The sequence below is a fragment of the Musa acuminata genome, chromosome BXJ2-10, assembly GCF_036884655.1.
Source record: "Musa acuminata AAA Group cultivar baxijiao chromosome BXJ2-10, Cavendish_Baxijiao_AAA, whole genome shotgun sequence".
NCBI classification, from domain to species: domain Eukaryota; kingdom Viridiplantae; phylum Streptophyta; class Magnoliopsida; order Zingiberales; family Musaceae; genus Musa; species Musa acuminata.
In genome coordinates, this window is record NC_088347.1 from 5,970,991 (window position 1) to 6,043,079 (window position 72,089).

General features: G+C 38.5%; 1 protein-coding gene across 1 annotated transcript; it reads left to right on the top strand.

The window, feature by feature from the left end:
- The first annotated feature begins 12,089 nt into the window (after nt 1-12,089).
- Nucleotides 12,090-14,107, top strand: LOC135625944 (caffeoyl-CoA O-methyltransferase-like). Its single transcript, XM_065131099.1, has 5 exons — nt 12,090-12,307; nt 12,464-12,543; nt 13,177-13,321; nt 13,407-13,538; nt 13,726-14,107. Exons 1-5 carry the CDS (start codon nt 12,215-12,217, stop codon nt 14,017-14,019), a joined length of 744 nt encoding a protein of 247 aa, XP_064987171.1. The 5' UTR covers nt 12,090-12,214; the 3' UTR covers nt 14,020-14,107.
- The last annotated feature ends 57,982 nt before the right edge of the window (nt 14,108-72,089 follow it).

Genomic DNA, 72,089 nt, shown 5'->3' on the forward strand with positions numbered 1-72,089 from the left:
CTTGCCGGAAGTTCGCTAAAACATTACCAAGAGATCGTCGGAAGATCACTAGAAGATCGCTAGAAGAAACCTAGATTTATCGGACTTATTTAACTTAGTATATACCTTAAAATTTGTAGTTAGCACATAATTGGGTTGGAATTGAGCCAACTCAATTAGGGGTCAATTGGACCTTGTTCGAGCTATGTTGGGCCAAGTAAAAGGCCCAAATAGTGACCCAACAAGTAAAACCGTCAGTGCATGGTCTCCGAGACTATGTCAGGTAGTGATATCGCCCAGTAGTAGTATTAGGCAGTGGTACCACCAGTCTGGGCGGTGGTATTGCCAGACTGGGCAGTGGTACCACTAGTATTCTAAAAACCGAGGATGAGACTCTTTTAGGCTCAATGTTTGAATCCACTTGAAGCCTATAAATACTCTTCTCATCCCTGGTTAACAAAAATAAGAATAGAGAGCAAAAAGAAACAAAAACGCTATTGTAATCTTGTGAGAACTCCTCTTAATCTCTGAGTGTTAGTCTTGTTTAAGAGAAGAGTGAAAGGGGTTATAAATGTTCTTTCCTGAACCTGTCAAAAGGAGAATCAAGTTGTAAGGGTAGTTGATCTTCATCCATTAAAGGAGATCGTTAGTAAATGCCAATGGCCTCGACGGAGGAGGAATTAGGAGTGGAAATAGGTCACAATGACCAAACCACTATAAAACTCAGTTGGCATTTCTATTTATGCAATTTACCTTTACTACAAACTGCGTTTCTTACTTTTCTTTCACTACTCTTACGAACAAGCATTGAATTTCAAGTTATCCTCTGAGATTGGTTTTATCATACGAAAATTTTTTAAACCGACGTTTTTATCCGCTGGAATAATTCACCCCCCCTCTTAGTGCCGACTCGATCCTAATAGTTGGTATCAAAGCCATGTTTTTTCTCGTTTGGTTTAACACCCAAGAGAAATGGCTCTTTTCGGCTTTCAAGATGGCTTTTCTATCATTCATCCTCCCATGTTTAATGGGACGGGCTACACTTATTGGAAAATTCGGAAAAGAGTTTTCTTGCTTTCCTTGGATTTAAATTTATGAAATATTATTGAAAACATCTTTTAAATGTCTTCTACTCTAATGAACAAATGGAATGATTTGGAGAAAAAAACTTTTTCTTTAATGTTAGAGCTATGAATGCTCTATTTTGTGCTTTAGACATAAATAAATTCAATCAGGTTTTTACTTGCGAAACGGCTTTTGAAATTTGGCACACACTCGAAATCACACACGAAGGCACTAGTAGAGTTAAAGACTCTAAAATAAATATTTTGATACGTGATTTTGAATTATTTCTTATGGAACCAAGCGAGACTATTGAAGACGTGCACACCCATTTTACGAATGTCGTCAATAGTCTAAAGGCTCTTGGTAAAATTTTTTTGAATCTTGAACTTATGAATAAAGTTTTACAATCACTTTCTAGAAATTCAGATTCGAAAGTAATGGTAATACAAAAATAAAAAAACTCAAACCATTTTCTGATTGAAGAACTTATTGGGTCTTTGTGACCTATGAAATGAGGTGCAATACACATGAAGAACTCAAGAACAACCTTCCAAAGAATAGGTAGGATTTGGAACTTCGAACTCAAGATGACCACTCAAGCAAAAGCTCAAGTGATGATGACTTTGAACTTCTCATAATAAAATTAAAAAAAGTACTTAAAATAAGAATCAAAAAGTAAAAATAAACTTAAAAAGAAAATGCTGCCAAAGAAGAAGAATGTATTCAAGGCGGCTTGGGACAAATCAAATTCATCCGAAGATAAAGAACAAACCAACAAAAGCGAGGTGGCAAACTACGTCTTAATGGCTTTTGACGACAAGGCAACCAAAACCCCTTTGCTTTATTTTGAAATTACTTGATGCATATCATATGTTGTTTTTAAATCATTATATAAAATATAAATAAATAAATAAATAAAAGGGGATCATGCTTTTTTATTTCTAGCTAATTTTGAAAATGATAATGACAATTGCATGTTTTATGAAAATACAATAAAATTTTAGATTTAAATCTAATGATTAATTCTATGTATGTTTTTAAGAAAAAAATAATGTGTATCTAAATTGATGGTTTTCGATTTTGATTAAAGATGCCTTATGTTCAATGAAACCATGCTTAATGTTTTAATGAAAATATTAAGAGGTTTGATAACATGCTTAATAAGTTTATAGTTTAAAATTATGCATGTTATACCTTGAAAACTTGAAACCATGTTTTGGTATCATGCCCAATGTAATAATGTATAATGATCATGCTTAATGAGTTTATTTTTTGAAATTATGCATGATGATTCTTGTAATTTATGGCTTATTGATCTTTGCCATAATGAAAGTTGCTTTTACCATTTTAAACATGATGCATGTTTTGATTTTGGATAAATGACAAAGGCATGCTTGTATGAAATAAAAAGGAAATACATTTTTTCTTGAAAACTTCTCAATCTCTATCTTATTGAGTTTTCAAACAGAGATTGATAAATCTACGTGTATGAATCTCTGGGACTATGAAAATGATTTTGATAATTGAAGATTTTATATGTATGAATTGAGATCTTATTCTCCTATGATTCTTTTTACTATTCACTAAAAAAGAGACTTATTCTAATAAACCATGATATGCAACTTGACATCTTGATAATTTATGACTTGAGTTTTGTTATGTAGTATTCCCCTCTTCTTCCTTCTTATTTACAATGACAAAAGAGAGAAAGGAAATCACTAGCATTTCAAGAGATCGATAAATCTCTTTATTTCATTTTGAATCTCTTGAAATGGTCTTTGTTAATTTGACAAATTGAATGAGTTGAAAATAATGATGAATGTTTTGAAAATAAATTATTGTATTATGTTTGATAATTTTACATTTTAAAATTATGCATGATGAGTTGAAGTGATGTTGGTTTAAAAAATATTTATTCAAATGCATGAATCGATAATCTTTTTGTCAAATGAATCATGATTTTTCTTGTGAATTCTTGGAATTATAACTTGAGTCTTCCTTTTGAATCAAGATCATTTCCTATCATGCTTTCTATTTACAAAACAAGAAATTTATCAAAAATGATATATGGTCTTTTGACATTCATGATTTGATTCTTCATCTTTGTTATTTATCCTTGTCATGATTTGAAGATTGAAGTAAAGGGAACTAAATTGCACTATTGTATTGTTATTCTCCTCATTTTGCCAATGACAAAGGGAGAGAAAGAATTGCTAGTATGCACATCACGAAAAGAGGCAAACTTGCTAGCTTGCTCATCTCAAAAGAGAAGCAAGAAGTGCTATCTTGTAAATCTCAAGAGAATTAATGTTTGCTATGTTACATATTTCAAGAAGATGCAAAAATAGTCTATTTGCACATCTCAAAAGATGGAATATTTTTCTAACTTTTATATATGTAAAATTTGCTAGTTTGCATACTCTAAAATAATATAAATTGCTAGCTTGCATATTCCAAAATATTATAAAATTCACTAGCTTGCATGATGTAGAACTTGCTATCTTAAACATCCCCAAGAATTGCTAGCTTGAAAACTCAAAAGAAGCAAAAGTGTTATCTTGCCCATCTCAAGAAGCAAAAAATTGCACTACTCAAAAGAAAAGAAAAAAAATTACTAGCTTGCATGATGATAAAACTTGAGATTATGTTTATAATGCAATGTCTAAAAATTTGCTAGTTGCACTTCTTCTTTTTGTTGATGACAAAGGGGGAGAAGTTACGATGACAATCATGCATTGAATGATGTATTTAAAATTTGATTATGCATGATTTTATGATGATATTCATGATTAAATTTGCTTTGACTTGAAATCAATTTAAATTCAAGAGTTCTATCAATATGGCATATTGATAGGGGGAGTTAAAGTTAACTCTATCATCAATTAATTATCATCATCAAAAAGGGGGAGATTGTTGAATTTTGGATTTTGATGATAAAACCAATTGATAATGTTTATGATTTGATCTATATTTTGAGTGATGTAGGAAGCTTTGATCAGAGTGAGATAATTAAAGTAGGAAGAATCATGTTGGGCCAGAGAGAAACATGTCAAAAGATTGGACGTCGAGCCGAAGGATCATTCGACATATCAATAGAAGGCTTCGGGCCATGGGTTCAAGCATCGGGCCAAGAAAAGCAAAAATTGCACTAAGAAAATTGGAGTTGCGGAGGTCATCTGGCCGATTGGGCAATATGCCACAAGAGAGGATGATGCGTCGAAGATTCAAACGAAGCGCCGATGAACCAATGACATGCCAAACAACATTTGATTTACTTTGTAATAATTATCTAGATCAAAGTAGGTTTTAAGTGTTCGAGATTAACTATGATAGCGATTAAACCATAAAGCAAAATGAAGTCCCAAAGTCAAGAACGAGATTTCGTTGGGAGTTCAAGAGTTCGTCGAAAGTCCGGATGTTCATCGGATATTCTATCAAAATTGATCGAGAAGTCTAGGAGCTTGCTAAAGAAGCTTATCGGAACTCACCAAGAAGATCGTCAGGAAGTCTAGGAGCTTGCCGGGAGTCCGTTGGAATATTGACGAGAGATTGTCGAAAGTTCGCCGAAAGATCGTTGAAAGCTCACTAGAAGAAACCTAGACTTACTGTACTTATTTAGCTTAGTGTATGCCTTAAAATTTGTAATTAGCATATAATTGGGTTAAAATTGGGTCAATTCAATTAGGGGCTAATTGGGCCTAAGTTTGGGCTATGTTGGGCCAAGTGAAAGGTCCAAATAGTGACCCAATAAGTAAAACTATTGGTGGCACAGTCTCTGAGATTGTGTTATGTGGTGGTACCGTCCAGACACAGTCTTCCAAGTGGTGGTACCGCCAGACTGGGCAAAGGTACTGCCTAGTGTCAGTGCTGTAGGCGATGGTACCAGTAGTACCTCAAAAATCGGGGATGAGACTCCTTTAGGCTCCAAGTTTGAATCCACTTGAGGCCTATAAATACCCCTCTCATCCCTGGTTAACAAAAACAAGAATAAAGAGCAAAAAGAAACAAAAACACTGTTGTAATCTTGTAAGAACTCCTCTTAAGCTCTAAGTGTTAGTCTTGTTTAAGAGAGGAGTGAATGGAGTTGTAAAGGTTCTCTCCTGAACCTGTCAAAAGGAGAATCGAGTTGTAAGGGTAGTTGATCTTCGCCCGTTGAAGAAAGATTGTTATTGGATGTCAATGGCCTCGATGGAGGAGGAATTAGGAGTGGATGTAGGTCATGATGACCGAACCACTATAAAACTCGGTTTGCATTTCTATTTATGCAATTTACCAAGGATTGTCATACCAAATTGTACCACCCAATACGGGCGGTATGGACCGGTTCGATAGGCTACCGGTATGCGGACCACCCGCTACCGTGCGGTACACCCAAAAAATCCCATATCGGACGATACGAGGTAATATCGAGCGGTAACGGTCGAAATTTCGACCGTTACCGCCTGGTACCACTCGGTAACGGTTGATTTCGACCATTACCGCCCGGCACCACTCAATACCACCCGGTACCACTCAGTAACGGTCAAAATTGACCATTACCGCACTGTAGCAGTGTTATAGTGCTCCAACGGTCAATTTGACTATTGGAGCCCTTTCTTCTCCTATTTAAACCATTCTTCTCTCTCCTATTTCATTATACTCTCTTAAACTCTCTCTCAAACTTTTTTTTCTCTCTTAAACTCTATAAAACAACAATTTGTGAATTCAATCGAGGCTAATTTAAGAACATTAAGAGGAATTGGAAGGCAGTAGCATCAGTTGCATCGTTGGAAAGATTTGAGTCGGGCGACGAGACACCTTCATAATCACATTCTCTTTCTCGCTCGGTCCAGAGACATGACAGCAACATGGATAATAGTGCCTCGACAGATGATGGCAGTGATGCCAGGCAATCGTTGGTCTCGTCTACACAACTTGAGAGTGGTGAATGGACCGAGGAGTAATATTTTATACATGTCACTCAAGATTCAGATCATGGAACTCAACAAGGTACTGGTCAAGCTTATGCGCGGAAGGGGTAGGGGATGGGGAAAGTAGTGGATGAATATAAACAAATGCAATAGAGCATACCTGATATAGACACAGAAAGAGGCTCATCGTATTCATAGCCATCGTATTATGGAGAATCATATAGGCAATAACAGTATGGTGATAGTTGGTCATCCTTCTCTGAGCAACAGCATGGTACAGAACAGCACCAATATATGCCTCAAGAGCTGCCTCGGACAAATATGATTCATGACGATCAATCTACGATCAACACCATATTGATGCATCAATGACATATAGTGTATCAATACACTATGTCATGGAATCAATTTCATAATTGGGTCCAACAAACATATCATATTGATATGTATCGGATCGAGGACCCCAATCCACCACCCGTGGAGGCCCGTCGTTCGTTTTGGTAGTAGAATCAACAATCAGGTATATCTAGATATGTAATTATTTAATTCATTTGAATTTTAGATTAGAGTTTATATTGTAACAAAATAGTCTAACAATTCAATTGATTTTTCTGTAGATATTTCAATCTATAACGAGCTGAAATACGAACCTCGAACAAGACTAGCTCAAAGCCTAAAAAAGATATATGATACTAATCTTACCTAATTTACATTGATTTTTCTAAACTTATACTATTACTATATGTATTCGTAACTTGAAAACCCTATCCTAACTTTTTTTTTTTTTCAAGTATTTTCAGAGGGTTAAATCAGTGAAATCAGGTGTACCGCTCGGTACACCATACCGTACCGTATCGAGCCCGGGTCGAAACGCCGGTATGGTACGGTATAGCGAACCTTATAATTTACCTTTATTGCAAACTGCTTTCCTTACTTTGCTTTCACTATGCTTATGAAAAAACATTGAATTTCAAGTTATTTATCGAGATCGGTTTTTATCGTACGAAGATTTTTCAAATCGATATTTTTATCTGCTGCACTAATTCAACCCCCCCCCCCCCCCCTAGTGTCGACTTGATCCTAACAGTACCTATGGAGACGATGGGAGGGAATTGTGATAGCAAGGGTTGCTCATAGCTCCTATGGCACATTCATATGGGCGGTCGATTCGTACAGCTCCCAATAGTGCAGATCGACCTATTCGGGCTATGGTGGTACGACGTTGATCTGTGCTACCTCATGCGGCATGGGACTAACGAGGGATGATCGAGAGGATACCGACCGCTAGCCCAGCCCTCTCCTATATTAAACAAACACTCCGTTGTCCTCTACATTAGTTTCTTTATGACTAGCAATTGATGACCTATGAACTGTGCTGGAATACTTCCTATCAAGTAACATTATATGAGAAGTGTTGAAAGCTGAAATTACAGTAAGAGTAATAGTGATACCATCTCCTAGGAGTCATTTGTTTTAAATTAATATTTTCCCTGAAACCTAAAAAGTGTTTCCCAACCATCTGCATGTGTTGATAGGGTTCCTCATGGGAATTGTTACCGCAATGATGACAGAAATTTTTTTTTAATGCCACAGGAATTGTTTATGAAGTAATATTTGATTAATTATATAACAATGACTTGGTTAATTATAATGATCAATTTTTTTTCACATCATATAATACTATAATATAATTGATGCAACTCAAGTGAATCTAGATACAAAATCCAACAAATTCGATCCACTATCACATGATATTTTATATGGATCTGTGGGTTAACTTCTGTTTTTTATTTTGGGTTGTTTGGATAACACATAATGTAAAAGAATGATCCATTGCACAATGTGAATCAAGTTTATTTTATGTGTTGAAGAATTTATTTATTATCTTATCAAATTTAAATCTGAATTTTTGTGTAAAATTAGAGCTGTAATGGAAAACCTCGTATATCGAAGCCTTTCTTTGCTTCACGAACATATCAACTGTGAATTTTAAATTTATTGTTAAAATTTTGACGATGTTATGAAAGAGTGAAATTATAAAGGAAATCTCGTTGCTCAATTGAGGAAATCCTCTCTCTCACCATGTATAAATAGACACCATATGATACTAATTGGTATGTACTTTTTTTTGCCTTTATAATTTCACTCTTCATTCTATGATGGTATCAGAGCAGCAATTGTAAGGAGCCATCGCTGTTGCTGTAGCTTCCCATCGAGTCGACGTCGAGAAACATCGAGTCGATGCCAAGAAACTCTTTTCTCCTCATCTGCGATTGTCCATTCGCCGCCGCAACCATTAGGTGGATCTGCCGCGCACCCCCCCCCCCCTTTCATCACAGGAGATCTTGACTATTATCATGCCCCTGCAAGACGGTGCTTTTGTCAAGAACACCGATCTTGGACTGATGTGATGAAAGCGATTTGCGGGTGAGGGGTTTCGTGAGGGAGTCTGCTAGTTGATCCGCTGTATGTACGTGAGAAACATGTAGTTGATGTCTGATAACTTGTTCTCGCACGAAGTGAAAGTCAATGACTATATGTTTTATGCGTGAGTGGAATACCGGATTGGCACATAAATAAGTGGCTCTGACATTGTCATTATATTATAGGAGTAGAGGTAATGTTGATGTCAAGTTCCTTGAGGATATTCATGACCTAATTGAGTTCTACAGTAGTGGTGGCTATGTCACGGTATTCAGCTTCAATTGTAGAATGTGTAACTATCTTTTACTTCTTAGAACTCCAACTGATTGGATTAGGTTCAAGGAAGATAATATACCCCGACGTGGATGTTCTGTCATCAAAATTCCCTATCCAATCAGCATCAACAAAGGCGTGGAGAAGGTGGGAGTGTTTGTGGAAAAAGATGCCATGATTGATAGTCCCATAAAGATATCGCAAGATTTGTTTGACTGTAGACCAATGCATAGTAGATGGTCGATGCATGAATTGGGATAATTTATTAACTGCAAATGAGATATCTGGATGGGTGAGAGAAAAATACTGTAAGGAGCCAAGGATTTGATGTCAAGGAGGAGAGGTTACGCGAATCGTCACTAGAGTCACACACGTCCGAGATGGAGGCAAGGTTATTGTTGGAGCGGTTCTTCTTAGGTGGCAGGGCAACGACAGCAGTGGGTCGGGAGAAGTTAGTGGTGGTGCTGGGCCCGTGGAGTTGGATGGCAATAGAGTCGTACACCTTGATGACCTCCTCGGCGGTGTTGAACATGCCGAGCCACACCCAAACGTGGGGCCAGGGGTCGCGGATCTCTGCCCAAACTTCCCACGGCCGTGGAACCACTTCACGCTCCCGTCCCCTTCATGGGAGCAGAAGAGGATCTATTTGGTCCTTGTCATGGTTCTCCTTCCGAAAGGGAAGGAAGATGTAGCGGAGGAAGGGTGGCAGCAACAACGATGGCTATAGGATTATCGCTTTGATACCATGATAGAAATGAAATACAAAGAAGGATATTGCATTACATGGTGCAAGGGAGGATTTCCTTAACTAAGCAGTGAGATTTCCTCGTGCAGTTGAGGAAATCTCATATGTTATGCAGTTGAGAAAATCTCTTTGTTATCATGCCCCCTCAAGATTGAGCTCCTATCAAGGATACCGATCTTAGACTGATGCAACAAAAATAGTTTGCGGGCTAAAGGCTTCGTGAGTGAGTCTGCTAGTTGATCAGCCATATGGACATGAGAGACACGAAGTTGATATCTGACAACTTGATCTCACACAAAGTGAAAGTCGATGGCAATGTATTTCATGCATGAGTGGAACACTGGATTGATACATAAGTAGGTAGCTCTAACATTATCACAATATATTATAGGAGTAAGGGTAGAGCTGACTTTGAGTTCCTTGAGAAGATTTATAACATAATTGAGTTCAGCAGCAACAGTAGCAATGACATGATATTTAGCTTTAGTTGTAGACCGGGAGATTGTTTTTTGCTTCTTAGAACTCTAACTAATTGGATTAGACCCAAGAAGGATGACATACCTCGATGTGGAGGTTCTATCATCAAAGTTTATCGCCCAATCAGTATCAGCAAATGCATGGAGATGAAGTGGAGTGGTTTTGCGGAGAAAGAGACTATCATTGAGGGTCCCCTTTAAGATATTATAAAATTCGTTTAACCGTAGACTAATGCATAACAAAAGGCTGGTGCATGTATTGAGATAATTTATTGACTGCAAATAAGATATCTGGATGAGTGAGAGCCAAGTACTGTAAGGAACCAAGTACTTGTCGGTATTAAGTTAAGTCCGTGGTAGGGCTGCCATCACATAATTTGAGTGATTCACTAGTGAGAGAGGAGTAGCAACTTCTTTCACATCCTGCATATTTATCTTTGATAATAAGTCTTGAATATACTTTCTCTGTAAGAGGAGGAGACCTGAGGATGTAAATGTTGTTTCTATTCCCAAAAAGTAGCTCAAGGGTTCTAAATCTTTGAGGGATAATCGATCAATCAATTGCTTTAGAAATGTCTAAATCTCTAAGGGATCATTGCCTGTGATAATAATATCATCTATATATACTATAAAATATATTGTATTTCTATGTTATTATCGTAGGAATAAAGAGGCATCAGACTTGGAGTTGATGAAGCCAGTTGATATCAGAAACGATCCAAGTTTAGTATACCAAGCTCTTGGAGCTTGATAGAGTCTATAAATAACTTTTTGTAATTTGCAAATATGCCTCAAATACTAGTGATGAATAAAGCCAAGGGGGTTGCTGCATAAAGACATCTTCAGTTAGAGTCCCCTATAAAAAGGCATTGTTAACGGCCAAACTTAGAATAAGCCAAATTATTGTGGGTTTAACTACAAGACTAAAAATCTCTGTGAAATCAACTCCAAGTCATTGATGAAACCCTTTGGCCACTAAACATGCTTTATATCGAGCAATGGACCTGTCGAGGTTCCGCTTAATTCGGAAGACCCATTTACACCCGATTATGTTTTGTGTATGATAAAAAGGTATAAGAGTCCATGTGGAGAAGATGTCCACCAAGCTCTTGATTGGTCATAGCCGCAGCAGCTCGACCCAAGGGGTGGCGGGCATCGAAGGTGAGACCCTTGGAGGAGGAAGAGGATAAGCGGCCAGTGGCACCATGAGAGACGAGCTTGCTCGTGGTGAACTCGGCGAGGCAGAGAGTCTGTGCCTTCTTCTTCGTAGGAGGAAAAGGATAAGCGACTCCTATTTATACAGATTAGGAGTAGGATTTTTCTCAATAGAATAGAAATCTCCCTCTCCTATTTATACAGATTAGGAGGAGGTAGGATTTTCCTCAACAGAATAGAGGATTTCTCTCAATAGAGTAGGGATGTTAGGGATCGAGTGGGAGGACGGAGGAGGGGGAGCGACAGATCCGCCTATTGGTTGCGGCGGCGAATGGACTACCGCAGATGAGGAGAAAAGAGTTTCTCAACGTCGACTCAACGTCGACTCGATGGGGTCGACGTCGACTCGATGGGGTGCTACAGCAACAGCGATGGCTCCTCATAATTGCTGTTCTAATACCATGATAGAACGAAGAGTGAAATTATAAAAGCAAAAAAAAGTACATACCAATTAGTATCATATGGTGTCTATTTATATATGGTGAAAGAGATATTTCCTTTAACTGAGCAATGAGATTTCTTTGTGCAATCGAGGAAATCCCATTTGTTTGAGAAAATCTCTCCGTTATCAATTACTAATTATTATTGACATAACAGTTTATTACTAAAGTTTCATCACTTTTTTATCACTAAGATTTTTACACATCTACCTCACCAAAATGGTCTTTATTATCATCTTAATGATAAGGTTCGAACAAGTTGACCATAAACACAATTGATCATTGGACTAATAATTTAGTGTCCAAGGTATCTTCTTCGTCACTAATGACGGATCAGTTCCTTGACTGAAATTTTTGATTGACCAAATGTGACTTTGTCATCATATCATCACTAATGATTTAGTGACTGAAATAATTTAGTGTCCAAGGTATCTTCTTCGTCACTAATGACGGATCAATTCCTTGACTGAAATTTTTTATTGACAAAATGTGACTTTGTCAGCTTATCTAATATCATCGTCAATCACGAGGTACGAATTATGCAAGGTCTGTCCTACCACCTCTCCCTCCTTAAATCAAGCCGGAATTGTGCCGCAGTACCGCCACGCAATACTTTGGAGACCACCCAACTCTCCTCCTCCTCCTACTACCACAAAGAGAGAAGGAAGTTGGTTCGGTAGAGCGGCAATGGCAGGATCATTTGAGGTACGTGTAGGAGACAAAGTACTGCCGCCGGTCCTGGAACATAAGACCATCTTGCATAGCGGGGCACTTTACCAGGTTCGTCTCTTTCTCTTTCTTTGTCTCTTATCGCTATCTGATCTTTATGTGTACTGTTCATACATATATATACTCGGAAAAAGAAGAATAAATACTCTCTCTCTCTCTCTCTCTCTCTGATCTCTACGTGTATGTTTTACTCTGCATGCTTTGTAGTATATTTTGGAGACCAGTGTGTACCCTCGTGAGCCCGAGGCCTTGAAGGAGCTGCGGCAACTCACAGCCACACACCCCAGGCAAGCTCCGGCTTTCTTTCTGGTTTTATCGAACATAATAAGACGAAATTATGTTGCTTTTTTTCTTTCTTTCTTTCTCTTTTGAGGAACGTGAATTTTGCCCTCTAATCTTAATTTATGGAAGAATAGAAAGTGCAACTTTTGATGCTATTTTTTTTTCCCTCTTTACAGTTAAGATTAAAATATGTTTGTTTCTTAAAACGGGTAAAAAAATTATCCCTTAAGGCATCATTGCTAAAAGAAGATATATATGGCGTAATTAGCTAATCAGTTAGTGACGTTATTTTTCTCCATAAATATATAAGAAACTTTGGATTTCATTAAATGGTTAAGAAAAAAGAAGATATCTTTAATTCATCCGGTTTTCTACTTTCGGTCCAATATATATTTTCTGAACTCTCTCGCCTAATGCAATCTTGAGGCTTCTACTTATGGTCTGTCTCACACTAAAATATGGACCGGTTCAGCTTATGTTGTTTGCATCACCCATTAACCTCATCACTTTGCTTATTTGGATTACTCGACTATGATAACGTGTTGGGAATTTGAAAATGTTAAGCTTGAGTGAAGAACATATATTGTGAATAAAAGCTTAATGCATTAGGCGAATATAAAAGCTTGAGCGAATCACAGGAACGGATTGGCGGCAGGTGCAGATGAAATGCAATTCTTGAGGATGCTATTGAAGCTGATGAATGCCAAGAAGACACTAGAAATCGGCGTATTCACCGGCTACTCCCTCCTCTCCACCGCCCTCAGCCTCCCCCATGACGGTGAGGTAGGGTCCTTTCTACGTCACCAATAGCTCTCTTGCTGTTCGATGTAATCGGTGTTTATTAAGATACAGCTCTTCTCGTGTGTAGATCATAGCCATCGACACTAATCGAAAGAACTTTGAGTTCGGACTCCCTATTTTTGAGAAGGCTGGGGTAGCACACAAAATTGAATTCCGTGAGGGCCTTGCTCTACCCATCCTCGATGAAATGATGGAGGCGGTAAGAGAAAGAGAGTGCATTACAAACTCACTAGTTGGGTTTAGATTTCGATTTCAACAACTTGTCGAACACATATTATGGTAAAAGAAGTGATAAGAGAACGAGTCCTAGGAAATAATGTTTGATAAGTAGTGTTCGGTTGGATTGAAATGAGATATACACAGTCTCATCTGTATTTTACTTGTAGGAGAAGTACAAAGGATCGTTCGACTTTGTGTTTGTGGACGCGGACAAGAGCAACTATCTCAACTACCATGATAGGGTGATGGAGATGGTGAGAGTCGGGGGCATGATCGGGTACGACAACACGTTGTGGAGTGGCTCGGTGGTGGCGTCGTCAGAGCACACCTTACCTTGGTACATCATGGAGAACCGAGATGCCGTTGTGGAGTTCAATGCATACCTTGCTGCCGACCCACGGGTGGAGATCTGCCACCTCACTATCTCCGACGGCTTCACTCTCTGTCGTCGTCTTACCTGATGTCCACCATGCCTCTCATGGTTAAAGCAGACACGAATAACTTGTGCTTGTGCATGGAGAAGGAATAAGTTTGCTGAACTTGATTGCAGATTCACTTACACTCATTAAAGCTCATAAACTCTCACAATCTTTTGCTCCCTGATTTAATTCTCTAGCCATTTCATCTCTAACGACCTCATTTCGGAGCACTTCTCTCTGCCATAGAAAGTGGACAACTACGAAAAGAGGTAACACCACAAAGCCATAAACGATCAAATTCGGCTAACTTCTAACCACAAATATTTTTTAATAAGTGAGAGGTTAAAATCTCATCCGATAAATTTGAAAGATGTCCGTAAATTAGTTGATAAATATCTTGACTATTGATAGTAAATAACTGAGATCAAATCATCTCTGATGACAGAAAATTAATATTCTTCTTAACTCCTTAGTGAAAACAAGAAAGAAGGAAAAAAAAATCCCTATAATATTTGACAGATTATACAAAAACCACTTAAACCTCTCTCTCTCTCTCTCTCTCTCTCTCTCTCTCTCTCTCTCTCTCTCTCTCTCTCTCTCTATATATATATATATATATATATATATATATATATATATATATATATATCTGTGTGTGTGTGTGTATGTGTATATATAAATGTATATATATATGTATATATATATTTGTATATATATATATATGTATATATATTTATATATGTGTGTGTATATATACGTATATATGTATATGTATATATATGTATATATACATATATATACATGTGTATATGTATATACATATATATATATATGTATATACATATACATATATATATACATATATATACATATACATGTATATACATATACATATGTATATATATACATATATATATGCATATATATATACATGTATATGTATATATATATGTATATATACATGTATATTTATATATACATATATATATATATATATATATATATATATATGTATATGTATATATATATATATATATATATATATATATGTATATGTATATATATATGTATATGTATATATATATGTATATGTATATATATATGTATATATACATGTATATTTATATATACATGTATATTTATATATACATAGATATATATATATATATATATATATATATATATATATATATATATGTATAGTTGTATATATATTTGTATACATATATATATATATACATAATAAAAAGTTAAGTTACTCTTCAAATTAATAATAAAAAGAAAAAAAATGTACACATTCTTTTGATCAAAGTGAGATTGGGAAATAAATGTCTGTGGGCAGGATGTAGACCCAAACACAATCGATTGCTAAGAGACGCTACATCAACAATATAATTGTCGATGATAAGCATTTGACAATGATCGATTGATTAAATCTAAGAAACCTTACATTATCTATAAGCGGGTGATAAGATGGACTAGAAAGAAAAATAGATCGATAATATTAACAAATTGTTCATGCATCAAAATAAAATCTGATTAACATATTTTCATAAGCGAAACATGTTAGGATTGTGAATCTGCACCAAATTTAAAAATGACAACTTGAATAGTATCATTCGATGAAAATCGATATCAGAAAGTGTTTAACTTGAAAGTGTAGGAAATTCTAGGGTGACATCATATGTGCAGTGAAAGAACAGAAAATAAAAATCCCCAAATTTTCCAATGATGTATTCGTCATTGTGTGAAGATTGGTGTATAAAATCTTAAAAACCAAAAGTTACGTATATGAAATAATTTATGTTTTACTTAGGGAGATCGTATATCCCTAAATCCCGATAGATCCGTAGAAGAGGATGAAGGAAGTCAAGCTCCATCTTCTCTTGCGATGATCCACACAGTAGTACTACGATTACGCTCCTCAAATCTTCAGGCCTGCTACTTGAGGAGGAGGAGAATGGGAGAGGAGAATAGGAGATAGTAACCAAAAATCTCTAGCTTATGAAACTTTGGTTCCCTCTAATTTATAGAGTTCCCTTGTCAATTTATCGCTAATGAATATTGCCCTATTGGATACTAGGTCTCCATCCAACTACCCAAGCCTCTTAGATTAGTGGATCTCTATCCAATAATATGTCATTGGCTCTTATTGGATCTCATCCATAAGATCCAATAATTTAGTGGCTTATTGGATATCAAATAATATAGGGGCTTCGACGGATATCTCATATTCAAACCTCTACTCGTCATAATGTCTATCATATGTGTGTGACCCTCTAGGCTCAAATCGAGCCAACCATCAGTCACACTTATCAGAACTTCTTCTAGTTCAATGAATTATTATCTCTATAATACTTCACTCGACACAGCGACTAGGCCACTACGATGATTCTACATGCTGCCCACACGCAGAAATAAGGTTTCAAAATACAAGGCAAAGATAATAGGCCACTACGACGTAGTCCCTAGATGATATAGGGGAATCCAATCCATTAGACATGTTTGAGCTCAATTATTGTATATCGATAGTCCCGCATCCATATAATATCCTAGAGACCGTATACCGGGTATGGTACTATCAAGCCTATACAGTTTATACTCGAGTCTCACTCTAATCGAATTCTCCCATATAACTCTTTCTCTCTTAATCTGAATGACCCTAGCTAGGGATTTGTTTAAGCAAGAACATATGAGATATTTCTCTCATGATACCGAGAGTGAATGATCCTCTATCGACACTCAATAGTCCTCGTAAGGTTGACTACTACTCCCCATGACCAGTTGTGTTAGATTTGGAACCTCCAAACCTATAAGTATGGTATCAAAGAATGGAGTACTCATACAGGACATCCTTGGTATCTCAAGTCTAAAGACCAGATACACCATTGAAATGACAAAATCATTGTTTGACAATAAGACATCATCAATCATCTAAAATTATGTGAGCGGATCAATCAATGAACTCATTCTCCAATGAGCACCTACACTGTATCCCTAGTGTCCCCACATGAGCAACTATGGGACTAGTTGGATCCATCATATATATGGGTATACTAGTACACCAGTCTAGTTGGGATTATTTAAGAATTGTGTTTAAAGGCGAATCAGTCTCATTATCGTAATCTCATTATGATCTGATTCCCATTACATAGATCCATCGACATCACAATATATTCATACAACAGACACTATAAAGTGATAAAATATCAAATAATAAGTAAAATGAATGCATGTCATGTAATACTTGTCATCACTCATGTGATTGGCTTGTAAGATACCTATGACCAGCAATCTCCCACTTGACCTAAAGTCAATCACTTATGTGTCTGATCCCCATCAGACCCCTATGATGCTCAAAGATAATCTAAGATGACTTTGTCGGTGGATCTGCAATATTATCTTTGGATGGAACTCTTTCCATTGCTACATCTCCTTGGGCCACGATCTCTCTAATAAGTTAGAACCTCCTCAGAATACTTCTGATGAGACCTAGGTTCCCTCATTTAGGCAATCACCTCGTTATTATCATAATATAAGGGATTTGGCTTCTCACTCCATGGCACGACTCCTAGATCATTGATGAACTTCTTCATCTAGACTCCCTCCTTTGTTGTCTCTACTATAGCAATGTACTCCGCCTCTATGGTTGAGTCAGTAATAGTATCTTGCTTGGAACTCTTCTAGCATACTAATCCTATATTCAGGGTGTACACATACCCTAAATTCTACTTGCTATCATCAACATCAGACTAGAAACTCGAGCCAGTGTAGCTTTCAACCTTGGGGCTACTACTAGTCATAGGTGCCCTGTAAGTCAATCACGTGAGTGATGACACTTGTGACTTGACATGTAGTCTTTTTACTTTTTATTATTATTTAGTATTTTATCACTTTATATTGCTTATTGCATGAATATATTGTTATGTTCATGGATCTGTGCAATGGGAATCAGATCATGATGAGATCATGATAATGAGACTGATTCACCTTTAAACATATATCCTAAATACTCCCGGTCATAGGTTACTCGAAAGGGACATCGATATAATCGAACAGACTAGTGTGCTGTATACTCATCTATATAATGGATGCAACTAGTCTCATAGTTGCTCATGTGGGGATACTAGGGATATAGTGCAGGTGCTTATTGGAGAATGAGTTCACTAATTTATCTGCTCATGGAATGTTGGATGGTTGATGATGCTTTATTATTACACAACGATTTCGTCATTCCAATAGTATATTTGGTCCTTAGACTTGAGACACCAAGGATGTCCTATGTGAGTACTCCACTCTTTGTTATTAGACATATAAGTCTAGAGGTTCTAGATCCAACACAATCGGTCATCGGGAGTGGTAGCTAACCTTACGAGAGCTATTGGGTGTCGATAAAGGATCATCTATTCTCAATGTCATGAGAGAAATATACCATGTGTTCTTACTCAGACAAATCCCTTGCTAGGGTCATTCGGATTGAGAGAGAAAGAGTTTTTGGGAGAATTCGATTAGAGCGAGACTCGAGTAGATGGATGAGAGACTATAGATATATAGTAATTGAGGACAGATAGGTCCAAATGATTGGATTTTCTATTAGAACCCTTGTAGATTCTAAATTTGGGGTTGATCTCTTTAGGGGATCGGCTTCCTTGGAACTCTATAGGGGTTCCTCCCTCCAAGTTGCTGCTCAAAGGCTGTAGAAAAGATTCATCTATTGCTTAAGAAAAGAGAAGGAATACATGGCTATTTATAGGGCTTCTAAACCCTAACTCATAATAGGACTCATACTTAAGACTCTTACTTCTAACCAACTCCTAATAGGACTTCTACTCAAGACTCCTATTCCCTTACAACTCCTAATTCTTCTCTAAGAAAAAACTCCTACATGAATGTCCCTCTCAATTAGGACTCTCCTAGCTAGAGTCCTAACAGAATGTCCCTCTTAATTAGGACTCTCCTAGCTAGAGTCCTAACAGAGTCCTAACAAAATGTCCCTCTCAATTAGGACTCTCCTAGTTAGAGTCCTAACAGACCCGCCCTCTTCAAATCAGTCTTATCCTTAAGACTGAGATTCCATGAACTCAGGGAACCGGGTCTTCAGCTCCTCATATGGTTCCCATGTGGCGTCTTCAAGTGGTAGATTATTCCAATGCACTAGTACTTCAGTAGAGGGATGTCGGCGACGTATCACGATCTTGCGATCGAGGATGGCTTGTGGTTGGGCTTGAATAACTCCATTCTCAGTTGTGTTGGGGAGTTGGATCTGGGGTGACTCATGTTCTCCTAACTTGGGCTTTAGGCATGATACGTGGAAGATAGGGTGAATTTTGGCATCCTCAGGTAATTTAAGTTTGTACGCCATGACTCCAATACGCTCTATGATCTGATAGGGCCCATAAAAACGTGGGGATAGCTTCATGGAGGCTCGAGTGTTGATAGAGAATTGCTTGTATGGTTGTAGGCGAAGATAAACCCAATCTCCCACTGAAAATTCTCTTTCACTTCGTCGTGTGTCGGCTTGCTACTTCATTCTGGCTTGAGCGGTAGAGAGATTATCTTCTAACAGTTGTAAGAGTTTGTCCCTATCAATCAATTCTTGGTCAACTTGATCTACCTTGGCTGAGCCAATTACATACTTTGGAATCACAGGGGCTGGTCGACCATACAATGCCTCATAAGGGGCACATTTTGTAGATGAATGATATGTAGTATTATACCACCATTCGGCCCAGGGAAGCCATTTCGCCCACTCTTTTGGTCGGTCGTTAGCGAAACACCGGAGGTACGTCTCTAAGCATATATTTACCACCTTTGTTTGGCCGTCAGTTTGTGGATGATACGCTGTGCTCATCTTGAGTTTGGTGCCTTGTAACTGAAATAACTCGGTCCAAAATTTACTAGTGAAGATCTTGTCATGATCACTTACGATGGACCTTGGCATCCCATGTAGTTTAACAATATTTTCTATAAAAATCTGTGCAATACTAGCAGCAGTGTAGGGATTTCTCACAGTACAAAAATGAGCATATTTCGTAAGTCGATCAACCACCACGAGAATCGTGCTTTTATCTTTGGAAGATGGCAGCCCTTCAATGAAGTCCATGGAGATGTCAATCCATACTGAGTCTAGTATGGGTAGTGGTTATAGCTTCCCTGGATTTGCCACAGTTTCACCCTTGTGCTGTTGACATACATCACATTGTGCCACATATTCAGCAATAATTTTTTTCATCCCTCTCCAATAAAAATTTTGCTCCACTCTTTTGTAGGTTCTTAGGAATCCAGAGTGCCCTACTGAAGGTATGGAGTGCATTTCATATAAGATAATTGCGATGCAAGGGGAGTCAGGTATAAGCACAATGCGACCTTTGTAGCGTAGATCCCTCGAATCCCAAGTGTAGTGGGCTATTACACTTGGATCCTCCTCCAATTTTTTTATGATGTTACTGATCTCTGGATCCTTCTTCCATTCTTCCCTAATGTCCTCGAGGAGACCGGTGGTAGGAAGGGAGATGGCTGAAACCTTAGCTTGTTCAGGTAGCCGTGAGAGTGCATCTGCAACAACGTTTTCTTTCTCCTTTTTGTAAATAATTTCATAATCAAATCCAAGAAGTTTGGTTACCCATTTTTGCTACTCAGGGGATGATATCTTTTGCTCCAAAAAGTACTTGAGGCTTTTTTGGTTAGTTTTAATTTGAAATCGTCGGCCAATCAGGTAAGGTCTCGACCTCGTTACTGCGTGTACAATGGCAAGCATCTCCTTATCATATACTGACATGTTTTGATGGGAGGGAGATAATGCCTTGCTAGTGTATGCGAGTGGTCGACCATTTTGCATGAGAACAGCTCCAATTCCGACTCCAGATGCGTCGGCCTCAATGATGAAGGGTCTATTGAAATCTGGTAGCGCAAGTACCGGCGTCATTGTCATGGCTGCTTTAAGTTTGTCGAAGGCAGTAGAGGCTTTGTCCGACCATTGGAAAGCATCTTTTTTCAGTAAAGAAGTGAGTGGTGCATTGATCTTCCCATAGTCCATAACAAATTTTCGGTAGTAGCCCATTAGTCCAAGGAACCCTCGCAGTAATTTCATGTTTGTAGGTTTCGGCCAGCCTTGCATTGCCTCAATTTTTGTTGGGTCTACCGCCACTCCTTCTTCTGATATTATATGCCCAAGGTACTCTACTTTTTGCTAGAGAAAGCTGCACTTTGGTTGCTTAACAAAAAGAGTATTCTCCCGAAGGATCGTCAAAACAATCTGTAAATGTTGAAAGTGAGTCTCAAGAGAAGGGCTGTAAACGAGAATATCATCGAAAAATACCAGCACAAATTTACGAAAAAAGCTCTGAAATATATCATTCATGAGACTTTGAAAGGTTGAAGGAGCATTAGTGAGTCCAAAAGGCATTACCAAGAATTCATAATGGCCATCATGTGTGCGAAATGCAATTTTTGGAATGTCATCGTCACATACCCGAATTTGGTGGTAACCGGATCAGAGGTCCAAGTTCGTGAAGACTTGAGCTCCTTTCAATTCATCAGGAAGTTCATCCACCACTAGTATTGAGTATTTGTCCTTGACGGTGATGTCATTTAAAGCTCGGTAGTCGATGCACATCCGCCAAGTTCCGTCCTTCTTGTGTACAAGTAGCACCGATGAGAAATAGGGGCTGCAACTTGGCCGAATCACCCCTGTTTCAAGCATCTCCTTTACAATCTTTTCAATTTCATATTTCTAGAGGTGAGGATATTGGTACGGTCGAGTGTTCGCTGGTGGCTTGCCCGGAAGGATTGGAATTCGATGGTCATGTTGCCGAGAAGGAGGAAGACCGCGCGGTTCAGCAAATATGTCGGCAAATTCAGTAAGTAATTGGGCAAGATTTTGATCTTCAATTTCTATTTTCTTCTCTTCTAGTTGTGGCTGGAGATGCATCAAAGAGCCACCATTTACCTTGTGCAAAACTTTCTCCATTCGTTGGGTCGAAACAGTGGTAACGTTGCTTCCGCGCTTCCCGCGTAGGATGATATGTTTGCCCTTACAGTAGAATTTCATAATTAATTTAGAAAAGTTCCAAGAGACATCACCTAGTGTAGTCAGCCATTCTATACCAAGCACTGCCTCATAGTCATCGATTGGTAGGAGGAAGAAATCGGTGATAATTTCTTGGTCTTGCAGTAATAGTTTCACCTGCGGGCATCTTTGGTCGCACTTTAGGATTCTGCCGTCGGCAACCTTTACATCGAACTTGCTGCAACCTTCAATATGCAGTGCCATCCGAGCAGTAACCTTACTATTCAGGAAGTTATTAGTGCTACCCGTGTCGATGAGAACAGTGATCGGCTGTTGTTTGAGAAGGCCTCCAACTTTCATCGTTTGCGGATTTTAGTAGTCGGCTAGTGCGTGTACCGTAATGTCTGTCGGCTGTGGCTCTTCTTCCATATCTTCTTCTTCATGTTCAAGGCTCTCTTCTAAATGTTCAATGACCTCTTCTTCTACTGGTTCAATCATAAGAAGTCTACCTTTTTTACAGCGATGCTCGCGGCTCTACGGCTCGTCGCAATGCCAACATAACCCCTTCGCAGATCGCTCCCGAAGTTCTTCTCTTGTTAACCTTTTCGGTGCAGGGACTCTGTTGATAGTAGGGGAGGCTAAGGGCTTTAGTATTGTAGGTCGTGGAGTGATCCTAGTCCTCCGAGCTTCATGGTTCAATCGCTCCTCTTGAAGTCGTGTGAAAGAGATGGCTGCCATAAGCGTGTTAGGTTGTCGTGCCTTAACTTCTCCCCAAATCTCCGGCTTTAAGCCCTCAATAAAGGTCTCTAATAACTGTTTTTCAGACCAATCATGAGTTTGATTAGATAACCTTTCAAACCTGGTCTGGTACTCCTGAATGGTGGAGGTTTGTCGGATCTTTGCTAGTTGTCCATCAATGTTCTCATAATAAGTTGGTCCGAAGCGGATCAGTAGTCCTTCTTTGAATTGTCGCCATGAAAGGACTCCATAAGTGTGTTCAAACCAGTCAAACCATTGTATGGCATCCCCTTCAAGATGTATAGCTACAATTTCCACCATGGATGCATCCGCAGTTTTATGGTACCGAAAATATCGCTCCGCACGCGAGATCCAACCAATTGGGTCTCCTTCTTCCCATCTAGGGAAGTCCACTCTCATGCGCGAATAGTTGGGGTCGGTCATAGAGCCTCCCCTCTCTTGGAAGCCATCTCTTTGGGCATGATGTGATTGGTTAGAGCTCTCTCCTTGATGTGATTTCTTCGGGCTTGGTGGTCGGCCCAAACTGAATTCGGTAAGGAGAGTTCTAATCTTATCCTCCATTCATGCCTCAAAGGCTTCAAATTTAGCATTGATTGCTTCCTCAGATGCCATAGTATATGACTCCAAATCTGTGATGTTAAGATCTCTCTTTTGTTGACGGGTTAAAGGCATGTGTAGGTTTAATAGAAATCAGTGAAAGTTTGCTGCAGAATTGTGTTGTCTTGTAAGAGCAGAATTATCGTCGAAGAAACAGCGGTTTCTCAACGAAATCTCCACAAAAAATTTGAGAGATTTGAGGAAGGAATTGACAGCAATATCTCAGTTTATATGATAGCAAGGATGTCCAATTTAATCAAGAAAATTTCAGCAGTAATAGCAAGAAAATTGGTGTAAGTTGTGATAGCAGAATTCTCGTCGAAAAATTTCAGCAACTTACGATGAAAATTTGCAACGATATAGGAACGAATTTATTTATTTTTTTGGATTTTCGAATAGGGATAACTAAATTGCAGCAGCAGTAAGGTAGGAAACCAAAACCTGTTGCAATTCACGGGGAGATCAAAGGATGATCTGCGGTGGTGGAGATGATGGCAGAATTCGGTGATGATCTTTTAAGCAATTGTGGGAATTGCTTTGGATGGTTGTGGAGGGTTGATGGATGGCTGTGGAAGTGCAGCGAGATGCCAAGAATGCTGCTCTGATACCAGGTGTTAGAACCCTTGCAGATTCTAAACTTGGAGTTGATCTCTTTAGGGGATCGGCCTCCTTGGAACTCTATAGGGGTTCCTCCCTCCAAGTTGCTACTCAAAGGCTGCAGAAAAGATTCATCTATTACTTAAGAAAAGAGAAGGAATACATGGTGTTAGGATCGAGAGCACTAAGAGGGGGGGGGGGGTGAATTAGTGCAGCGGAAATCTTTCAGCGATTAAAAACGAAAGCTGCGTTCGTTCGAAAAAAACTATTTTGATGCAAAAGCCGATTCTAAGATTACTTATGATTAAGTGCAGTTTACATGTAAACACAGTTAGCATCTAAACGTAGTTTGCGTCTAAATGCAGATTGCGTCTAAACTCAGATTGCGTCTAAGCGCAATTTGCGTCCAAGCGCAGATTGCGCAGTTTGCGTCTAAGCGCAGATTGCGTCTAAACACAGTTTGCGTCTAAGCGCAGTTTAAGCAGAAGTATAAAGACAATGTGCTACTATTGTACAGCTCAAAAATTAATCTGCAGAAAGCAGATTTACGTCTAAACGCAGATTTACGTCTAAACGCAGATTTACGTCTAAACGCAGATTTACGTCTGAACTTTGAAACTCGTTTGTATACTCGCAGAAGGCAGTATGCAGTTGAAATCAAGACGTAAACGTAAACTGAAATCTGATGATTGTGCGAGGAAAGTCGATTTACGTCTAAATGCAGTTTTACGTCTAAATGTTGAAACTCGTTCGTAAAATTGCAGAAGACAGTTTGCAGTTATAAATAGAATCAAAATGTAAATGTAAACTGCAAGGAATCTCGTTCGTAAAAGCGTAGAAGACAGTTCGCAGTTATAAACAGATTCAAGACGTAAATGTAAGCTGTAATGTAAAGATCGTACGAAAACACCTATTGACGTCTGAATCCAGATTCGGAAAGATCAGCACTTAGAACTTGTTCGTAAAGGTGCAGAGAGCAGTAGTTATGTAGGAGGTTTGCAGTAATGATAAGGTACACGAAATAAAAGCAAACCAGAGATTTAGAGTGGTTCGGTCAGTCTTGACCTACTCCACTTTTGGCTTCCTCCTCCGACGAGGTCACCGACGTCAACTAGCCGCCTTCCTTCAATGGGTGAAGGCCAACTGCCCTTTTATAGTTTCTCTCCTTTTGACGGGCTCAGGAGACAACCCTTACAGATCCTTTCTCTCCTCTCTTTACAACTCAAGACTTGAAGAACAGAAAAGAGGAGAACTTTTGGACTTTACACAAATTTGAGCTCTTAGAATCACTGAAAAGATCAAGAATTCGGTGTGGATCTGTGTCCCTTCAGTGCTGAATGGGTGGGGTATTTATAGGCCCCAACCCAATTCAAATTTGGAGCTCAAAACGATCAAATCCCAGAATTTCGGGATCAGGCGGTTGCACCTCTTGATTGGAGAGGTTGCACCGCCTGGCAGAGCTCGAAGACCGAGCTCAGGCGGTGCTACCTCTCTGTCAGGGAGGTTGCACCGCCCAGTCTTGCTCGAAGACTGAGCCCAGGCGGTGCCACCTCTCTGTCAGGGAGGTTGCACCGCCCAGTCTTGCTCGAAGACTGAGCCCTGGCGGTGCCACCTCTCTGTCAGGGAGGTTGCAGTGCCCAGTCTTGCTTGAAGACTGAGCCCAGGCGGTGCCACCTCCTGGCTGGGGAGGTTGCACCGCCCAGTCTCGCTGGGAGGCTTAGCCTAGGCGGTGCCACCTCTTGGCCTGGGCGCGGTTGCACCTCCTGGTGCAATCAGGGTTCGAATGGTTAGCTCCATTCGGCCCAATTTCATTTCTTTTCAGGGGCCCAATTGCCCCAAGATTAAGCTAATGGGATCACCTCCCATTTTCCAACTTAATCAACATGCTAGCTACGATTAAATCTAAGACAATTTCTGCAGCTTTGCTCCGATGCGTCAATCGCTTCTTCCGGCGAGTTTCCGGCGAACTTCCGTCGATCATCCGATGTACCCTCGGTGATTCTTCTGCGGACTTCCGGCAAACTCCTGGACTTTGCAACGATCCACTTGGCGAGTTCCGACGAGCTTCACTCGGCAAGCTTCTGGACTTCTCGGATCTGTTCTCGCAGAACCTCCAACGACCGTCCGAACTTCCGTTGAACTCTCGAACTCCCAACGTGATCATGAACTTGACTCTGGCGCAACTCCTGCTGCTTGTCTAACTTTCATTGTAGTTTATCCTGCACACTTATCTCAACACATAGATTAGACAACAAATGACAATTGACTTCATCATCAAAATCCGAGATTCAACAATCTCCCCCTTTTTTATGATGACAATCAATTGATATTGGAGTTATCCTTAACTCCCCCTGTCTATATGTCATAGTTGAGATAAGTCAACCTTGAATTCAAGACCTAAGAATTCAAGTGACGTATTGATAAGTTAGATCAGTTAAACTTATCAAGACTCCCATCATGATACTCATCATGATGTATCTCTTCAAAGATGATGTCAAGGCTTGACATACATCATCAAGTTTGTATGATTGTGTTTGTAACTATTCATCATGTAGTTTGAACATTATCATATAAAGCTGTGAAGCGCTATTACATGATGCACATATTTGAAATATTCTAGCAAGTTTTGCATTTTCTTCAAATGATAAGATATCAACTCAGGGCATAATGCAAACTATAGCACACGTTCATATATCTCTTGGTGATGCAAGGATGGCATAATCATAACATTGTTTATAGCATCACTCAAGTATTTTGTAAGTTTGACATGATCATGGTAGTTTTTATCAATTCATATTTTTCTCCCCCTTTGTCATCAACAAAAAGCATAGTAATTATGATACCAGGAAAATAATAATAGCAAGCTTATAGAGGAATTTTACATAGATTGCTTTAATACTTCTTCCCCTTTTTGTTATAAGCCATTGTCGTTGTAAAGATTTAGCAGGATGGAATACATACACATGAATCACTTCATCAAATCTATTTCAGAAACTTATTTTTCATGAAAGTGTACGAGAAAATTTGTTTTATAGCATTCGAATAAATAAGATGCATTTGGACAAGATTTTGTTGCAGATTTTCACATGGCAATCAAGTGATTTGATCATTCAATATAGTCCGAAAAATAATTTTAACAAATTCATCTATTCGGACACATCAACATTCCTAATTCTCTTTTAATGAAATCAAGGCACAAGGTTTTCAAAACTTTTAGTTTCAAAGCACAACATTCTTAATTTGGACATATCACATACCAAACAGTAATGATACCATAAAAATCTGAGATAACTTTTACCACAAGGCGCAAGATATATGTTTACCACGATAGATGTTTACAGCCAACACATCAGAAGTAACATAAGAAGTTTACAACAACAACAGGTGTTCAACAAGTTCATTGATGAGGTGAAAAATTAAAATGCCTAAACAAGGAGTCAAATTGACTATGAATTTGCTGCAGCTCAGATAGGATTTGATCTTGTCGTTGTTCAATCCGTTCTTGTCTCTATTCGAATCGATCCATTCAAATCCCAATTTCTTCGATGGATGTATGAGTTTGCTCAACTGGATGTGTTTCCTCAAAGGGAAGGGTCGGAGGAGATTGGGTACCCCTAAATACTGGTGTTTCCGGTTCTGGTTCGAGTTGAGGGTGATCAGTCCTTCTAGGGATTCTAACCCAGTTATCGTTTCTATAGTAACATCTTAGTCGGTGAAGTAGATTTTTGTTTATTATGCTGAATCGATCTACTTTCATTACTTCTTCTTCTAGTGGTATTAGAATGTCGTAAGCTTTAATTATTCTTGTGATTATACCACTATATGGGAGCGTCATATCCTTTTTAGATAATTCTAACATGTTTTGTTGGATAAGATAACCAAGACAGATGTCATGTCCCTTCATGATTAAGTACATAGTTCCTAATTCTAATTGACTTATTTCATCATGATGGTATTGTTTAGGAAGAATTATACTAGTCATGATATGATGAAGTATCTTAGTGTTCAAAGGCAATAGATGTTCACAACTTTTAGGAACCAATGTTATGTTAGGATTGGCAAAGATTGTTTCTAAGGCTTCAACATAGGATGTTCCAATACTTTCATCATCCTATGATCCTCTAAAGTATAGTCCTATGCTTTTTATGGGAATGCCTATCATATCACAGATGAACCTATCAGTGATTGAGATGTGTTGTCCTAAAAGATAGGTGGACATCCTTTCTTCATCATCTATTTGTATGTTATTGTAAAATAATCTAACTAGCCTAGGATAGATGGGTTCGTTAATATGCAAGATTAGAAGTAGATCTAGGTTTGCAAACCATTGGATAGTCTCTAAGTCTCTTAACTCATTTAGATCTACGTATTTTCCCTTATTGATAGATCTAAGTTCGAAAGAGGAAAATTTTTCAGCATGGGTTTTTGAATCGAAAAGAGTGAAATCAAACTCTTCTACTAATCTCCTCTTTCCCTTGTCCCTTGAGGATCTTCTAGATCCCATAACTACTGCTGTTTAGAGGGATGATGATGAGCAAGAGTAAATGAAGAACAAAACAGAATTTAAGGGCTTCTTAGAGAGTACCTTTGTGAACTCTTCAAGAGAAGGAAGGATTCTTGATGTTTTGCTCCGAAATGGGAGGTATTTGGAAGGCTTAGAGGAGTGAAATGAGAATGGAGGAGACTTGGGAGAGTAGAAGAAGAAATGGGAGTGAGTTGGGGTCGGTTCCATCGTCGGCCCTAGCGTGGGTTAAAAAAGGCAGAGTTGCGGGCGGTTGCACCTCTGGCTGGAGCGGTGCAACCTCTGGCAACCCGTGGTAGCTGGAGGTGCCACCGCCAGCTGGAGAGGTGCCACCGCCTGCAGCCAGTGAGCACCTAATGTGATTTTGCCTTGAGGAGAGTTTTTTTTTTTTTTTTTTTCAGAGCAATTAATGTTTATTAAGATAGATCTTTTAACGTGTATATGTCATACGTATGTTGATAGTTTGTTTGGTATCCCTTTTAAGATCATGACATATTTAGTTTCTTCAAGAGTTAATTAGTAGATGATAGTGTTGACGGGTTCAAAGATCAAGGGGATATATCATATGTTTCTAATAAGGTTGTATCCAAATCGTATTTGTGATTTCATAACTTCTACTTGTTACTTAAGCGTTGCGAGTTCCTTTTTGACTCTTGGTTTATGACTATCGAGAGTCAAGGAGCAGAATATTATTTCTTGCTCCGACCTAAAATTTTAATGTTTTTATAGGAAGGGATGATTTTTAGGAACCCATTTGCTTTTGGGTGCCTCACAAATAGATCTGCATTGTTTATCATGTTGCATGGAGTTTATCATGGTTCCTTTAGGAACCCAAATCAATTTGTTTGGACTTATTTTCTTGAATGGACAACAATGTGTCTTGTGTCCAAATTTACAACAGAAGTTACATTTGTCTTGATGTCGAATATGTAGGATGGAGCCTTTTATGAAGGTGGTTGGATTTTGGTGAGGACTTCTCACGAATCCAATTCCACTTCTTTTGGGAACGTGACCCTTATTTGTAAGGATCATGTTCAATAACTTGCTACCAACCTCGAATTTCTTCAAGGTGTCCTTAAGTAGCAAGTTTTCTTTTTGGAGAGTTTCTAGATCATGGCATTTTATGCATAGGCTTAAAATATCATGATGTTCAGCATTTAACTTATCAAAATTACAAATAAGACTATCATGCTCCTTTTTTAGCAATTTGTATTTACTACTGATAGTCTTACACTCATCAAACAATTCATGGAAAGCATTTAATAATTCATCGAATGATAAATCTGCATCTATTGAATTTGTTACCTCATCTTCGATGGCCATTAAGGCGTAATGAGCAACTTGCTCGGTGTTGGACTCCTCTTCTTCGGATGCGCTTGAGTCATCCCATGTTGCTTGAAGCGCCTTTTTCTTTGACGTTCTCCTTTTGACTTGGGGACAATCACTCTTGTAGTGTCCCGGCTTTTTGCATTCATAGCAGATTACTTAGTCCTTCTTGGGTTCAAGTTTATTTTTTGCATCATTCTTAAACTTGTTTCTTTTAAAGAACTTTTTAAACTTTCTTGTTAGAAGTGTCAAGTCATCATCACAGTCCTCATCACTTGAGTTTTCTCTCAAGTGGCATTCAGAATTTTTGAGTGTCATATCCTTCCTGTTCTTTGGAAGGATGTCTTCTTGCTCTTCATGAGCTTTACAAGTCATTTCGTAGGTCATTAATGACCCTATTAGTTCTTCAAGAGGGAAATTTCGCAAATCTTTTGCCTCTTGAATAGCAGTGACTTTAGGATCCCAACTCTTAGGAAGGGATCTTAGTATCTTATTAACAAGCTCAAAATCCGAAAAGCTCTTTCCGAGTCCTTTTAGACCGTTGACGACATCCGTGAAACGGGTAAACATGTCGCCAATGGTTTCACTCGGTTTCATCCGAAAAAGTTCGAAAGAATGTAACAGCAAATTGATTTTTGACTCTTTTACTCTACTTGTGCCCTCATGGGTCACTTCGAGTGTGTGCCAAATATCAAATGCAGTTTCACAAGTTGAAACACGGTTAAACTCGTTTTTATCAAGTGCACAAAATAAGGCATTCATAGCCTTTGCATTAAGAGCGAAAGCCTTCTTCTCCAAATCATTCCAATCGATCATTGGAAGAGAAGACTTCGAAAATCCGTTTTCGACAAGATTCCACAGTTCAAAATCCATACAAATAAGAAAGATCCTCATTCGGGTCTTCCAGTAGGTGTAGTCCGTCCCACTGAACATGGGTGGACGCGTAATAGAATGCCCCTCTTGGTTTCCGGCGTATGCCATTTCTCTTTGGGTTTTAGTCTGTTAGAGAGTTAACCTTGCTCTGATACCAATTGTTAGGATCGAGAGCACTAAGAGGGGGGGGGTGAATTAGTGCAGCGGAAATCTTTCAGCGATTAAAAATGAAAGCTGCGTTCGTTCGATAAAAACTATTTTGATGCAAAAGTTGATTCTAAGATTACTTATGATTAAGTGCAGTTTACGTGTAAACACAGTTAGCGTCTAAACGCAGTTTGCGTCTAAATGCAGATTGCGTCTAAACTCAGATTGCGTCTAAGCGCAGTTTGCGTCTAAGCGCAGATTGCGCAGTTTGCGTCTAAGCGCAGATTGCGTCTAAACACAGTTTGCGTCTAAGCGCAGTTTAAGCAGAAGTATAAAGACAATGTGCTGCTATTGTACAGCTCAAAAAGTAATCTGTAGAAAGCAGATTTATGTCTAAACGCAGATTTACGTCTAAACGCAGATTTACGTCTAAACGCAGATTTACGTCTGAACTTTGAAACTCGTTTGTATACTCGCAGAAGGCAGTATGCAGTTGAAATCAAGATGTAAACGTAAACTGAAATCTGATGATTATGCGAGGAAAGCCGATTTACGTCTAAATGCAATTTTACGTCTAAATGTTGAAACTCGTTCGTAAAATTACAGAAGACAGTTTGCAGTTATAAATAGAATCAAAATGTAAATGTAAACTGCAAGAAATCTCGTTCGTAAAAGCGCAGAAGACAGTTCGCAGTTATAAACAGATTCAAGACGTAAATGTAAGCTGTAATGTAAAGATCGTACGAAAACACCTATTGACGTCTGAATCCAGATTCGGAAAGATCAGCACTTAGAACTTGTTCGTAAAGGCGTAGAGAGTAGTAGTTATGTAGGAGGTTTGCAGTGATGATAAGGTACTCGAAATAAAAGCAAACCAGAGATTTAGAGTGGTTCGGTTAGTCTTGACCTACTCCACTTTTGGCTTCCTCCTCCGACGAGGTCACCGACGTCAACTAGCTGCCTTCCTTCAATAGGCGAAGGCCAACTGCCCTTTTACAGTTTCTCTCCTTTTGACGGGCTCAGGAGACAACCCTTACAGATCCTTTCTCTCCTCTCTTTACAACTCAAGACTTGAAGAACAGAAAAGAGGAGAACTTTTGGACTTTACACAAATTTGAGCTCTTAGAATCACTGAAAAGATCAAGAATTCGGTGTGGATCTGTGTCCCTTCAGTGCTGAATGGGTGGGGTATTTATAGGCCCCAACCCAATTCAAATTTGGAGCTCAAAACGATCAAATCCCGGAATTTCGGGATCAGGCGGTTGCACCTCTTGACTGGAGAGATTGCACCACCTGGCAGAGCTCGAAGACCGAGCTCAGGCGGTGCTACCTCTCTGTCAGGGAGGTTGCACCGCCCAGTCTTGCTCGAAGATTGAGCCCAGGTGGTGCCACCTCTCTGTCAGGGAGGTTGCACCGCCCATTCTTGCTCGAAGATTGAGCCCAGGCGGTGCCACCTCTCTGTCAGGGAGGTTGCACCGCCCAGTCTTGCTCGAAGACTGAGCCCAGGTGGTGCCACCTCCTGGCTGGGGAGGTTGCACCGCCCAGTCTCGCTGGGAGGCTTAGCTCAGGCGGTGCCACCTCTTCGCCTGGGCGGTTGCACCTCCTGGTGCAATCAGGGGCCGAATGGTTAGCTCCATTCGGCCCAATTTCATTCTTTTCAGGTGCCCAATTGCCCCAAGATTAAGCTAATGGGATCACCTCCCATTTTCCAACTTAATCAACATGCTAACTACGATTAAATATAAGACAATTTCTGCAGCTTTGCTCCGATGCGTCAATCGCTTCTTCCGGCGAGTTTCCGGCGAACTTCCGTCGATCATCCGATGTACCCTCGGTGATTCTTCTGCGGACTTCCGGCAAACTCCTGGACTTTGCGACGATCCACTTGGCTAGTTCCGACGAGCTTCGCTTGGCAAGCTTCTGGACTTCTCGGATCTGTTCTCGCAGAACCTCCAACGACCGTCCGAACTTCCATTGAACTCTCGAACTCCCAACGTGATCATGAACTTGACTCCGGCGTAACTCCTGCTGCTTGTCTAACTTTCATCGTAGTTAATCCTGCACACTTATCTCAACACATAGATTAGACAACAAATGACAATTGACTTCATCATCAAAATCCGAGATTCAACACATGGCTATTTATAGGGCTTCGAAACCCTAACTCATAATAGGACTCCTACTTAAGACTCTTACTTCTAACCAACTCCTAATAGAACTCCTACTCAAGACTCCTATTCCCTTAGAACTCCTAATTCTTCTCGAAGAAAAAACTCCTACATGAATGTCCCTCTCAATTAGGACTCTCCTAGCTAGAGTCCTAACAGAGTCCTAACAGAATGTCCCTCCTCTTTCTTGGATGGTTACAAGTCTAAGAGATGAAAGAGAAGAACTCTTTCTAAATTTACAACAACTTTAAGACTCATGAATTCAAGATTAAGCCAATACTTTCATGCCCATTTATGCAAAAAAGGGTGAGGATTTTATAGGCCCCAATGGCTTTAAAATTGGAGCCAAAAAGTGTAACATCCCTGGATTCTGGTGTACTAACGGTACCACCATCATTATTTGGCAGTACTACTGCCGCTGATCTGACATTGGACGATACCACCTCCTGATAGGGGTGGTACCACCGTTGGTAGCATTCACTGCCAGTGGTACCACCGCCCAGTCTGGGCGGTACCATTGCCCAAGAAACCTGGTGCACTGCTTTCCAAGTGGTGCCACCACCGGCCATGTTTTCAAGGGCTGAATTGGCTGCTCAATTCAGCCCAATTCAGCCCTGTTAATGGCCTAGTTGGCTCCTAATTAAATTAGTAAAATTACCTTCAAATCCTAACTTAATTTATGCTCTAACTATGATAACTAAGACATAATTATAGCGCTTCTTGTTCTGATGTGTTAATTGCTCTTATGGCGAGCTTCCGACGTACTTCCGGTGAACATCCAATGAACTCTTGGCAATGTTCTGGCGTACTACCGGTAAGCTCCTGAACTTTACGATGATCTTCTTGGTGAGTTCTGACAAGATTCTTTGGCAAGCTCTTGAACTTCTTGGCTGGTTCTAGCAGAACTTCTAACGAACGTCCGAACTTCCAACGAACTCTCGAACTCCCAATGAGATCTCGATCTTGACTCTGGCACAACACTTGCTTTATGTCTTACTGCTATCGTAGTTAATCCTGCACATTTTTCTCAATATATAGATTAGATCAAACAAATTATAATTGACTTCATCATCAAAATCCGAGATTCAACAATCTCCTCCTTTTTAATGATGACAATCAATTGATGACGGAGTTAACCTTAACTCCCCCTATCTATATGCCATACTTGATAAAAGATATTCTTGAATTCAAGGGCTTTGTATTCAAGAAACAAACTAATAAGATAAGTTCATTAGACTTAGCAACATGCACATCATGATTCCTATCATGATTTAACATTCTATGCCAAGTATGATGTCAAGTCATGACATCTATTTTTAAGTATGATATTTCAAATATGAAAGATGACAAAGATAGCAATTCATCATACTATAGCAAGATATTAATTGTAAAAATAGTAAGTTTATTAATTGTAAAAATAGTAAGTTAAACTCTAGATATCTTATTATAATGAAAAAAATTTGTCAAGCAAACATTTCAAGTATATATGATGAAATACATTTCATACATTTGTTATCAATTTATCACATTTTGATATTATTTCTCCCCTTTTGTCATCAACAAAATGGAGAACAATTCAACAATGCAAGTGTGGTAAAAAAATTCAAGCAAGTTTCACACTCAAAAGTTCTCATCATTAAATGTTATCAACATTAAAGCGATAGATTCCATCAACTTCTCCCTTTCTCATCACAATTTTGCATGAAGAAGAGGAAAGAAGGTAAGGAGGGAATTCATTAAGAACTAAATTTGTGAAATGATTTGAATCAAGTCAAAAATGATAAATAAGTTTTCGTTAAAACATGCTTTCATTTTGACAAAGAGAAGGGATTCATAAAAAGGATCGAGATATCCATATGAGATCAAATCCCCAATCTTGCAAATAATTATCACACATGAAAATTCATCTTTCAAAGATTAAATTATCCCTTGGAATTCCTTCATTTTTCATGAGAAGAATAAGGAAGAATTCATGAGAAAGGAGTATCACATGAAGGAGAAATTCATGAATAAAACTTCACAGTGAGAAGAGCATTACATCATATTCATTTTTCATTAAAAATTCATAAGAGTGAAATCTACGAGAGATGCATTTGTCAATGACTTCTATATATCAAACATCAAGATATTTAAATATATAAACACTTCATGCATTATTAAAATATTTCGTCATGGCCTTTCATCACTACTTGCATGAGGCAATATCATTAGTGCTTGTAGCACTCAAAAGTTAAGAATCCGATATTGCAACATGTATGATTAAAACTTCTCGATATTCAATAGAGATCATAATCATCATAGAAATTTTCAGCATTAAAGTAAACATGATATTGCGTCATTGTATGATAACATGCTCATCATTTAAAGAGATCACAACATTATAGAAATTTTCAGCATCAAAGCAAACACGATATTGCATCATTGTATGATAACATGCTCATCATTTAAAGAGATCACAACATCATAAAAATTTTCAGCATCAAAGCACAAAATTCCAATATCAAAGTAAATAGCATTTTAAGTTTACAACATCAAGGTAAACATTTTCAGCATTAAAGCACAGAACTCCGCATTTTACATTTACAACATCAAGGTAACAATTTTCAGCATCAAAGTACAGAATTCCAACATCAAAGTAAACAGCATTTTAAGTTTACAACATCAAAGTAAATAACATAGGATTACAACATCAAAGTAGGCAGAATAAAGGAAAGGGATTTCGTCCACTTCTCCTCCTTTGTTATTAGAAAAAAGACATACACAACTTATTCAGGTGGTGGCAAATCAAAATGTCTGAACAAGGTATTAAGCTATTGATGAATCTGCTACAACTCAGTTAAAATTTGATCTTGACGTTGTTTAAATCGATCAAATCGAGTCCCTATGTCATCGATAGATGAGGGAGATGCTTGCTCTACTAGACATGATGCCTCAAAGAGACCAGTTGGAGGAGATTGATTACCCCTAAAAATTGGTGTTTTAGGTTCTGGTTAGAGGAGATCAATCCTTCTAGGCAGTCTAACCCATATACTATTTCTGAATGTATATCTCAACCGTTGAAGTAGATTTTATTTATGATACTAAATCTATCTAGTTTTATCACTACTTCGTCAGATGTGTTGAATCTCGAATTTTGATGATGAAACTAATTGATAAGTGTTTATGATTTAATCTGTGTTTTGAGTGATGCAGGATGCTTCGATCAGAGAGAGACAATTAAAGTAGGAAGAATCATGTTGGGCCAGAGGAAAACGTGTTAGAAGATTGGATGTCGGGCCGAATGATCGGTCAACGTATTGACAGAAGGCTTCGGGCCATAGATTTCGGCATCAGGCCAAGAAGAGCAGATGTTATGCCAAGGATATTGGAGTTGCAGAAGTCAATTGACTGATTGGGCAATAGGCTGCAAGAGAGGATGATGTGCTAAAGAATCGAACGAAGCGTCGATGGACCAATGACATGTTGGACAACATGATTCATGCTTAGTAATAATTGTCTCGATCGAAGTATGTTTTTGTGTATGCAGGATTAACTACGATAGCAAGGCATAAAGCAAAATGAAGTCCCGGAGTCCAGAACGCGATTTCGTTGGGAGTCCGAGAGTTCGTCGAAAGTCCGGACGTTCATCGGAAGTTTTGCCAGAACCAACCGAGAAGTCCAGGAGCTTGCCAAAGAAGCTCATCGAAACTCACCAAGAACATTGTCATGAAGTCCAGGAGCTTATTGGGAGTCCGCCGGAACATTGCCGAGAGATCGTCGGAAGTTCGCTGGAAGATCGCTGGAAGCTAACCAGAAGAAATCGGACTTATCTTGCTTAGAATATATCTTAGGAATCGTAGTTAGCACATAATTAGAGTTTGGATTGAGAGGTAATCCCATCATCTCTGTTAGGAGCCAATTGGGCTCAAAGGTGGGTTGGTTTGGGCCTGATTCAAGGCCCAACCAGGGTGCTAAAACCTTGGCTAGCGATGGCACTACCAGGGCTGACGATGGCACCGCCTGGGGAACATCACCCCAGGAAATCTGGGTAGTAGTACCACCCCTGTTCGGTGGTGGTACCACCTAGTACCAGATCCTGCAGCGGTAGTACCGCCCAGGAACGGCGGTTGTACCGCCAGTACCTAGGAAACTTGGGATGAGACCTTTTTAGGCTCCAAGTTTGAATTAACTTGAAGCCTATAAACACCCCTCTCATCCCTGGTTAATATATACAACTACAGAGAATTTAAAAAGGGTAAAACGCTATAGAAATCTCTTATGAGAATCTTCCTATAGTCTAAGTGTTAGAATAGTTTGAGAAAGGAGTGAGTGCTTGTAAGGGTTGTCTTCTAAACCCGATAAAAGGAGAAGAGGGGTGTAAGAAGGAGGTTGATCTTCGCCTATTAAAAGAAGATCGATAGTGGATGCCAGTGGCCTCGACGAAAGAGAAATTGGCAAAGTGGATGTAGGTCACGACGACCAAACCACTCTAAAATATGATTTGCATTTTACTTCTTGCTATTTATCTTTATTGTAAACTGAATTCCTCCTTCACTATGTTTTCATACAATTTCAAGTTAAGATATTTACGAAATAGTTTTCATCGGAAATGGATTTAATCGTAATAAAGTTTTGAACCAATGTAATTTTTACCGCTACACTAATTCACACACACCCCCCCGCCCCCCCCCCCCCCCTCTCTTAGTGCCAACTCGTTCCTAACAATTGGTATCATAGCCTCATATTTCTCATTTGGTTTAACACCCAAGAGAAATAGCTCATTTCAGTTTTTAAGATGGACTTTCTCTCATTTGTCTTCCCTTTTTCAATGAGACGGACTACACTTTTTGGAAAACTCGAATAAGTGTTTTCTTACTTTTGATTTATTTAAATTTATGGAATATGGTCGAAAATAGATTTCAAAGGTCTTCTCTTCCAATGAATGATTGGAATGATTTGGAGAAGAAGACGTTTTCTCTAAATGCTAGAGCTATGAATGCTCTATTTTGTACCTTGGACAAAAACGAATTCAATCGAGTTTCTTTGTGCGAAACAGCTTTCAATATTTGGTACATTCTTGAAACTACACACGAAGGCTCTGGTAGATTAAAAGTTTCGAAGATTAATCTTTTAATACATGATTTCGAATTATTTCATATGAAACCAAGTGAAATCATTATTGACATGTACACCCGTTTTACGGATATCGTCAATGGTTTAAAATCACTTGGTAAAAGTTTTTCGGATTTTGAACTTGTAAACAAAATTTTACATTCTCTTTCTAAAGATTGGGATTCAAAAGCAACTACCATACAAGAGGCTAAAAACCTAAACAACATTCCACTCAAAGAACTAATTGTATCTTTAATGATCTACGAAATGAACAATGTGGCAAAAAAGGAACTCGAGAACAACCTTCCAAAGAATAGGAAGGATTTCGGACTTGGAACACATGAAGACCACTCGATCATAAGCTCAAGTGATGGTGAACTTGAACTACTCATGAAATTTATAAAGTTCATTAAACAAAAATTAAAGAACAAAAAGAATAGAACTACTTGTTATAAATGCAAGAAGAAGTTGCCAAAAGACGAATCGAGCTCCTCCGAAGATGAGGAGAAAATAAATAAAGGCAAGATGGCAAACTACGCCTTAATGGCTTTTGACGACGAGGTAAACGAAACTCCCTTAATTTATTTTGAAATTATATAATACTTTTAATGAGTTATTTTTAATTTAGTTTAATTATTTTTTCTTGAAAATTACATGTTTAATAAAATAATAAAAATGCTAAAAAATTAGGATCATGCTTATCATTCTAGTAATTTTGAAAATGATCATGAAAATTATATTTCTTATGATAAATGAACAAAATATTAGAATTAAATCTAGTGATTAATTTCTTGTATAGTATAAACAATTATGTGTATTGTGATGATTTTGTATTGCTTTCTGAGTTTTGTTGGATGGCTTTCATATAAAAAATTTGAGCATACTTATATAAAATCAATCATATAAAAAGATAAATCAAATCATTTTTCTAAAGAAACTATAATATATATCATATTGATTTCCGTATTAATTTTTTATTTTGATTGAAAATAATTTATGTCTAATGAAACTATGCTTGATATCTTAATGAAAATATAATAATGATTTGAAAGCATGCTTAACGAGTTTATATTTCGAACTTTTGCATGATAATTTTTGTGATCTTTTGAAAGTTCTTTTTTGTTGTTAATGAATGATGCATGGATTTGAAAGAAAAGAATATGCATGTATGAAATCAATCAATAAGTTGAAACAAAAGGAGGAAAGTATTTTTCTTGAAAATTTCCTTTTTCGCTATCTTATCGATTTTTCACTAAGAGACCAATAAAATTATTTATGCCATTTTGAATCTCTTGAAAGAAATGTTGAGATTTTGATGATTTTGACGATTTGAATTTGAATGACTTTTATTAAAATCATGATCTTAGTTTCTTAGAATTACTTGAGATTTTTTGAATCAAGATCTCTTCTTTATACACCTACAATTTTTTATTCTTGGAAGAGATTTACTATATGAATAATGTCTTTTGGTATTCAAGTGGTCTTATCTTTGATGACATGATTTCTTTGTATTTATGACATGAATGCATTGAAATGATTGAAATATTTTAAACTATTATGTTTTCCCCTTATTCTTTCTTGTTTACAATGATAAAAGGGGAAAAAGTTATAATCATGCGTGGTATGATATAATTTAACAAATTGATACTATCATGATGTGAAATATTTATGATTTGGACTGATTAATGCAATACTTATAATTTTTATTATGATGATGTATAAGATGTATTGTATATGATGTGAATCATGATTGAAATTACCTTGATTTGAATTCAAGGTTTATCTCAATTATGGTATTTTGAAATAAGAATGAATACTTTACCTTTGTCATGATTTGGAAATCATTGTAAAAGAAAAAAGAACTACAAAATCAAAATTGCTAGCACTTGAAAATTGCATGGAGAAAGAAGTGCTATCTTACCTATCTCAAGAAGCAAAACATGCTAATTTGCACATCTAGCAAAATTTAGAAACTTGCATATTTCTAGAAGCAAGAGTTGCTTTCTTAAACATCTCAAAATTGCTAGCTTGCATGTTTTAAAATATTATAAAACTTTTGCTAGCTTGCATGATGATAAAACTTGATATTATGTTTTTCATACAATGATTTGAATTTATATCTCAAATACTTGATAGTTAGAATTTTTCTTTTTTGTTGATGACAAAGGGGGAGAAGTATGATCATGTTATGCATGATGACGTGTTGCAAATATTCATGATAAAATTTATAACGACTTGAATTCAGCTTGAATTCAAGGTTCTATCAATATGGCATATTAATAGGGGGAGTTTGTTTAAACTCTAGGAGTTAAGGTTAACTCCGTCATCAATTGGTTGTCATCATAAAAAAGGGAGAGATTATTGAATCTTGGATTTTGATGATGAAACCAATTGATAAGTGTTTATAATTTAATCTATGTTTTGAGTGACGCAAGATGCTTCGATCAAGGAGAGACAATTAAAGTAGGAAGAATCATATTGGGCCGGAGGAAAACATGTCAAAAGATTGGACGTCGGGTCGGAGGATCGGTCGACGTATCGACAGAAGGCTTCAAGCCATGGATTCGAGCATCGGGCCAAGAAGAGCAGATATTGCACCAAGGATATCAGAGTTGCCGCAAGAGAGGATGATGCACCGAAGAATCGGATGAAGCGACGATGGACCAATGACATGCCGGACAACATGATTCATGGTTAGTAATAATTGTCTAGATCGAAGTATGTTTTTGTGTGTGCAAGATTAACTATGATAGCAAGGCATAAAGTAAAATGAAGTCTCGAAGTCAAGAACACGATTTTATTGGGAGTTCAAGAGTTCATCGGAAGTTCGGACGTTCGTCGGAAGTTCTGTTGGAACCAACCAAGAAGTCCAGGAGCTTGCCAAAGAAGCTCATCGGAACTCACCAAGAAGATCATCGTGAAGTTCAGGAGCTTGCTGGGAGTCTGTTAGAACAATCTCGAGAGATCGTCGGAAGTTCCCCGAAAGATCACCGGAAGCTCGTCGAAAGAAATCAAACTTATCTTACTTAGAATATGTCTTAGGAATCATAGTTAGCACATAATTAGAGTTGGGATTGGGAGATAATCCCATCAACTCTGTTATGGGTCAATTGGGCCTAAAGGTGGGCTGGTTTGGGCCTGATTCAAGGCCCAACCAAGGTGCTGAATCCCTAGCAGGTGATGGCACCGCTAGGGCCGGTGATGGCACCACTAGGGGTAGCGATGGCACCACCTGGGGAACATCACCCTAGGAAATCTGGGTGGTGGTACCGTTGGCAATAATGCTGCCAGCGGTGGTACCGCTCTTGTTCGGTGGTGGTACTATTGGGAAATCTTGGGGGCGACATCACATGCGCAGCGGAAGAATAAGAAAACAAAATCCCCGATTCCCAAAAAGATGTTCGTCGTCGTGCGAAGATTGGTGCGCAAAAAATCCGCGAAATATGAAAACTGCGTATAGAGTACATTGTGTTACCTAAGGAGATCGTATATCCTTGTTTCCTTACAAATCCTTAGGAGAGGGTAAAGGAGGTCAAGCGTCCTCCTCTCTAGCGGTGATCCACACAGTAGGGTTGCGACGACGCTCCTCAAGACTCCAGGCCTGCTCTGAGGTGGAGAGGAAGAGGAGAATAGGAAAGGCAAACAAAGGCTCTAGCCTATGAGGCTCTAAATCCCTCCTATTTATAGAGGTCCCCTGTCAAACCCTAATGGGTCCTCCCCTAGTGGGTATTGGATCTGCATCCAATAAGATAAGGGCTCCGTCGGATATCTCATATCCGAACCTCTACTCATCGCAATGCCTACCATGTGTGTGTGACCCTCTAGGCCCAATATCGAGCTGGCCGTGAGTCATACCTGTCAGAACTCCTTCTAACTCAGTGAATTATTCACTTGACTCATCGACTACGGAAGTACTAGGCCACTACGCCATAGTCCCCAGACGATACAGGGGAATCCAATCCATTGGACCTGTCTGTCCTCAGTTACCGTGTACCTATAGTCCCTCATCCATCTAATATCCCAGAGACCGTATATCGAGCATGGTGTTGTCAGACCCATACGGTTTCTACTCGAGTTTCGCTCTAATCGGATTCTCCCGGAGAACTCTTTCTCTCTCAACCCGAATGACCCTAGCTAGGGATTTGTCTGAGCAAGAACATATGGGATATTCCTCTCATGACGCCGAGAGTGGATGATCCTCTATCGACACTCAATAGCCCTCGTAAGGCCGACTACCACTCCCAATGACCAGCTGTACTAGATCTGGGACAGCCAAACCTATAAGTCTGGTATCAAAGAGTGGAGCACTCATACAGGACATCCTTTGTGTCTCAAGTATAAGGACCAGATACACCACTAGGACTACGGAATCGTCGTCTGACAATAAGGCATCATTAACCATCCAGCATTCCGTAAGCGGATCAATCAGTGAACTCATTCTCCAATGAGCACCTGTATTGTATCCCTAGTGTCCCTACACGAGCAGCTATGAGACCTGCTACATCCATCATATGGACGAGTATACAGCACACTAGTCTATCCGGTTATCACGATGTCCCTCTCGAGTAACCTATGACCGGGATTATTTAGGATATGTGTTTAAAGGTGAATCGATATTATTATCGTGATCTCATCACGATCTGATTCCCATTGCACAAATCCAAGGACATCACAATATATGTATGCATTTATGCAATAGTTATAAAGTGATATACGCCAAAATATAATAAGCAAAAAGATTATGTATCAAGTCACACGTGCCATCACTCATGTGATTGGCTTGCTGGGCACCTATGACTACCAGGTACCGCCTAGTACCAAATCCTACGGCGGTAGTACCACCCAAGAACGACGGTGGTACTGCTAGTACCCAAGAAACCTGGGATGAATCCTTTTTAGGCTCCAAGTTTGAATCAACTTGAAGCTTATAAATACCCCTCTCATCCCTGGTTAATATATACAAGCATAGAGAATTTAAAAAGGGAAAAACACTGTAGAAATCTCTTGTGAGAATCCTCCTCTAGTTTAAGTGTTAGAATAGTTTAAGAGAGGAGTGAGTGCTTGTAAGGGTTGTCTCCTAAACCCGGTAAAAGGAGACGAGGGGGGTGTAAGAAGGAGGTTGAACTTCGCCTATTAAAGGAAGATCGATAATGGATGTCGGTGGCCTTGACGGAAGAGGAATCAACGAAGTGGATGTAGGTCACGACGATCGAACCACTCTAAAATCTGGTTTGTATTTTACTTCTTGCTATTTATCTTTATTGCAAACTGAATTCCTCCTTCACTACGTTTTCGTACAATTTTAAGTTAAGATATTTACGAAATGGTTTTCGTCGGAAATGGATTTAATCGCAACGAAGTTTTGAACCGACATAATTTTTACCGCTACACTAATTCACCCCCCCCCCCCCCCCCCCCTCTCTTAGTGCCGACTCGTTCCTAACAAGATGGGATAGCAATGTCATAGGCATCGAGTAGTCTTGTGACTAGGCCACCATATGGAAGCATCATGTCCTTTTTTGATAATTTAATCATGTTATGTTGGATTAGGTAACCAAAACAATTGTTATGTCCCTTCATAATCCATTACATGGTGCCTAATTCCATTTGGCTTACTTCATCATAATGATATTGTTTTAGGAGAATAATACTTATTAGGATGTGATGAAGTATTTTGGTGCTTGAAGGTAGTAAATGTTCGTAGCTTTTTGGAAGAATAGTTAGGTTAGGATTACCAAAAATTGTTCCTAAGGCATCAGTGTAAGTAGTCCCAACTAATTCTTCATCCCATTGTCCTTAAAATAACATCCTCTTTTTTTTACGATAATTCCTATAATCTTGCAAATTATGCTATCCATAATAGGTATATGATATCCTAAGAGATAGACAGATACCCTTTCATTTTTGTTAGGATCAAGAGCACTAAGAGGGGCGGGGGTGAATTAGTGCAGCGAAAAACTTTCGACGATTTAAAATGACGTTCGTACGATAAAAACACTTTCGATGAAAAACCATTTCAAAAAGTTCTTTAACTTAAGATTAAGTAAAGTACAGCTAAAGAAAAGCAATGGAGGTAGTTTGCAGTTAAGATAGAGAGCAGAATGTAAATACAAACCAAGATTTAGAGTGGTTCGGTCAATCTTGACTTACATCCACTTTTGGCTTCCTCCTCCGATAAGGTCACCGACGTCCACTAGAGGCCTTCCTTCAATAGGCGAAGGCCAACCACCCTTTTATAACTTTACTCCTTTTGATGGGTTTAGGAGACAACCCTTACAGATTTTCACTCCTCTCTTGAATGATCAAAGCTTAGAAGGAAAGAGGGAGAAGAACTTCTAGCCTTTTACAACACTTTTAAGCTATCAAATTCTCAGAATAAATGCAAGCTTTCGGTGTCTTTTCATACAGGAAAGGGTGGGGTTTATATAGGCCCCAACTGGTTCAAATTTGGAGCTCAAAAATGTCATCTCCCGGATTTTCGGGGTCCTAACGATACTACCGCCATAACTAGGCGGTACTACCGCCTGGCATTGCTCAAAGACCGAGCTTAGGCGGTACCACCACTTAGCTTCGCTCGGAGACCGAGCTCAGGTGGTACCACTGCCTGGCATTCCTGGGAGACTAAGCTCCTAGGCGGTGCCACCGTCGCCCAGGAATTCTGGGTCCGAATGGGCTGATCCATTCGGCCCAATTGCCCCCATATTAAGTTAATGGGATCACCTCCCATTCCTAACTTAATCTACATGCTAACTATGATATTTAAGACATTAATACTGCAACTTGCTCCGGTGCGTCAATCGCTTCTTCCGACGAGCTTCCGGCGAACTTCCAGCGAACATCCGACGAACCCTCGGTGATGCTCCGGCAGACTTCTGGCAAACTCCTGGATTTGCGACAATCTACTTAGTGAGTTCCGACGAGCTTCTTTGGCAAGCTCTTGGACTTCTCGGATTTGTTCCCGTAGAACCTCCGACGATCGTCCGGACTTCCATCGAATTCTCGAACCTCTAACGTGATCATAGTCTTGACTCCGACGTAACTCCTACTGCATGTCTTACTTCCATCGTAGTTAATCCTGCACACTTATCTCAACATATGGATTAGATAACAAATGACAATTGACTTTATCATCAAAATCCGAGATTTAACAATATCCCCCTTTTTTATGATGACAATCAATTAGTAACGAAGTTAACCTTAACTCCCCCTATTTATATGCCATACTTGAGATAAGTCATTCTTGAATTCAAAGCCTTTGAATTCAAAAGACATATTGATAAGTTAAGATCGTTTAACCTTATCAATACTCCCATCATGATTCCTATCATGATGTATCTCTCTGAAAATGATGTCAAAGCTTGACATCCATTTTCAAGTTTTACATTTCAAATGTGAAAGATATCAATCGTAGCAATTCATCATATAGTAAGATATCAACATGTAAAATTATGATGTAAGTTCTTGATATCTTAACATAATGCAAACATTTCAAGTGTTTAGCAATCATAGCATTTCATCACATGACAAGATATCAATTTGTAGAATTGTGATGTAAGCTCTAGATATCTTAAATATGGCATAGTGCAAATATGGCAATCATAGCAATTCTATCACCAATTTATCATATATTTCAATGCAAGCTTTTGATATCTTAAAATAATTCAAATATGGTGCTCATAGCAATTCTATCATCAATTTACCATATATTTCTCCCCCTTTGTCATCAACAAAAAGAGAACTATTTAAGCAAACTTTAAGCATAAGTGCAGTAATGATTCATGTCATTTTTCAACAATGAGTGATAGGATACAAATTATACAAACATCTCAAGGAAAACATGACATGGAGATAGCTTTCATTACTTCTTCCTTTTTATTTGTCATTATCTTTTTGCATGATGAAGGAAAGTCATTTGTGAGCTTATTTTAATGAAGTTAAAATCAACAAGAGATTAAATCACAATTCATTTTAGCAAGGATCAAGATATGTATGTGAATCAAATCCTTGCAAGTGTTATAAAGATCTTCCTTTTTCAAGAAGAAATTCATAAGAATGAATCATTTCATCAAATCCATTTCTCGAAAAAATATTTTTCATAAGGTAAATCTATGAGAGATGCATTTGTTATTTGATTCTATACATCAATGATATGAAACAAACTCGATATGGCATATGCTTATGAAAGCTACATTAAGTCCGAAAGAGAAATACTAAATCATGTTAGGATCAAGAAAATCTGAAAATGAAATTTAACACTTTCATGCATTCGGACATGGTTTTGCTATAGATTTTCAAATACAATCATGAAGATAAAACATGCTCATGATCATGAAATTTTTTGTATCCAAAACACATAATTTCCAACATGTTATTAAGACATGTAATCATGTAAACTTCTTATCATAGCATTAAGTGATTGATCATTAAATCAAGAAAGTCTGAAAAATAAGTTCATGCATTCGGACACATCAACATTTCTAATTCTCTTTTAATGAAATCAAATTGTTCTTCACTTAGAGGCTTTGTAAAAATATCAGCTAGTTGATGTTTAGTATCAATGAACTCTATAATTACATCATGATTAGTGACATGATCTCGTATAAAGTGATGTCTTATATCAATATGTTTTGTTCTTGATTGTTGAATGAGATTCTTTATTAAATATATTGCACTTGTGTTATCACATTTAATGGGAATATTTTTAAGATGAACTTTATAATCTTCTAAGGTGTTTTCCATCTATACAACTTGTGCACAGCATGCACTAGTTATAATATACTCAGCTTCAGTTGTTGATAGTGTAACCGAGTTTTGTTTCTTAGATGACCAGGAGATAAGGGCATGTCCCAAAAATGACATATTCCTGATATGTTTTTTCTATCTAGTCTATACCCAGCAAAATTCACATCAGCATAAGCAATTAACTTAAAATTCTTGATTTTTGGATACTATAATCCTAGATTTGTGGTACCTTTAAGATATCTAAGTATTCTTTTAACTAATTTGAGATGAAATATCTTAGGGTTCGATTGAAACCTAGCACAAAGTCCTACACTGGATATGATATCTGGTCTAGTTATAGTGAGGTAAAGTAAACTTCCTATTATACCCCTATAAGATTTTTTATCGAAGCTTTCTCCACTTTCATCAACTTCTAACTTAGTGGAGGTGCTCATAGGAGTGTTGATAGCTTTTGAGCTATCCATATTAAATATTTTTAACAAATCTAAAGCATATTTAGTTTGATTAATAAAGATGACATTGCTTAGTTACTTAATTTGTAAGCCTAAGAAAAAGGTTAATTCTCCCATCAAACTTATTTCAAATTCAAGATTCATGGTTTTAGTAAAAGATTCATAAAGAGATTCATTCATAAAACCGAAGATAATATCATCAACATAAATCTGAACAATAAGAAAATTATTTTCAAAATTCTTGATAAACAATATAGTATCGACCTTGCCTTTTACGAAATTATTTTCAATAAGAAAAGAACTAAGTCTCTCATACCAAGCTCTTGGGGCTTTTTTAAACCATAGAGAGCTTTAGTTAATTTAAACATATGATTAGGGAGGCTATTATTTTTAAATTCGGGAGGTTGTTCAATATAAACTTATTTGGAAATAAAGTCATTAAGAAAAGCACTTTTAACATCCATTTGAAACAACTTAAAATTGTTATTACTAGCATAGGAAGGAGCATCCTTATGACTTCTAATCGAGCCACAGGAGCGAAGGTTTCTTCGTAATCGATACCTTCTTCTTGGTTGAAATCTTTGGCCACTAATCTAGCCTTGTTTCTAACCACGATACCATATTCATCTTGCTTGTTTCTAAAGACTCATTTAGTACCAATAACTAAATGGTCATTTGGTCTAGGAACAAGTTTCCACACCTCATTTCTCTCAAATTGATTTAACTCATATTGCATTGCGATAATCCATGAATCATCTTTCATGGCTTCGTCAATACATTTAGGTTCAATTTGAGAGAGAAAAGCGGCGTTGGCACAAAATTTTTTAAAAGAAGAACGTGTTTGAACCCCCTTAGATGTGTCTCCTAGGATTAGCTCCTTAGGATGAGCATCTACATACTTCCAATCCTTGGGTAAGGATGTTTCAGAAGTGGATGCATCTAAGTTACTAGTTGGAGAAGGGGTTTCATTTAAATTCAAAGAATCAAAATTAATATCATTATCAAAATTATTTTTCTTGATTTCGAAAATCTCATTGAAAACAACATGAATAAATTCTTCTATAATTAAAGTTCTTTTATTGAAGATACGAAAAGCTTTAGAAATCGAAGAATAACCAAGAAAAATTCCTTCATCAGATTTAGCATCAAATTTTCCTAAGGCATCTTTTTCATTCAAGATAAAACACTTACACTCAAAAACTTTAAAATATGAAACATTGGGTTTTTTATTGTTCCATAACTCATAGGGAGTTTTGGTGAGTAAAGGTCTTACTATAACTCTATTCAAAATATAGCATGCAGTGTTTACGACTTCGGCCCAAAAATATTTGGGTAGGCTATGTTCATTCAACATGGTTCTCGTCATTTCTTATAAATTTCTATTTTTCTTTCTACTACTCCATTTTGTTGAGGATTTCTTGGAGTAGAGAAGTTGTGATTGTATCCATTAAATTCATAAAATTCTTAAAAATCACGGTTTTGAAATTCACCACCATGATCACTTCTAATTGATGAAATCATAGAACCCTTTTCATTTTGAACAAGTTTACAAAACTTGACGAAATATCTAAAGCATTCATTTTTGTGTTTTAAGAAATAAGTCCATGTGTATCTATTATAGTCATCCACAATAACAAAGGTGTATTTGCTACCTCCTAGGCTTGATGTAGAGATTCGTCCAAACAAGTCCATATGGATCAATTGCAAGGGCCTAGAGGTGCTTATTTGATTTTTAGATTTGAAACTACCCTTAATTTGTTTTCCTAATTGACAAGCATCACACATAATATCTTTGATGAATTTGATATGAGGAATTCCTCTTACAAGTTCTTTGGATGATATTTGAGTGATTAGTTTCATGCTAGCGTAACCTAATCTCCTATGCCAAAGCCAAGCATCCTCATTCAAAACCGAGAAACACATTTCATTACAAAGATCATTGATGTCAATGGTGTATACATTATTTTATTTTAATGCAATAATAGATGTGTTTTTGTGTGGCTTTTCAATGATGCAAGCATTAGATTCAAATTTGACAAAATATCCTTTATCACATAGTTGACTAATGCTCAAGATGTTATGTTTTAAACCATCAACTAACAAAACATCTTCAATAAAGAAGTTAGATTTGTTACCTATGGTTCCTTTGCCAATGATTTTACCCTTGTTGTTGTCTCCTAAGATGGCATAGCCTTTAACTATGCTAGTGAGCTTAGAGAATTGAGATGGATCTCCAATCATATGTCTTGAGCATCCACTATCGAGATACCATCTCTTGCTCCTAGTTTGTGATAGTGTATATTTCTACAAGAAAGGATGATTTTTAGGTACCTATTTACTTTTAGGTGCCTCAAAAACTGATCTAAATTGTTTATCATATTGTATAGAATTTATCATGGTTCCTTTAGGAACCTAAATCAGTTTGTTTGGACTAACTTTCTTGAATGGACAATGATAGGTTCATGTCCATGTTTGCAATAAAAGTTGCATTTACTTTGGTGTCGAACATGTAAGATAGGGCCTTTAATTAAGATAGTTGGATTTTGGTGAGGACTTCTCACAAATCCGATTCCACTTCTTTTAGGAACATGACCCTTATTTGTAAGGATCATATTCAAATACTTGCTACCAACCTCGAATTTCTTCAAAGTGTCCTTAAATAGCAAGTTCTTCTTTTGGAGAGTTTCTAGATCATGGCATTTGATACATGGAGAGCTAAACTATCATGATATTTAGTTTTTAATTTATCAAAATTACTAATAAGACTCTCATGCTCCTTTTTTAATAATTTATATTTTTACTAATTATTTTACATTCCTCAAATAAGTCATGGAAAGCATTTAATAATTCATCAAATGATAAATCTGCACCTCCTCTCCGATGGCCATTAGGGCGTAGTGAGCAACTTGCTTAGTGTTGAACTCCTTTTCTTTGGACGTGCTTGAGTCATCCCACGTTGCTTTGAGCGCCTTCTTCTTTGGTGTTCTCTTCTTGGCTTAGGGACAATCACTTTTGTAGTGCTAAGTCATCATCATAGTCCTCATCATTTGAGTTTTCTCTCAAGTAGTCTTCTAAAGTTCTAAGTGTCATATTCTTCCTGTTCTTTGGAAGGATGTCTTCTTGCTCTTCATGAGCTTTGTAAGTCATTTCGTAGGTCATTAATGACCCGATTAATTCTTCAAGAGGGAAATTGTTGAAATCTTTATCCTATTGAATAGTAGTGACTTTAGGGTCCTAACTCTTTGGAAGGGATTTTAGAATCTTATTCATAAGCTCAAAATCTGAAAAGCTTTTACTGAGTCCTTTTAGACCATTGACAACATCCGTGAAACGGGTGTACATGTCGCCTATGGTTTCGCTCGGTTTCATTCGAAAAAGTTTAAAAGAATGTATTAAAAGATTAATTTTTGACTCTTTCACTCTACTCATGCCTTCGTGAGTCACTTCGAGTGTGTGCCAAATATCAAATGCAGTTTCATAAACCGAAATATGATTGAACTCATTTTTATCAAGCGCACAAAATAAGGCATTCATAGCCTTTGTATTAAGAGCGAAAGTCTTCTTCTCCAAATCATTCCAATCGATCATTGGAAGAGAAGACTTTGAAAATCTATTTTCAACAAGATTCCAAAGTTTAAAATCCATGAAAATAAGGAAGATCCTTATTCGGGTCATCCAGTAGGTGTAATCTGCCCCATTGAACATGGATGGACATGTAATAGAGTGGCCCTCTTGGTTTTCGACGTATGTCATCTCTCTTAGGTTTTAATCCGATTGAGAGTTAACCCCGCTCTGATACCAATTGTTAGGATCAAGAGCACTAAGAGGGGGGGGGGGGGTATGAATTAGTGCAGCGGAAAACTTTCGACGATTTAAAACGACGTTCGTACGATAAAAACACTTTCGATGAAAAACCATTTCAAAAAGTTCTTCAACTTAAGATTAAGTGAAGTACAATTGAAGAAACGCAATGGAGGCAGTTTGCAGTTAAGATAGATAGCATAATGTAAATGCAATCCAAGATTTAGAGTGGTTCGATCAATCTTGACCTACATTCACTTTTGGCTTCCTCCTCTAATGAGGTCACCGACGTCCACTGGAGGCCTTTCTTCAATAGGCGAAGGCCAACCACCCTTTTATAGCTTTACGCCTTTTGACGGGCTTAGGAGATAACCCTTACAGATTTCCACTCCTCTCTTGAATGATCAAAACTTATAAGGAAAGAGAGAGAAGAACTTCTAGCCTTTTACAACACTTTTAAGCTTTCAAATTCTCAGAATAAATGCAAGCTTTCGATGTCCTTTCATGTAGGAAAGTGTGGGGTTTATATAGGCCCCAACTGGTTCAAATTTGGAGCTCAAAAATGTCATCTCCCGGATTTTCGGGGTCCTAGCGGTACTACTGCCAGAACTGGGCAGCACCATCGCCTAGCATTCCTAGGAGACTGAGCTCCTAGGCGGTGCCACCGTCGGCTAGGAATTCTAGGTCCGAATGGGTTGATCCATTCGGCCCAATTTGGGTCTATCAAGGGCCCAATTGCCCCTAGATTAAGTTAATGGGATCACCTCCCATTCCTAATTTAATTTACATGCTAACTATAATATTTAAGACATTAATACTGTAATTTGCTCCGTGCGTCAATCGCTTCTTCCGGCGAGCTACCGACGAACTTCTGGCGAACATCCGACGAACCCTTGACGATGCTCTAGCAGACTTCTGGTAAACTCCTGGACTTGCAATGATCCACTTGGCGAGTTCCGATGAGCTTCTTTGGCAAGCTCTTGGACTTCTCGGATTTGTTCCCGTAGAACCTATGACAACCTTCCGGACTTTCATCGAACTCTCGAACCCCCAACGTGATCATGGTCTTGACTCCGGCACAACTCCTGCTGCATGTCTTACTTCCATCATAGTTAATCCTATATACTTATCTCAACATATGGATTAGATAACAAATGACAATTGACTTCATCATCAAAATCCGAGATTCAACCGTTTTCATTTACATGTAAATTGTTGTAAAATAGCCTAACAAGTCTAGGGTAGATAGGTTTACTCATTTGAAGGATTGGGAGAATGTCTAGATTAGCAAACCATTAAATAGGTTCCAAATCACTTAATTCATCTAAATCAACATATTTGCCCTTATGAACATGTCTAGATTCTATGGATGAAAATTTAAGGGCATGATGATGAGAATCCAAAAGTAGGGAATCATAATTTTCATCTAATCTCCTCTCCCCTTTGTCCCTATAGAATCTTCTAGAACTCATTAAGACTACAATTATGAAAGCAAATAAGGAGCAAGAACAAATTATACAAAGGAGAATCAATTTGGTGTAGAGATTACCTTAGTAGTTTTTCTTCTAGGGATTTCCAAAAGGATGTTGGAGATTGATCCTTGATTAAGTAGTAACTAGGGAAATTTTTGAGTTGCTAGAGGGAGAACAAGAGATTCAAGAGTTCTGGGGCACTTAGGAGAGCTATGGAATGAGTTGGGGTCGGTTCTACCACCGGCCCTACCATGTTCTTTATATAGGGCAATTGTAGGCAGTGGCACCACCAACTGGACGGGGCTACCGCCTACAACACATTTCAACTAGCAGTGCTATCGCCAACTAGGCGGTGCCACCGCCTACAAATAGTGAGCACTACTCCCATTGTGGTGCTAACATTGAGTGGTTTCATCTTGCAATATTTCTATCATTGTGAAGTGCACACACTTATTTACACATTATAAGTTTATCATGTAAAGATTTGCATCATATAAAGATAAGAAGATTCGTATTGAAGATTGTACGTTCATGATTCATCATATAAAATGCATACCATACTCAACCATCGTAAAAACTCATCATATAAAATTTGTACGCAAGCATCATAAAAACTCGTATGGAAAAATGCATATGGCTCATTGCGTACACTATAAGATCATGATTCAAGTGAGTGATAAAAAAAGTCCGAAAATAAAAATTAACAAATTTATGCATTCGAACAGTTCAACATCCCTAATTTCCTTCTTGTAATGAGAGATAGTAGCAAATGAAAACTCATTTTTCAAATGTCAAGAAATCCAAAAATCTAGAAACTATGAGAAAGGAATTCATGCATAAAAATTAGATCATGATCAATTGTTTATCACTTAAGATTTCAAATAATGATTGCATCATCAAGTTATCAAACATGATCTTATTTTAATTCTAATGATCTTCTCTTTGTGTTTTTTTTTTTTTTTTGGCTAGAGAGCTTTATGAGTTATTTTGGATCTCCGATCTTGAGCATCCACTATCAAGATACCATCTCTTGCTCCTAGCTTGTGATGGTAAACATTTCTACAAAAAAAGATGATTTTTATATGCCCATTTGACCTTGGGTGCCTCAAAAATCGATCTATATAGCTTATCATATTGCATTGAGCCGTTTGAGGTTCTTTTAGGAACCCAAATCAATTTGTATAGACTACATTTCTTAAATAGACAATGATAAGCTATATGCCTAAATTTGTAACAAAAGTTACATTTCTTTTGGGGTGAAACATACAAAGTAGGGCCTTTAACAAAGGTGATTGGATTTTGGTGAGAGCTACTTATATCCGATTCCACCTTTTCTATGAACGTGACCCTTATTGGCAAGGATCATGTTCAAGGATTTGCTACCAACCTCAAACTTTTTTAAGATTTTCTTAAGTAGCAAATTTTCCTTTTGAAGTATTTCTAGTGCATTACATTTCATACATGAAGCTAAACTATCACTGTGCTCAACTTTTAATCTATTGTAATCAAGAATCATGCTCTTTTTTTAATAATTTATATTTTTTACTAATTGATTTACATTCATCAAATAAATCATGAAAGGCATTTAAAAGTTCATCAAATGATAAATTTGCATCAAATGAACTTATTACCTTATCTCCAATAGCCATTAGTGCATAGTGAGCAACTTGCTCAGTGTTGGTTGACTCTTCTTCTTCGGATGGCTTGAATCATCCCATGTTGCTTTAAAAGCCTTCTTCTTCTTTGGTTGTCTCTTCTTTGTTTAGGGACATTCGCTCTTGTAATATCCCGACTTCTTGCATTCATAACATATCACTTATTCTTTCTTAGGTTCAATTTTATTTTTAGTATTATTTTTAAATTTATTTCTTTTTATAAATTTTTTAAACCTTTTTATTAATAGTGTCAAGTCTTCATCAAAGTCTTCATCACTTAGAGTTCTTAGAGTTGTATCCTTCGTATTCTTTGGAAAGTTATTCTCTAGCTCTTTATGAGCATTATAAGTCATCTAATAGGTCATTAGTGACCCAATTAGTTCTTCGAGAGGAAAATTATTTAGGTCTTTGGCTTCTTGAATGACCGTGACTTTAGGGTCCCAACTCTTTGGAAGGGATCTTAAAATTTTATTAACAATCTCAAAATCTGAGAAACTTTTACCAAGTCCTTTTAGACCATTGACGACATCCGTAAATCGGGGTGTACATATCTCCAATGGTCTCACTCAATTTCATTTGAAATAACTCATAAGTATACACTAAAAGATTGATTTTTGACTCCTTCACTCTACTAGTACCTTCATGAGTCACTTCGAGTATGTGCCAAATATCAAATATCGTTTCACAAATGGACACACGATTAAACTTATTTTTATCTTAGGTACAAAATAAGGCATTCATAGCCTTTGCGTTTAAAGCGAAAGTCTTCTTCTCCAACTCATTCCAATCATTCATTGGAAGAGAAGACTTTAAATCCATTTTCTATAATCTTCCATAGTTAGAAATCCATTGAAATTAGGAAGATCCTCATTCTAGTCTTCCAATATGTATAATCCGATCTGTTGAACATGGGCGGACGTGTAATTGAATGACTCTCTAGGTTGCCCGTAAATGCCATCTCTCTTGGGCTTAAACCCAAATGAGAGTGAACCTTGCTCTGATACCAACTGTTAGGATCAAGAGCGGCACTAAGAGGGGGGGGGGGGGTGAATTAGTGCAGCGGAAGACTTTCCCGATTTCAAAAAAATATTCGTTTCGATTAAAATCTATTTCGATGAAAATGGTTTCGATTCAATCCGTTTCAGAGAAAAGTTAAACTCAAAAGTTTTGTAAAAGTACAAGAGAAGAATAAGGAGATTTGCAGTAATGTAAATTGCACAAATAAAAAGCAAACCAAAATTTAGAGTGGTTTCGTCAATGTGACCTATATCCACTTTCAGATTCCTCCTCTGACGAGGTCACTAGCGTCCACTAAAGGCCTTCCTTCAATAGGCAAAGGCCAAAAACCTATTACACCTCTTTCTCCTTTTGTCAGGTTTAGGAGGCAACCCTTACAAATCTCACTCCTCTTTCTTAGATAGTTAAAAGGTTAAGAGATGAAGGAGGAGAACTCTTTCTAATTTTTACAACACTTTAAGACTCACGAATTCAAGATTAAGTCAATACTTTCGTGCCCTTTCATGCAGAAAAGGGTAAGGTTTTTACAGGCCTCAATGGCATCAAAATTGGAGCCAAACAGTATCATAATCATAGATTCTGGGGTACTGGCGGTACCACCGCCATTACTAGGCAGTATTACCGTCGTTGATCTAACACTGGGTGGTACCACCGCTTGACAAGGGTGGTACCACTGCTTGACAGGGGTGGTACCACCGCTGGTAACATTCACTACCGACGATACCACCCAGTCTGGGTAGTACCACCACCCAGAAAACCTGGTGCACTTCTTTCTAAGCGATGCCACCACCGGCCATGTTTTCAAGGGCTGAATTGAGCAGCCATGTTTTCAAGGGCTGAATTGCCTGCTCAATTCAGCCTTGTTAAGGGCCTAGTTGGCCCCTAATTAAGTTAGTGAGATTATCTCTTAATCCTAACTTAATTTATGCTCTAACTATAATAACTAAGACATAATTACAGTGCTTCTTATTCCAGTACGTTAATTGCTCTTCCGGTGAGCTTCTAGAATACTTCCGATGAACATCCGACGAACTCTCGGTAATGTTCCGATTGACTCTTGGCAAGCTCCTGGACTTTATGATGATCTTCTTGAAGAGTTTCGATGAGCTTCTTTGGCAAGCTCTTGGACTTCTCGGTTGGTTCTGGCAGAACTTTCGACGAACTCTCAAACTCCCAATAAGATCTCGATCTTGACTATAGCACAACACCTGCTTTATGTCTTACTGCTATTGTAGTTAATCCTGCATACTTTTCTCAACATATAGATTAGATCAAACAAATTACAATTGACTTCATCATAAAAATCTGAGATTCAACATATTTGACACTTAGAACAAAAGAAGACCACTTGTGTGAAAGCTCAAGTGATGATGGCATAGAACTCCTCACAAGTAAATTTACAAAATTTATAAAATATGAAACTAAGAGTAAAAATGAACTTAAAAAGAAAAAGTTACCAAAGAACAAGAAAGCACTTAGGGATGAATCAAGTAAATTCAAAGACGAGAAGCAAACCAACGAGACAAGGTGGTGGACTACGCTTTGACGGCTTTCATCAACAAGGTAAGCATCTCAATCAAATCTCTTTTTCCTTACCATGAAATTACTTAGTACTTTTTATGATTATATATATATGTGTGTGTGTGTATGTGTTGAATCTCATATTTTGATGATGAAATCAATTGGTAAATTACTTGACCTAATCTATGTTTTAAGATAAGTATGTAGGATTAATAATGATACCAAAAAGGCGTAAAGCAGACGATGGGTCGGAGTCAAAGATTCAGACGATATACTAGGAGCTCATTGAGAGCTCGTCTGAAGATCACCAAGAGTTTGTCGGAAGATCATAGAGAGTTCGTCGCTGAAAGCTCATCGGAAGATCACTGAGAGTTCATCGGAACATCGTCGAGAGTTTGTCAAGAGTTCGTTAGAAGCGTGTTGGAAGACTCGTCGATAAGTTCGCTAGAGGATCGGCGAGAGAAAAATCGACATACAGAACTAATTGCTTGCCTTAAATCGTTGTTAGAACCATAAATTGAGTTAGGATTGAGAGGTTATCCCACTAACTCAATCAGGGGCCAACTGGGCCCTTAATAGGGCTGAATTGGATCGAATTCGATAGCCCATTCAGCATCTGAAATCACAGCCGACAGTAGCACCGCTAGGGTTGACGGTGGCACCGCTTGAGACTCAGTCTCCTATGTGTTCTGGGCGGTGGTACTGCTAGCAGTTAATGCTGCCAATAGTGGCCGCCCATGTCAAGTGGTGGTACTGCCAAAGCTCGGTCTCCGAGCTCTGTTAGGTAGTGGTACTGCCCAATGTCAGGTGTTAGGTGATGGTACCACCTAATAATGGCGGTGGTACCGCCAGTACCCTGAAATCCAGGGATATGACATTTTTTTGCTCTAATTCAGAAGCTATTGGGGCCTATAAATACCCCACCCTTTTATGCATGAAAGGGTAACAAAGTGCAATTGATAGTGTGAAAAATTCTAAGTGTTTGGGGTGTTAAAAGTATTGTAAAAGTTAGAAGTGTCCTCCTCCTCCCTCTCTTAGCTTTGTAACCATTCAAGAAAGAGGAGTGAGACTTGTAAGGGTTGTCTCTTAAACCCGGTAAAAGAAAAAAGAGCTGTAAAAGGTGGTTAGTCTTCACCTATTGAACGAAGGTCATTAGTGGATGTCGGTGACCTTGATGCAGGAGGAATCTGAAAGTGGTTGTAGGTCACAACGACCGAACCACTCTAAATTCTGGTTTGCATTTCGTCTTGAGCAATTTACCTTTCTTGTAAGCTACTTCACATTCTTATTGCTTTCTCTACGCTCCCATATGCTTCAAGTTAAAATCTTTATGAAATGATTTTCGTCGGAATCGGGTTTAATAGAAACAAAGACTTTTGAAATGGGTAATTTGTCCGCTGCATTAATTCACCCCCCCCCCTTAGTGCCGTTCTTGATCCCAACAATTGGTATCAGAGCAAGGTCACTCTCATTTAGTTTAAAACCTAAGAGAGATGACATTTGCTGATAAACAAGAGGGTCATTCAATTACATGCCCACCTATGTTCAATGGGATGTATTACACATATTGGAAGACTAGAATGAGGATCTTCCTAATTTCAATGGATTTTAAATTATAGAACATTGTAGAAAATGGGTTTTAAAAGTATAAGAGACTTAGTATAAGAGACTTGCTACTTTCTTATTCAAAATAATTGCTCTAAAGGCAAGGTCGATACTATATTGTTTATTAAAAATTTTAAAAGTAATTTTTTTATTATTCAAATTTATACTGCTAACATTATCTTTGGTTCTACAAATGAATCTTTATGTGAATCGTTTGCTAAAAATATGAGTCAAGAGTTTGAAATGAGTCTAATCGGTGAACTAACTTTCTATTTAGGCTTACAAATCAAACAACTTAGTAATGGTATTTTTCTTAGCCAAACAAAATATGTATTAGACTTGTTAAAACGGTTTAATATGGATAGTTCAAAAGCTATCAACACTCCTATAAGTACCTTCACCAAGTTAGACATTGACGAAAGTAGAGAAAGCTTTGATAAAAAAACTTATAGGGGTATGATAGGTAGTTTATTATACCTCACTACAACTACATCGAACATTATGTTTAGCGTAGGACTTTGTGCTAGGTTTCAATCCAATCCTAAATTATCTCATCTTAAAGCAGTCAAAAGAATATTTAGATATCTTAAAGGAACTATAAATCTAGGAATATGGTATCCAAAATCTGAAAACTTTAAATTAATTGCTTATGCAGACTTTGCTGGATGTAGATTAGATAGAAAAAGTACATCCGGAACATGTCAATTTTTAGGACGTACACTTGTCTCTTGGTCTTCTAAGAAATAGAATTCAGTTGCATTATCCACAACCGAAACTGAATATATTGCAGCTAGTGCATGTTATGCACAAGTTGTATGATGAAAAATACATTGGAAGATTATAAAATTTACCTTAAGGATATTCCTATAAAATGTGATAATACAAGTGCAATATGTTTATTAAAAATTCCTATTCAACATTCTAGAACTAAACACATTGACATTAGGCCTCACTTTATATACAAGATCTTGTTAATAATCATGATGTAATTTTAGAATTTATTGATACAAAATATCAATTAGCTGATATTTTTATAAAACCTTTAAATAAAGAACAATTTGATTTTATTAGAAGGGAAATAGGGATGTTACATTGTCCGAATGCATGAATTTGTTGAATTTCGAACTTTCTCAATTTTTTTTACTCACTTGAATCATGAACTGCGCAATAAGTCATATGAATCTTATCATACGTATTTTTTTTATGATGTTTGCATACAAATTTTATATGATGAATCATGAATTTTGATGTGAATTTTTACGTGATGTGAATCTTTACATGATGAGCTTATAATGTGTAAATGAGTGCGTGCACTTCACAATGGTAAAAATCTTGCAAGATGGTACCACTCAAGGTTAGCACCACAACACACCACAGTTAGAGTAGTGCTCACTTCCTGTAGGCGGTGGCACCACCCAGCAGGCAGTAGCACCGCCAATTGTCACAGGTTGTAGGCGGTAGCACCACCCAATTGGTAGTGTCATCGCCCACAACCTGCCTTATAAATAGAACAAGTTAGGGCCGATGGTAGAACTGACCCCAACCCATTCTAAACTTCTCTAAAGAGCCCCAAACTTCTTGATCCTCTTGTTCACCCTCTAGCAACTCAAAAGAATCCTCATTTTCTACTAAATCAAGGATCAATCTCAAACACCATCTTGGTAATCACAAGAATGAGAAACTACTAAGGTAATCCCTAAACCAAATTGATTTCCCCCTATGCATTACTTATTTTTGCCTCTTATTTATCTTCATAATTGTAGTCTCCATGAGTTCTAGAAGATCCTCTAGGGACAAAGGGAAGAGGAGATTAGATGAAAACTATGACTCCCTACTTTTCCATTCTCATCAATATGCCCTTAAATTTTCATCCATAGAATCTAGAAATATTCATAAGGGAAAATATGTTGATTTAGAGGAATTAAGTGATTTGGAACCTATTCAATGATTTGCTAATCTAGACATTCTCCCAATCCTTTAAATAAGTGAACCTATCTACCCTAGACCTGTTAGGCTATTTTACAAAAATTTACATGTAGATGAAAATGAAAGGGTATCTACCTATCTCTTAGGACATCATATACCTATTACGGATAGCATAATTTGTAATCTAAAAGGAATTACGGAAAAAGAAAGAGGCTGTTATTTTAGAGGCCAATGGGATGAAGAATTAGTTGGGACCACTTATTCTGAAGCCTTAGGAACCATCTTCGGTAATCCAAACTAGTCTATTCTTCCAAAAAACTATGAACTAATACACTAAACTACTTCATCACATCTTGATAAACATTATAATTCCAAAACAATATTATCATGATGAAGTTAACCAAATGGAAGTAGGAACGATGTATTGGATTATGAAAGGACATGAAAATTGCTTTGACTACCTAATACAACAAAATATGATTGAACTATCGAAAAAGGATATGATGCTTCCATATGGTGACCTGATCACAAGATTAATCTATGATTATGACATAGTTATCCCACTTGACGAAGAAGTTATGAAACTAATTAGATTTAATGTCATAAATAGAAACCTACTTCGAAGATTAAGGTGTACATTCAGAAATGAGATATGGACTAGACTACCTAGAAGGACTAATCCCCTTCCACTTGAACCAAAACATAAAACATCAATTTTTAGGGGTAATCAATCTCCTTCCACTAGTCCCTTTAAGACAACACCTCTAGCAAAGTAAGCACCCCTCTCATCTATCGACGACATAGGGACTTGGATGGATCGATTTGAACAACGTTAAGATCAATTTGAACAACAATAAGATCAAATTCTAATTGAGTTGCAGTAGATTCATCAACAGCTTAATATCTTGTTTAGACATTTTGACTTGCCACCACCTAAATAAGTTGTGTATGTCTTTTTGCTGATGACAAAGGGGGAAAAGTGGATGAAATCCCTCTCTTTTATTGTTGTAAACTAAAATCCTGCCTACTTTGATGTTGAAATTCAGTGCTTACTTTGATGCTGAAAATTTTTATGATGTTGTGATCTCTTTAAAGTTAAAAATTCAAAAATTAATTTTTTGATGTATGATTTTGAATTATTTTGGATGGAACCAAGTGAGACCCTTGGAGATATGTACACCCAATTTACGGATGTCATCAACGGTCTAAAAGTGCTTGGTAAAAATTTTTCTAACTTTGAACTCGTTAACAAAATATTGAGATTCCTTCCAAAGAGTTAGGACCCTAAAGAAATGACCATTCAAGAGGCCAAGGATTTAAATTATTTTTCACTTGAAGAACCTATTGGGTCCTTAATGACCTATGAAATGAGTTGTATGGCACAAAATGAATATGAGAACAACCTTATAAAGAACAGGAAGGATTTAGCACTTTGAACAATAGAAGACCACTTGAGCAAAAGCTCAAGTGATGATGATATAGAACTCCTCACAAGAAAATTTATAAAATATGAATCAAAAAGTAGAAATGAACTTAAAAAGAAGAAGGAATTATTCAAGATAGCTTGGGATGAATCGATCTTATCCGATGATGAGAAACAAACCAACAAAGACAAGGTGGCGAACTATGCCTTAATGACTTTCGACGATGAGGTAACCAAAACCCCCTTAGTTTACTTTGAAATTACTTGATTCATTTCATAAGTTATTTTTAAATTAGTTTAAAAAATTATATATAAAAAAATAAAATATTTGAGCATGAAAATTGCTTGGTAACTCCTAGCACTAAGCATGAAAAGTTAGATTCACATAAAAGGAAAAATGCATAACTACAACAAACAAATTAATTTTGATTGAAAATGCTTGATGAATGATGAAATCAATTTTTCTGATTGAATGATGTATAATGATGTAATGTTGTAATGAAAATATTAAAAGTTTTGGCACCATGCATGATGATTTTATTCTATGCATGAGATTTTAAGTTATACATGATGCTTTTTGTGATTTATTGATCTTGATGATTTTTATGATAAATCTTGCACTTTCATCTTAAACAATGATATATGTTTTGATTTGGCAAAAAAAATGGACAAAGACATGCTTGTATGAAATCAATCACATGAATTAAAACAACTAAAAAAGAATGCATTTTGAAAATTTCTCTATCTTATCAATTTTTAAATAAGAAATTGATAAATCTATTTATGTCATTTTGAATCTCTTGAAAGTGATTTTGATAATTTGTTGATTTTGTTAGGATCGAGAGCACTAAGAGGGGGGGGGTGAATTAGTGCAGCGGAAATCTTATATTAATTTAAAAACCAAAAGCTGCGTTCGTTCAAAAACTATTATGATGCAAAAGCAAATTCTCAGTTTGTATCTAGGTGCAGTTTGCGTCTAAGCGCAGATTGCGTTTAAGCGCAGTTTTGCGTCTAAGCGCAGTTTTGCGTCTAAGCGCAGTTTTGCGTCTAAACTCAGATTTACGTCTAAATGCAGATTTACGTCTAAACGCAGATTTACGTCTAAACGCAGATTTACGTCTAAACGCAGTTTTACGTCTAAACGCAGTTTTACGTCTAAACGCAGATTTACGTCTAAACGCAGATTTACGTCTAAACGCAGATTTACGTCTAAACTTTGAAACTCGTTTGTATACTTGCAGAAGGCAGTATGCAGTTGAAATCAAGACGTAAACGTGAACTGAAATCTGACGATTGAGCGAGGAAAGCCGATTTACGTCTGAATGCAGTTTTGCGTCTAAATGTTGAAATTCGTTCGTAAAATCATAGAGGACAGATTGCAGTTATTAATAGGATTAAAATGTAAGCGTAAACTGCAAAGAAGCTCGTTCGTAAAAGCACGGAAAACAGTTCTGCAGAATCAAACGTAAACGTAAACTGTAATGTATGAAAATACGAATTTACGTCTGAATGCAGATTTGGAAGAACAGCACTTAGAGTTTGTTCGTGAAAGCGCAGAGAGCAGTAGTGATGAGGGAGGTTTGCAGTAATGATAAAGTGCTCGAAAATAAACGCAAACCAGAGATTTAGAGTGGTTCGGTCAGCCTTGACCTACTCCACTTTTGGCTTCCTCCACCGATGAGGTTGCCGACGTCAACTAGGTGCCTTCCTTCAATGGGCGAAGGCCAAACTTCCCTCTTACAATTTCTCTCCTTTTGACAGGCTTAGGAGACAACCTTTACAGACCTTTCTCTCCTCACTTTACAATTGAAAACTTGAAGAATAGAAGGAGGAGACTTAAGGGCTTTACAACACTTTTGAGCTCTTAGAATCACAGAAAAGATCAAGATTTCGGTATTGGTCTTTATCTTTTCAGTGCTGAATGGGTGGGGTATTTATAGGCCCCAACCCAATTCAAAATTCGAGCTCAAAATGATCAAATCGATCAAATCCCAGAATTCTGGGATCAGGCGGTTGCACCTCTCAACTGGAGAGGTGGCACCGCCTGGCAGAGCTCGAAGACTGAGCTCAGCCGATTGCTCTTCTCTGCCAGAGCTCGAAGACTGAGCTCGATGGTTGCATCACCTGGCAGAGCTCGAAGACTGAGCTTGGTGGTTGCATCACCTGGCAGAGCTCGAAATCTGAGCTCGGTGGTTGCATCACCTGGGAGAGCTCCAAACTGAGCTCAGGCTGATGCACCTCTCTGCCAGAGCTCGAAGACTGAGCTTGGTGAATGCATCACCTGGCAGAGCTCGAGACTTAGCTCAGGCTGATGCACCTCTCTGCCAGAGCTCGAAGACTGAGCTCGGTGGTTGCATCGCCTGGCAGAGCTCGAAACTTGAGCTCTGGCGGTGCAACCTCTTGGCTGGGGCGGTTGCACCTCCCAACCCCACAGCCCAGGCGGTTGCACCTCCTGGCTGGGGCGGTTGCACCTCCCAACCCCACAGCCCAGGCGGTTGCACCTCCTGGCTGGGGCGGTTGCACCTCTCAACCCCACAGCCCAGGCGGTTGCACCTCCTGGCTGGGGCGGTTGCACCTCTCAACCCCACAGCCCAGGCGGTTGCACCTCCTGGCTGGGGCGGTTGCACCTCCTGGTGCAATCTGGGTCCGAATGGTTCACTCCATTCGGCCCACTTTGAATCTTTTCAGGGGCCCAATTGCCCCAAGATTAAGCTAATGGGATCACCTCCCATTTTCATGCTTAATCATCATGCTAACTACGATTAACTCTAAGACAACTTCTGCAGCTTTGCTCCGATGCGTCAATCGCTTCTTCCGGCGAGTTTCCGGCTAACTTCCGTCGATCAACCGATAACCCTCAGTGATCCTTCTGCGGACATCCGGCATACTCCTGGACTTTGCGACGATCCACTTGGCGAGTTCCGACGAGCTTCGCTTGGCAAGCTTCTGGACTTCTCGGATCTGTTCTCTCTGAACCTCCGACGACCGTCCGAACTTCCGTCGAACTCTCGAACTCCCAACGTGATCATGATCTTGACTCCGGCGCAACTCCTGCTGCTTGTCTTACTCTTATCGTAGTTAATCCTGCACACTTATCTCAACACATAGATTAGATAACAAATGACAATTGACTTCATCATCAAAACCCGAGATTCAACAGATTTGAATTTGGATGAGTTTCATCTAACCATGATTTTTATCTTGATTTCTCGATATTTATAACTTGAGATTTATTCTATATGAATCGAGATCTTCTATCCTTGATGTTTCTTTTTGCTATATACTATCCAAATAAATCATGATTAATATCATTGCTATATTTCTTCTTATCATTTACTAAAGAGGAAAATTTTCTAAAATGAATCATGATTTTTCAAAATTATATTTTTTTTATGATTCATAATGAATTATGAGATATTATACATGAATCAAGAACATTTATGTATTCTCTCATGACTCCTTTTGTTATAGGAATGTCTTTATATATATCATGATCTTGAATTCTCGATATTGATACTCGAAATCTTTCAATGAATCAAGACCTTGTTTTTGAACTCTTATGGTTCTTTTTTGCCATTTACTATGATTCTTCTTTTCGCTATTTGAGTCATCTAAAAATGATCATAATTTTTCTCTTGATTTTTGGATATTCACAACTTGAAATTTGGTTCATGACTCCCTTGTATTCATGAAATGTATATCTCATAACTTAATTAATTTTTCTTGATATTTTTCATGTGTTGTTGTGAAATTATGCATGAAATACTCATGATATTTTGTTGATGTATATAAATGAGAAGTTATGATCATGCATGGTAGGATGTAATATAATTTGATATTTTCATACCATCATGATTTGAAATATTTATGATTTGGAATGATGCATGTAATACTATGATTTTTTTGATGAAATCATGTGAAAGCCAACAATTATCATTTTATGAAATGATACCTTATTCCATTAAGAATGATACTTTATATTTGTCATGATTTGAAAATTATTGTAAAGGGAAAAAGAATTATAAATTTGTATTCTTCCCTTCTTTTTGACAATGACAAAGGGGGAGATAAATTTGTTAGGCTTACACATTTCAAAGATTGAAAAACTTGCTAGCTTGCTTGCACATCTAAAGAGAAGAAAAAATTGTAAATGTACAAATCACAAGGAGAGGCAAAACTTATTAGTTTGCTCATCTCAAAAGAAAAGTAAGAAATGCCATCTTGCAATCACAAAAGAAACAAAAGTGCTATCTTACCTATCTCAAGAAGCAAAATTTGTAACTTGCACATTGCAAAAGGAAGCAAGAATTGCTTGATTGCATACTTCAACAAGAGGCAAAAATGTTATCTTGCATTCTTTTTCGAAAACTTGCTAGCTTAAACATTGCAAAGAAAAGCAAACATGCTTAACTCTCCATATCACTAAATACATGCTAGTTGCACTTCCTCTTTTTGCCAATGACAAAGGGGGAGAAAGAATTATTAGCATGCAAAAGAGAAGCAAAAATTTGCAAACTTGCACAACTCAAAATTATTGCTAGCTTGCATGTTGTAAAATGATGTAAAATTTTGCTAGTTTGTGCTTTGCAAAGGAAGCAAAAATTGCACTTCTCAAAAAAGAAGAAAGAATACTACTAGCTTGCATGATGATAAAACTTGAGATTATATTTATAATGCAATGATTTGAAATTATATCTCTAAAAAATGGCTAGATGCACTTCTCCTTTTTGTTGATAACAAAGGGGGAGAAGATATGATGATATGAGAATCATACATAGTAAGATATAATATATTTTGATATTTTGATATTATGATGATTTGAAATATTTATGATGATGCACGTAAAACTTATGATAATGATGCATGCAATGCAATGATATACATATAATATGTTGCAAATATTCATGATTAAATTTGTTTTGACTTGAATTCAATTTGAATTCAAGGTTCTATCAATATGGCATATTTATAGGGGGAGTTTAGTTTAAACTCCGTTATCAATTGGTTATCATCATCAAAAAGGGGAAGATTATTGAATCTCAGATTTTGATGATGAAATAAATTAATGTGTTTCTGATCTAATCTGTGTTTTGAGTGATGTAGGAAGCTTCAACCAGGGAGAGAAAATTAAAAGCAGGAATAATCATGTTGGGCCAAAGTGGAACATGTCAAAAGATTGGACGTCGAGCCAGAGGATCGGTTAACGTATCGATAGAAGGCTTTACACCATGGGTTCGGGCATTGGACCAAGAAGAGTAAAAATTACGCCAAGGAAATCAAAGTTGCGGAGGTCAACTGGCCGATTGGGCAATAGGCTACAAGAGAGGATGATGCGTCGAATAATCGGATGAGGCGTCGATGAACCAATGACATGTCAGACAACATTTGATTAGTTTTGTAATAATTGTCTAGGCCGAAGTAGGTTTTAGACATAATTGGGATGGAATTAGGCCAACTCAATTAGGGGCCAATTGGGCCCAAGTTTGGGATATGTCGGGCTAAGTGAAAGGCCCAAATAGTGACCCAACAGATGGAACCATTGGTGGCATATTCTTCGAGACTATGTCAGGCGATGATATTATCCAAACTCAATCTCCAAGACTGTCAAGCGGTGGTACCGCCCAAACACAGTCTCCTAGGTGGTGGTATCGCTAGACTAGGTAGTGGTACCGCCCAATTGACACAGACTTAGCTGGTTTTGCCTAAGTCGTGCGGCACCCTTGCGTGTCCGTCCGCAAAGGTCAGCCTCCCCGAAGTCTCCCATTGTCCCTTTGGACCACCAAAAAAGAGAACGGGTTAGAGAGAACGCCTCAATCGGGATCCACAAGCAAACATCTCTGAAAAACACTTCATAGACAATGCAAATTACAAACAGACTTTACAAGCTCTGAATAGTGGCACAACAAAGGGTAAAATGGTCCATTATAGATCGAAAAGCTCTCGCACGTGTCCACATGACACAACCTTTATTTACAAGCCTAAAGAGGCCACCAACCCAACTAAAATGGGACTATTAAGCCTTCGGCCGCCCCTCTACATGTTGTACAAGGCATGAACATGCCAAAAGACACGGACATACATAAGCATTACATCAAACACCCTGTTTCGAAGTTTGTCCATGACATTCTCCCCCACTTATTCCTTCGACGTCCTCGTCGAAGCCTTTGTGAACACTGCAACTCTTCGCCTTTGCTGAGTCTTCAATCTTCCGCTCTAGCTGCAATGCGCCTCCTGGCTCCCAGCTACTCTCCGTTGCTGTTTTTGGGTAGTCGAACCTTTGATCTGCCATGCTGCTTCAACTCGCCAATGACTCTGACTCTGGTGTGGGGTTGTCTGAGTTGTGTTGATCCTCGTTGATTCCTGCGGATCCACCAAATGAAGGAAAAGACCATCCTTACTGCGCTAGTTTCTCAAAATTTTCATATGCTACTTGAACTGGGTGGATGCTTGTTGGAGCTTTAACAAGCATCGCCATGCAAACTTCTGAAGTTTTGGGTCATTCCTCCACAAAATCTGCTTATTGACTCTTCTTTCAGTTAGTTGTCGCATCCAAGTAGGTTCGCATCATCACTTCTGCTTTCGATTGGCATTTCGTTGGGAAATGAAGTGGACAATATACTCTTAGTAGCACTAATCACCATTGGTGAGGATTGACAACTATTGTCTTCCATTATCTTCGAAGGGTCTTTGAACTTATGCAGAGCTCCTCTACTGGATAGATAAGAGAATTGGGGTACTCGGTTTCGCCCATCCTCTTAAGAGTTGAGAAGGCAAAGGTTACTTGACTTCGCCCGCCTCCTCGAGGTTGTACTTCATGCATCGAGCTGGTTACTAGACTTCGCCTGCTCTTTGCTCACACTTCTGAAGCACTTGAAGTGTATGCACTCCTTGCGTTGAGTTAGCTACTGTGATTCACCTTCTCAATGCCATCGAACTTTTGGAATGCGGGAAGTTTTCACCCCAACTTGGAGTAATTCTCTGATAGATGAGGTCGCCTCTGGGATTGTACCTTCTTCTCCATCAACCCTACTGCCTACTCCATTGAGTAGCAAAGGTACAGCACCACGTACTGCTTGCTTCGTTCCTTGGTCGTGCACTCTTGCATGACCCGAAGTCCTTCAATTACGGCTATCTTGATGAGAAACTTGTTGACACCGGTCTTACGAAGTTTCTTGGCCTCTGCCCTTCAGCCTTATCTCGGTACTTGGAGATTGCCTCTGCATACTCCACCTCCTCGGCCCCTTTCACGACCAAGCGCTCTCCCTCCGTGAGAGCAAGGGATCAATGACTTTCACGGAAGTCCCGCCTCTGCGGTACCATGGCGCTGCCATGCCCATGGCCCTACTATCCGTCGCCTTGCATCTGTATCCCTTTTCTTCACAATCAATATATATGTCTCTGTGACACTCTTCCGAGTTCACCTCCATTCTAACTGATTGCTTGACTTTTGGTAGCTAAGTCTCTCTGGACTCGTCGTTGCTTCCTCGCCCCTTTCGACTCCCTACTTCAACACCTCTGTGTTCTCCAAGCAGTCTGTTTGGTCGATGGAAAGACATACTGCAACTCTCATGCATGGCCTCTGCCATCACGTTGTAGGGTTTGCACCGCTTCTATTCTCCTTAGCTTCCTTGGTAGCAACGTTCACTTACTCGACCTTGTCCTCTGACTTGCCGGGCTCCCTTAAGCGAATATGAGCTCTGGAGCAGTCCAACTCTCTAGCTGCTTCGATCATACCTCTGCATGATCAAGTTCCTCCCATGGAACTCCCTGGTATTTGCATTCGAATTTTTCCCTTGGTGGAACCCAGCCCCCATATGCTGATGACCAAGGTTTTCATCCGATGTAAAATTCGATGCACGCACGGAAGACCCGCCTCTACGGTACCATGGCCTTCACTCCTTGAATCCATAGCCCTTCTTGTCGTCGTGTTGTTCACCGAAGTGGAGCTCCCAGTAGCTCCCGATCATACCTCCATATAATCTCATCCCTCACGGGACCAGATTATGTGTATCGCATTGCCACAAACTATTCCACCACGATTCGCTGCACCATGTCACCTCCTGGTGACATCTCCATTGCATTCTGATCCTTGTGGAATAAACTCGAATTGTGAACCCTCCATGTGTGGCCTCTGCCAAAACATCGCAGGGTCTCCTCCACCTTCGATTTTGTTCGCTCCTTTGGCAATCGACCTTCATCCACCCACTCTTGGGTCACACCTAGATGAAGCACCGCTCTAGGACAGTCCGTCGCCTAGTAGCTCCCGAAGTCAACCGACTTCACTGTAATTTGTGCACCATTGTCTGGATCCTGGGCCTCTGCCCCTACCAGCACAATCTCCGCTGCGCACCGCTTCCTTCCTAGCAACTCGAATGGCAACACTGTGGAATATTCTTCAAGAGTACCCGCCTCTGCGTCCTCTTGCCCCGTGCTAAGGCCTTCTGAACCCAACTTCGCCTCCGCAAATTGAGTCGCCTTAGTTCCTCCATCAAATGCTCCTCCGAGATAAGGTGCATATGCCCAGAAGCTCCCTTCGTCTTTGGCACCATGCAAGATGAGTCCACTCCGTCAGAATAAAGGACCCATGGAACAACATGATCCTGCTCTTGCCTCTACAAGAGCTCATGTCCTTGACCTCTGTCTAAGAAAAGCACTGTGCCTCTGCTCCATGTTCCAACTTCTCTGCTGGCTCCCTTCATGCGGCTTGGGAACTTCGCCAAGTTACACCCAAGTTGCTCTGCTCCTCGTTTTCGCATTGAGTCGATGGTGGCCCTCGCTCCCACCATTCCACGGGTCAGCCCTCCCTTGAGTCCGATCTCCACATCGACTCCATGTGTGCCTTCATTTAAGTTGCTTCAGGTCGCTCCCCCACTTGATCTCGCAATGCATCCACCAATGCATTCTCTCGAGCGAGATCATGCAACGACTCCTCGCCGCTTGCTCAGTCCATCGAGCTTCGTGGAGTTGTTGTTTGTTGAGGTACTCCTCCTCAACTTGTGAGGTCTGTCTCACATGATTCTCCCTCTAGAGAGCCGGGACTTATCCCTCCTGGATAACTGTCTCATTGGAGCAACATCTCTCTTCATTTCAGAGACCACCATCCCCTTGGACTACTCCGATCTACTGAACAAACTGTGCATTGTTCTGCCTCCTGCAAACACACTTGCTAGATTGTGACTCCCCATCAATACAGCCCCCGCTGCACCCCTCAAGGCCTAGCAACATACTGAACTCGTTACACACTTCAACCTCCTACGGACGTATCCTTCACATGCTGAAGAGAAAGTTTCAATGCTCCATGGCGCCGAGTCTCGGCCGCCTTAGGATGGCCACGAACATTCCATCGTCCACATACAAGCCCATGCATGAGTACCAAATTCTTCGAGTTAGCAATTCCTCTCACCTCTGTGAGCTTTGCATAACTCTTTTGGTCGTTGAGCAACTCATTCCATCTTACATGGTCTCATTCTTGCCAAGCGCCTCGCTTGCCTAGAGCACCATCAAGTATAGTTGTCAACGTTGAGCCGTAGCTCAAACTCAGCCATCCCAACCTTTGTGCACTCCAAATTCTTCCAAGCTTGCCTGTTCTCATGGTGCCTCTTGCGCGAAGGGTTGGCCATTCCTCTGAATGCCAATGTCAGATGCCCGCTCCTCCGAGCAACTCCTTTTCCCTACATCTCCATGCTTTTTTTCCTCCCAAACGGTCGCGCGTGTGCTGACTACCCTCAACGCAGCCCCGCTAGGTCCCCCACGTTTGCATGCTAAGTGTTTCTATGAGTGATTGTCCCGCTCTGATACCATATGACACAGACTTAGCTAATTTTTCCTGAGTCGTGCGGCACCCTTGCGTGTCCGTCCGCAAAGGTCAGCCTCCCCGAAGTCTCCCATTGTCCCTTAGGACCACCAAAAGAGAGAACGAGTTAGAGAGAACGCCTCAATCGGGATCCACAAGCAAACATCTCTGAAAAACACTTCATAGACAATGCAAATTACAAACATACTTTACAAGCTCTGAACAGTGGCACAACAAAGGGTAAAATGGTCCATTACAGACCGAAAAGCTCTCGCACGTGTCCACATGACACAACCTTTATTTATAAGCCTAAAGAGGCCACCAACCCAACTAAAATGGGACTATTAAGCCTTCGGCCGCCCCTCTACATGCTGTACAAGGCATGAACATGCCAAAAGACACGGACATACATAAGCATTACATCAAACACCCTGTTTCGAAGTTTGTCCGTGACATAATGTCAGTGCTGCAGGTAGTGGTACCGCTAGTACCTGGGAAACCTGAGATGAGACATTTTTTATCTCCAATTTTGAAGCCATTTAGGGTCTATAAATACCCTAGCTATTCCTAAATGGAAGAGCAAGAATTGAGCACCATACTAAGTTGAAAAGGGGGGA

Coding starts and splice junctions, on each gene's coding strand:
- LOC135625944 (XM_065131099.1), top strand. CDS start 12,215: ATGGCAGGATCATTTGAGGTACGTGTAGGAGACAAAGTACTGCCGCCG. Junction 12,308..12,463: donor ATAGCGGGGCACTTTACCAG/GTTCGTCTCTTT, acceptor CATGCTTTGTAG/TATATTTTGGAGACCAGTGT. Junction 13,539..13,725: donor TCGATGAAATGATGGAGGCG/GTAAGAGAAAGA, acceptor TTTTACTTGTAG/GAGAAGTACAAAGGATCGTT.